The sequence below is a fragment of the Peromyscus eremicus genome, chromosome 20 (assembly GCF_949786415.1).
Source record: "Peromyscus eremicus chromosome 20, PerEre_H2_v1, whole genome shotgun sequence".
Lineage (NCBI taxonomy): Eukaryota > Metazoa > Chordata > Mammalia > Rodentia > Cricetidae > Peromyscus > Peromyscus eremicus.
This window is the reverse complement of record NC_081436.1, coordinates 10,234,032-10,306,120: the sequence shown is the minus strand read 5'-3', so window position 1 is coordinate 10,306,120 and position 72,089 is coordinate 10,234,032. Positions and strand designations below refer to the sequence as shown.

Here is a 72,089-nt window from a genome sequence, read left to right as displayed (position 1 = left end):
TTCTATATAGTCATCTAATAGTATTAAAAGTAAATGCAATTTGAAGTTAATGATGTGAGCATTATTACCATTTAATCAAACCACTTTTACAGTGCATCTCCTCACCTTGGCTTCTCAGAAACTAATGAAAGAAACAGCATCCCAGTACTAAGGGACGGACCTTGGTTGCCGACCTGGTCCTTTATCACACACATCACTGGTGCCTCCATAACCTTGGACAAGTCATTTCACTTCTCTGTTCCTGGGTTTTCAGATGAAGTCAGACACAATTTTACATGTACTGTGATCATCAACATGGCAAAAAAAAAAAAAAAATGTATGGAGAGCTTGCTGGAAGTGCAAGCAGTCCTAATTAAAATCAGTCTCTCTCTCTCTCTCTCTCTCTCTCTCTCTCTCTCTCTCTCTCTCTCTCTCTCTCTCACACACACACACACACACACACACACACACACACACACACACGGGAGAACTACTAGTTTAGATGAAAGGGGCCAATAAGAGTGAAAAAGAAATGAGGAGATAACAGGCTGGTGGTGATCAAAATACACTACGTACAAGTACAAAATTATGAAAGGAGTATGGTGGTATTTTATTTGTACTGAAATGTGATTTTAATTGTATGTTAATAAATAAAGTTGCCCGGGGGTCAGAGCTCTTAAAGCCATAGCAAGAGCGTGGCAGTGGTGGCACACGCCTTTAATCCCAGCACTTGGTAGACAAAGCTAGGTAGATCTCTGTGTGTTCAAGGATACAGCCAGCATTGGAGACACACGCCTTTAATCTCAATCCCAACCATAAAAGACCTGGAAGTCTCTACAGACAGGCAGTGACGAGGCAGTCATGTGTTTGGGTTTACAACCAGTGAGAAGGCAGAACAGAAAGACTATATAAAGACAAACACACAGGAAGTAGGTCTCTTTCGAAGAGGTCTCTTGGCTTAAGAGGCTAGCTGCAGGGTAAGGCCCTTAGCTCTGATCTCTTGGCTTTCTTCTTTGCATTGGTTCTGTGTTTCTTATTTAATAAGACAGTTGGTTACATCTACAAAGGATAAATTAAATTTTCAATTAAGAACAAGACAGCTACAATCCCTGTTCATAAAGCCTGTGTTATAGTAGAACAGAAAAATATAGCAGAAAATGAATATGTGCATATTATGTTGACTGCATCACAGAAGACAGAGAGAGAGTGCACAGGTCCCATTCACAGAGGGGTCATCACAGGACAGAGTGCACAGGTCCTCTTTACAGAGGGGTCAGCACTATAAGGAGTGAAGGAGGCACAGTGAGATCACAGCTGGAAGCATTTAACACAGAAGAGACAGTCAGCGAAGAACCCTGTTTATTATTTCACAGCTTCAGAATAAAACACAGAGAAAATCGTGTGGGAAAACTAGGTAAGAGAAGAAAGCCAAATGTTTTCTAAATTATTCTATAGATATATAGATAAAATGAGAAAAAACCCAACCCTTCCGAATATATGGTAAAGGAGGAGGAAGAAGAAAAATGGAGGAGAGAAAGGATGGTAGGAAGGAAGGAAAGAAAGAAGGAACAAAGGAAAAGAAAGAGAAAAAGAAGAAAAAAATCACGTAAGGTTTTTCCCAGAGCCCTGTCTAAAATCCTCACTGTGACCTCAGTTTTACACACTGTCATAGTTAGGATTTTTATTTCTGTGAAGAGACACCATGACCATGGCAACATTTATAAAGGAAAACATTTAACTGAGGTGGCGGCTTACAGTCAGAGGTTCAGTTCATTGTCCTCATGGCAGAGAGCATGACAGTGTGTAGGCAGACATGGTGCTGGCTACTTCTTGATCAGAAGGCAACAGGACTCAGATATTAGATAATATCTTGAGTACAGAAAACCTCAAAACCTACCCCCACAGTGCCACACTTCCTCCAACGAGGCCATAGCTACTCCAACAAAGCCACACCTCCTAATAGTGCCACTCCCTATGAGCTTATGGGGCCAATTACATTCACACTACCACACGCACTAAAAGTTCAGTGGGTCTCAGACTGCTGATTCCATTATCTTGGGAGTTACCGAGTACCTGGGGATAATAAATAAGTTGTGACCTTGCATAAGGAAGGGATTCTGAATTTTAAATGTTCTCACATTCAGTCCAACAGGAGGCTGGAGAGGGGTTGTCTGCTCAAGAGCAAGGACATATGCCTGTCCTGTCCCAGGTCTGTTGTGCCTTAAAATATAAAAATGTCTCATCTGGATCTGTAAGCAGTAAGAAGAGAGAGACGCTAGGCCTGGCCTGGGCTTTTGAAAACCTCAAAGCCCACCTCCGCTGACACCTTCCCCCAACAAGGACACATCTCCTAAGACTTTTAAATAGTGCCACTCCCTGGTGACCACACACTCAAATCCATGAGCCTCTGGGGGCCCTTCTCATTCAAACCACCGCACACGTCATTGTGATTAACAACTTAGTCTCCAAAATTCTAAAACAAAATGTTCACAGATAAATATCAGACAAAAAAGACCTCCTAACCCCAGACTGTAAAACACAACTTGGGCCAACAGGAGCAAAAGTCAGCAGGTACAAAAAGAGGCCCTCAAAGACTTCAGCTACTGGAAACACCAGCCAGGTTGATCTCAGTCCTCAGGGGAGGCTTTGCCCTGGAGGAGGTGGGAATGGGGGGTGAGCTGGGGGGAAGGTGAGGGGGGTGGGAGGGGGGAGAACAAGGGAATCCGTGGCTGATATGTAGAACTGAATTGTATTGCAAAATAAAATTTAAAAAAAAAAAGAGTTATCGGCAGTAGGAAAATATCTTTGTAATTGCAACACATGGTATTTTTACCTATTTTATATAATAAATGTATTGATATTCATAAAAAAAGAAAGAAAGAAAAAAGAATGCACAAAAGAAACATACACAATCAATTTGAAAGAGAACACAGAGGAGTATAGAGAGAGGTTTGGAGAGAGAAAGGGAAGGGGAAAATGGTGTAATTATAATCTCAAAATTAAAGAAAAATATTTTTAAAGAAGAAATATACAGTGGTTCCAAAGTGAAAAATCTGAATATGATTTTACTGGCAATGGAGTAACACACACACACACACACACACACACACACACACACGCATGACTGAAAGTAAAATTGAAACTGAAGTAACATACAAAGAGAACGGATTTCTGAAATTTGTCATTTCCAAACTGAATCTTACAGAATGAAATTTAGATACCATGAATTTTAGGAAAATTAAGGATTTTAGAATTACTTTTATTAGCAACGAAACAGCCATCACCCTACAGTTGTCAATAAGAACACCCAGGTAGACACCAGGTCCTAAGAGCTGTTCATGTTTAGACAACACGGCACCAACTTGGGTATCCTGCAGCAGTCAGCTAAAATGTGACTGACACCGGGCATCAGGGGACTATGAATCAGCACGAAATGGTTGACACTGGATGTCCAGGGATCTCCCAAGGTAAACAGTGATGTAACTATTATATATAACTATTCCTGGCAGAATGTCACTTTTATGTGGGTTCTGTATAAATATGGCCTTGGGGCCAGAGACCTGAACCTTTGCTATCAGCAGTCTGCCTGTATGTCTATCTTTAGGCCTGTGAGCCTTCCTCCATGAGTCAGTGTGCCAGTGTGCATGTGTGCCTACGCTTGCCTGTGTTTGACCCTGTGTCCCTGTGTCCCTGTATGCCTGCCTGTGTCTGCCTGTCTTGGCTGCTTTTGCCTGGAGTGAATAAAGAATGTCTTATTTACCATGGCTCCTCCCAGCCTCCTGTGACCCTTCTCCTTCCCCGCCATTAGAGTGTGGACCTCACACACATTCTGGAAAGAGCTTCTGTTACAGGAAAAATTAGAATGATCCTCAAATTTCTGTTGTGAACGGCACAAGTCATCAAGAAATAAGACTAATTTGGTTCACAGTTGATTCAGCCTCAGGGAGCCCCAGCTGGTAATGGGTATCTTGTTGGCAGAGTCCCAGGCAGTGCCCAGGCTCCCGTGGCAAGTGGCAGGGAGTGTAGGAATGTGTACTTGTCTGGTTACAGACCTACTGGGATTCAACCACAGGAGCCCAACACTGACAATGTCATCTGACCCCAGGCACTTCCCCAAATTCCCTCTGAGCATCATCATTAGATAACTGGGCTAACATTCTGCTCTCTAGATACCGCACAGCAGAAATGAGATTGTAACTTGAGTTTCAGAAAGGACAAGCACAGAGGAGGAAATCCCTGAGGGAGTCTGGGCCGGCATCACATGAGGGTCTCTGTAGCACGACTCTCCTGCGTTCAGTGGAGCCGCAGAAAGTGCCTGGTTTGCATCCTGACAGCAGCAGCCAGTGAGATCTGAGTACTCCCAGGCAGGGACCTCTGTGCTGAGGACTGCAGAGCCAAGCAGCATGTGCCCTCTGCTGGAGGACTGCCTCTGCTTCACGGGGCACAGCCAAAAGAAACTGCATTCTCACCCAGAGAGGCTCGGAGGGCTCGTCCTCTCTTCTCATCCCTTCCCTGTGTTTGAGGAAGAAAACAGAAGAGCAGCGAGCCCTACCAGCACTGAGGAAGAATTTTCTTCAGGTATGAGAATGGAGTTTGTAACTGTTCTAAAGTGAGAAATAATAATAATAATAATAGAAAATGATGAGAGCTTCCCAAGGTATTGTTTGGAGGGCAGAAAATGGGATTTAGAATAAATTATTAAATCCACCTTATGCCTTCAACTTATTCTGCATCTCTATAATGCAGTTACATGCTTGTGCAAACCGGAAGTACACCGTATGCCGGCTTCAACTACCAGGTGACGATTATCAGGCTTGCACTGGGAAACCAACTCTATTCACAGACTGAAGTGCACCGTCTAACCCGGGAGTTGAGGAATTCCAGCTGACGATGGTCATGCAGAAACACACCACATGGCCAATGAGGGAGTGCAGAGCGTACAGCACACATGATGACATGAGGGGGGAGCCCTGTGCTGCTGGAGGCTGCTCCACAGACACACAAGACGTGCACTCGCTGTGCCTGGGCAGACACACACAGGTGCACTGATGGAAGATGGAAGGGATCGTGCAAGGAGGGTATAGAGGTGACAGCCCGGCGTCAAGGTCTACCTGGCACTGAGGTATTCATGTAAAGGAGCAAAAGGCACCTGCTTGGAAGAGTCAGAGGTCAGGGTTCAGAGGCTGTCCCCCAGCCAAAGGAACGTGGACCACATTACAAAGGCACTAAGAAAACCCTGGGGCTTTTCCACAGTTGCTTCTGAGATGATCATCAAGTAAGGCTCAGAGAGAGAAGCACTTCAAAAAGAAAAAAGTATCTTTTCCAAGAGTGCTGTGGGATGTATGGCAAATGTGTTACTGATTAATCAATAAAACACTGATTGGCCGTTGGCTAGGCAGGAAGTGTAGGCGGGGCAAGGAGGAGAATAAAGCTGGGAAGTGGAAGGCTGAGTCAGAGAGACACTGCCAGCCGCCACGATGAGAAACAGCTTGTGAAGATGCCGGTAAGCCACGAGCCATGTGGCAAGGAAGATATAGATTAAAGGAAATGGATTAATTTAAGCTATAAGAACAGTTAGCAAGAAGCCTGCCACGGCCATACAGTTTGAAAGCAACATAAGTCTCTGTGTTTACTTGGTCGGGTCTGAGAGGCTGTGGGACTGGCAGGTGAAAGAGATTTGCCCTGACTGTGGGCCAGGCAGGAAAACTCCAGCAACACCAAGAGGGCAGGAGTATCATACTTCAGAAGTGGCAAACCAAACACATAAAAGGGCTTAATCAAAAATACTACACCCTTCCCCAGAAGACCAAGCTGATGTCCGTCTGTCCAAAAGGGAAAGCAACTGCTTCCTCCCACGGTTGAGACAGTCAAGGGTTGAGGCATTCCTTCACAGCACGGCAACTGGGAGGTGGAAGCTGCTTCTTCGCAGCAAACAGTCTGGGTCTGCTAGAAGGGCCACCCCAATGTGAACGACCTGGCTACATCTGTTTTCCTCTTGCTGTCATAGGTGACGTGCTGGGTCACACGGGGCCGAGTAGGCTGTCTCTTTTGCTTCTGCATGATCAAAGCAGGATGGAGGCCAATACACCAGACTCAGGGGGAGGGAGAAAGGTCAGTGTGAGTCAGTCAGCTGATCAAAGGCATATCACACAGCAGCAAGGGTGTCACACCGAGATGCTATCAGCCCTGCCAGCCCTTCTCAAGCTGATATTCCTCCTCTGATAACTGCCAGTTAATTAATCCAACCGTGGGTGTGTTCTGGAGTTACTATCAACAAGACAAATGATATCAGCTTCATGGGTAGGAGCTATAATTCAATTATTCTTAATTAGGCAGTGCTTATCTAGGGAAGGGTCCTCCTGCAAGATCTTCTCTCTCTCTCTCTCTCTCTCTCTCTCTCTCTCTCTCTCTCTCTCTCTCTCTCTCTCACACACACACACACACACACACACACACACATGACAGAGGTGGGGGGGGGGGCGTCTGTGTCACTGTTAGTGATCTGGCTTCTTTGTTATGAATTCCAAAACATGGTTTACTCTTCATTTGCTACCTTTGGGGTTCCATCATGAACTTAGAATGCACAATTGGTACCCCATTACTATGTCCTTTACCTGGATACAGAAAGAGAAAAGTGAAGATAGAAATATGCAACTGGATAATGTCACAGTACCTCAGCCATTCAAGGCTTCCTGCTATTTCTGCTACCTGGCTGCACCTGCTCCACACCGATGGAAGGAAACACATTCAGAACCTTGGCAGTGTTTGGTCTTTACCTGTTTTCCACACTGCCTGAGATTTCCACTCAAGCTGATTGGAAAATAATTTATTTTTAAAGTATTGTGTAGTGACACCACAGCAGAAGGGAATTACTCCTCCAACTGGATTCTGGAGTGGAGAGCTAAAAGTCAAGTGCACATTATATAAATTTTATCACGGCATCCTCTCTTTTTTTTGCTGTTACCTTTGGCATTCTGGGAACAGGGTCTCACTGTATAGCCCACACGGCTCCGTGATACTATGGTGATATTTTGAAATGTGATTTTATTTGTACGTTAATAAAGTTGCCTGGAGGTCAGAGCTAATAGCAAGCCATAGCAGAAGCCGGGCAGTGGTGGCGCACACCTTTAATCCAATCATATGGCAAGCAGAGTCTGTGTGTTCAAGGACATAGTCAGCTTGAAGACACACGTCTTTAATTTCAATACCAACCATAGAGACCTGGAGGTCTGTATAGACAGGCAGTGATGAGGACATCATGTGGTTGGGTTTACAATCAATGAGAAGACAGAACAGAAAGTCAATAACAAGACAGACACACAGGAAGTAGGTCTCTTTCTCAGGGGAAGGACGGCAGTGGCAGCGGGTGGTAAGAAGGCGGTCTTGGTCTCAGCTCTTAGCTACTGCTCTCTGACCTCTGGGGCTTTTAACTCTGCATTTGGCTCTGTGTTTCTTATTTAATAAAACCATTCAGAATTACATCTAGATACCACTGCTTCTGGGAAGACAGGTGTGTGCCAGTGTGCTGGACCAGCCGGCTCCGTCTTAACCACTTCTGAGTGTTAAACACAGTCACGCCACCTTGCTGACAGTCCCCAGGGCTCTTCTCTGTTGGCAGAACTGAAGGTTCACACCCACTGAGAATCATTACTGGCTCCACTCCACGAGTCCATAAGTTCCTTCGTTGTCTCCTCTCTCAGCATCCACATGCACCCCTGCTCTCCCTTATCATCACCTTCGCCCTCTGTACCTCCCCGTGCATGGCTTCCTCTTCAGCACCGACGTTGGCCAGGGCCATCGTTCTTTCTCTTCCCCCGATGTCTTTTAGATTCTCAGCCAGCTTTCTTCGTGTTGTGAAGTTCCGTTATTGTGTTTTGTTTGTGAGCTCTCGCTATGTAATGCGGGCTGTCTCCCCCTCCCAAGTACTGAGATTACAGGTGTGTGTGCCCCATGCTTGGTTCAGTCTGGATTTTAAACAAAGGTCTTTGGCATTTCCTGAAGGCTGTGTCAACTACTGTAAAACAGCAGTGCTGTGGATAGATGCAGCAGAAAAGACTTGGGAGACACTTGTTAGACCTAGGTGAAATTAACCTCTTGAAACTGCAACTTAGGGCTGGAGAGAGGGCTCAGTGGTTATGTACATGCTGCTCTTTGCATAAGACCTGGGTTCAGTTCCCAGTACCTGTCATTCATTTTTTAAATATCAACACAAAAGTGCCCTAACATTCACAATAGGAGTACCAAGCACACACTATCTAGCTGTTTAAAGGCACTTGTGCTGGGCAGCTCCTGTGTGCCCCCTACCCAACTCCACCCTACACCAAACTCTTCCCCAGCTATGAGGTCTAGGATCAGACAGCAAGAGCTCCATCACGAGCTCCCTGTCAGGCTCCTCCTAGCTGCTAGATGATGCAAAGTTCTGGAACCCTCTACCTCTGAGTAGGTTAAGATTGGGTAATGACTGCCCACTGCTGTGAGATCCCAAGTTGTTTCCTTAACCCTGACTATTTGGAAATACTTGCTTCATTAAATACCCCATTTCAGTATCCGCCTCCATCACCCTGACACTCTCCCACTCTTTCAAAGGTTCTAGTCAAACAACCAGCACAAAGCTAACTTAAGGGATAATTTCTAGGCAATTCTGCACAGTGCATTCATGACACTCCTAATTTTTCTGATTTCATGTTCCTACATTGTGGTGGTATTGCGTTCCCCAAAATATTGTGCACCCTAATAAACTTATCTGGGGTCAGAGACAGAACAGCCACTAGATACAAAGGCTAGAAAATGGTGGCACTCACACCTTTAATCCTAGCATTCCAGAGGCAGAAATCCATGTGTTCAAGGATACAGCCAAGCATGGTGACTCACGCCTTTAATCCCAGAAAGCGAGCCTTTAATCCCAGGGAGTGGTAGTAGAAAGCAGAAAGGTATATAAGGCATGAGGACCAGAAACCAGCAGCTGGTTAAGGTTTCAGCCTTTGGAGCAGCAGTTCAGCTGAGATTCATTCTGGATGAGGACTCACAGGCTTCCAGTCTGAGGAAACAGGATCAGCTGGGGAACTGGCGAGAACTTTTAAGATTCATGCTACACTACATCCTTTCCTTTTTTTCAGTGAGAGGTATTTATGCTCAGCAGGTGCTGTTATTGCCAGTTAATCTCTGCACCATTTCCAAGTACCTAACTCTATCGTTCTTTCCAGAAAGAGGTTAGCACTGTTGCTGACCTGGCCTTGGTCCCCAGTTTCTCCTGCCCACCCAGTCGTATTGGATATACTGTGGTTCTTTAAGGCCAGCACTGTCACAATGAAGTTCAATATATTCCAGACCCTGGGTATACTATGGCTGAAGTATGGTCTGTGCTTCCTAGACGATCACAATGCTAAGCAAAATACAAGTGAGGACTGTTAAGTAAGCTGCGATGGGATCTTCAGTCACAATCTGAACTAACCCTCCATCCCCAGCCTCCATCTTCTGGCCTTAGAGTTTGAGCATCAATCTCCTTTACTGTCCTCCACGTATACCCGAGAGTCCCCAGTGGGCCACTTCCCAGGTGTCTGGGAACAGGGTTTTTGCTCTTCGGCTTTGGTCTCCTGGTGCTCTTGTGCTGCAGTCCTGGATGGCAGTGATGTTCCTAAGATCACCACAGTACTGTCACTCCTGTCCCTAGAGGAACTGTCTCCCCCCTTAACTTTGCAGTAGTATTCAGAAAAAAAAAAAAAAAAAAGATGTATTTACTTAAGTGTGAGACAGACGGGTGTAAGGTTCTGTATGTTTGTTCATCTATATGGGTGCAGACATGCATGGCATGAGTGGCATGTGAAGAGGCCAGAGAACCACCTTCTGAGATCACTCCTTACCTTTCCATCTTCAAACAGGGTCTCTTCATCACTGAGTAAGCCAGGCCACCTGGGTCACAAGCCTCTAGATCAGTGGATCTCAACATTCCTAATGCTGCGACTCTTTAATACAGTTCCTCATGTGGTGGTGACCCCCTAGCCATAAAATTACTTCCAGTGCTACTTCATAACTGTAATTTTGCTAGTTATGAATCGTCTAACATAAATATCTGTGTCTTCCAATGGTCTTGGGCAACCCCTGTAAAGGGTCATTTAAGGGGTCGTGACCCACAGGTTGGGAAACACTGCTCTAAGAGTCTTCTGCTCCACTTCCCCATAAGGGTAAGCTTGAATTAGACTTGCAGTACTGCATCTGGCTTTAGTGGGTACTGATTATCTGAACACAAGTCATCAAGCTTCATTTACCCACTGAGCCATCCCCTTAGCCCAAAATACAGTAAATTTAAATGAGCTTACTTGGGACTGTGGTAAGTTACAACTCAGCAGCTACAGTATGCTGCCTTCCTGTCTTTCACGTGACTAACTACCGCAGTTCATCACAAGCACTGAATAGGGAGTCCCCAGTGTAGCTACTAAATGATCAAGAAAAGTGATAGATCCACCAATCACTGCTTCTAAATGGGAGAAGATGGAGACACTAAGAGTTATACTAAAAAAAAATCATACTGATAATGTCCAGCATTTTAAAGTCTACACTCTCTGTCTCTCTGTCTCTCTGTCTCTCTCTCCCTTTCTCCTTCCCTCCCTCCCTCTGTCCTCTCCTCCTAACTTCCTTCACTCATGTTCTTTCTCCAACTTTGCTAACACGGAAAACAAATTCCACCCCATACTCTGGGGAGGAATTTTCAGTCAGATACAGCGATGACCTGAGACAGAATCACCTGCAGGTTCCATTTGGTCCTAGCTTTCCATTCCACATCCAACTCTTCTGCTTCGGTGGTCCCCTCCGAATGCCACAATTCCAGAGGAGGCAGCAACACACAGACAGTGGTGCCCTAAGACCTGGCTATAAGCTCCTCCTTTCTGGTGGGATGTGATGGGACTTCTCACGTTTCCCAGGAAGTTTCCAAACTGTCCACCCACGCCAGCTCTTCAGCACAGCTAGTGAGTAGCTAGCTTTCTTGATCCTCCCACTCACCACTTCCAGAGTCCTCTTATAATTGGCACAACCACCTTCTTACAATCAGTCCCCACCCTGTTACCCTCCTGGTGGCTACTTCCAGGACTGAACTCCAACAGATAAGCTGTAGAGGAAACACTTACTCTACCCTCTGTCAACCAACAAAAGACAAGTCATGGGGGAAGGACAAATCCTCTTGCAAATTCCTACCTCTCGTGTCCTTGGAGGCCTTCATGTAGGAGGATATAGACTGGATAGGCAGAAAGGCCAGCGTTTCCATGGTATTTCAAGAATGACAGATTGAGAGGGGCTATCCCAAGGTGGTGAATTGTGGGAAGGTAACTATGAAGTAATGAGAGAAGGATTCACCACGTTGATTTTTCCTGGTCATCTCTAGGTTATGAGTCTTCTCATGTACTTACAACAGCCAGTATAGTTTTTCCCAGTTCCATAATTTACCTGCAAATTTAATTCTTTATTGTTGAGTATTATTCCATTGTGGGCATGTATCACATTTCCTTACCCACTCGTCAGCTGATCGACATCCAGGCTGGTTCCATTTCCTAGCTGCTCTGAAGAGTAGCCATGGTACAAAGACAACCATTACACATCCTCTGGAATATGTGGATGCCAGATTCAAACCTTCAGTTTTCCGTGTTAACTTAGAGTAAGTGTAGAAGACAGGAAACTAGAAAGGACCATGGGTGGTGGGGGAGATGCAAAGAGAAACAGAAGTAGAAAGGGGAATGCTGGGAGAAGAAGGGCTCAAACAGGTCACAGTGATGGGCAGGGGGAGGGATCAAAGCAAGGCTTAATCATGAAGTATGCATCAAAGAAGGTACTTGGGAATTTATGATCTTGCAACCCAAATAAAATATATAAGATAAAGAATAGTAGAACACATGTGATATAAAAGGCAGAGTTTGGGGGGACAAAGGGATCAAAGGTTTACAAATAGGGGGGGGCCAATAGGGTAAGAGAAATGAGGGTAGGAGGTAGATTAACCAAACCTAAGAACATATGAAGAAGCCTCGTGAACCTCATTGGTTTGTAAGACAATTTATATTTGTGTGTGGGTGTGTGTCATTTTTTAAAGGAGTTTGAACCAAGATACCCAACCTACATTAGTGAGCCATGCTGCTCCCAGATGTGGGGTATTAAATAAAAAAAAAATCAGTGTCAGGCATAGGTTACTCTACAAGTTACTGGTCAGGGAGGTCCCAGAAACACCCAACCCAATACCGGTTATTGCCACTGCACTTGGGCACCCATTGTAAGTACATGGTAAGGCCCTACTTCTGAAGACACCACATACTTTGGTTGCAGGGCACAGAGAAGTCAATCCTGAACTGACTAGGAAGCTCTCTCCTTGCCAGCTAGCCTTCACAGTGGTGAAAGGTGCTGTGCATGATTGGGGGGGGGGGGGACTATCAATGGGCTTGTCCAGACCCTGCACGCTACATAAATACTGACCCATCAGGCAGTATGTGCCACTCGTGCGTGCGATAGTGGCAAGACTGTTTGTGGGGGGGGGGGGGGGGTAACCAGCCACTCTCTTGATTGGATTTGAGGTCTGCTTTACAGCAAGGAATTCATGCCTAGTCCTGTACACATGGTCAAAGCTAGGGAAGCCATGGGCTCTAGGGGAAACTTTCTATTCTTTTCCAAATGGCCACTGTGGTCTGAATGAGAATTGCTCCCATAGGCTCATAGATGTGAACATTTGGTTCCCCAGTTAGTGGAACTGTTTGGGAAGGATTAGGAGTTGTGACCTTATTGGAGGTGTGCCACTATGGACAGCCTTTTGATGTTTCAAAAGCCCTGCCATTCCCAGTGTCTCCCTCTGCCTCCTGCTTGTAGATCAGATGTAAGCTCTCAGCTACTGCTCCAGTGCCATGCCTGCCCGCTGCCATGCTCCCTGCCATTACTGTCATGGACGCTACACTCTGGAACTGCGAGCCCTCAAATGAAATGCTCTTTTGTAAGTTGTCTTACCCATGGTGTTTACCACAGCGACAGAAGAGTAACTAAGACAAGTTGTTTACCTCTTCTAAATATTTATGTTTATATCCACAGGTATGAACTGCTCCTGGCCTTGGTTAAAGAATCATCTTACTGCATGGATAGCTGTTAATAGAGACTTGTGACTGTTCAAAGTCCCAAGAATAAGTGGCTGTGAGTCCTCAGCTGTAGATGGGACATCTATTATCACACACTCCCTCCAAGGTTCAAGGAAAGCTGCAGAAGAACAGGTAGAAATAATGTAAAGGCTGGAACATAGGGAGCTGTGCTGTGAACTGCTGTCTTCTAGACAGGACATGAATGCTGTAGTCATGAAATCACAGCAGCAGTAATTACCTCCACCAGACCTTCACAAGATCAAGCCAATTAAAGGGGTTGGGGCCCCCAAGGCTCAACACCAGAGGAGATGTTGACAGTTGATAGCTGCTGAAGAGTTTATTTTATGATTTGGGGCTAATAATAGCATTACATTCATCAGGGAATTCTAATAAAACTTTTGACTAAAAAGTAAAGAAACAGAGTAGCTAGGGAAATGTGATTCACTTATACTAATCATAAATTATCAAGATAAAGAGAGGGAGAGAGAGAGGGAAGAGGAAGGGAAGGATAGAAAAAGATAGAGGAGGGGAGAGAGAGAGTACAAACTCAAACTCTAAGGTTTAATAGCATCCAATAGACCACTGAGCATTTGACTACTAGCTTAAAAATTTGGTGATATAGAACTTCTACCAAACCAGATAAATATTTCTCATATTGGCTATCTACTCTTAAAAACCCTTTATAGAGAGGCTGGAGAGGTAGCTTCAGTGGTTAAGAGTATTCACTTACTTACACCTTTAATCTCAGCACTCAGGAGGCAGAAGCAGGTGGATCTCTGTGAGTTCGAGGCCAGCCTGGTCTACAGAGGGAGTTCCAGCTGGAGGCTACACAGAGAAACCCTGTCTCAAAAAAAAAAAAAAAAACAAAAACAGAAACAACAACAACAACAAAGAGTGCTTACTGCTCTATTGTGAAGACCAGATCCCAGCACTGGGAAACTGATATACACAGATGCGCACACACACACTGTGTATCATTTTAGGTAGACATGATTCCTTGAGGCTTTCTCAAACAACCTTGCAGTCACTTCTCTCTCTTTCTGTACTGACATCCCTCCCTCCCCCCATTATTGTTTCTCACTTCATATCACTTATACCCAGCTGTTCCCCTCCCAATGCTTGACCCCCTCTCCCCACCCTACGGTCCCTTTATATTTTCCTGGTTTCTCAGTTACTCCATTGTATACTCACATTTGAAGATTTGAAACTAGGAACCTCAGATGAGGGAGAACACATACTTGTCTTTATTTCACTCAATATGATCTTCTCTAGTTCCAGCCACTTACCCTCAAATTTCAAGTATTCCATTGTGTACATCTATCACATTTTCATCATCCATTTATCTGTTGACATTTAGGTAGTTTCCACTTCCTGGCTATTATGAATAGGGCAGCAAATGAACATGGCTGAGCACATATCTACGGAGCACGATGTCAAGTCCTTGGGGCATATGCTTAGGAGGGATAGCCGGGTCATATGGTATATTCTTAAGTTCTTTTTTTTCTTTTGCGGATTCTCCACACTGATTCCACAGTGGCTGCACAAATGTGTACTCCAACCAACAATGAACAAGGGTTTTCTTCACAATCTCACCAGTGTTTGTTGCCAGTTGTTTGGGTGATCTTAGCCATTCTGACTGGGGTGAGATGAACTCTCAAAAGTTGTTTTAACTTGCATTTCCCTAATTGCTAAGGATGATGAGCACCGTTTGAAGTATTTCTAGGCCATTTTTCTCTCTTCTGTTGATAACTGTTTTAGATTCGTAGCCCATTTTTTTAACTGGGTCACTTGTTTTCTTGACTGCTTTTTGAGTTATTTGTATATTCTGGATATTAATCCTCTGTCAAATATGTAACTGGCAAAGATTCTCTCCCATGCCGTGGGCTGCTTTTCACTTGCTTGTTTTGTTAGCCGTACAGAAGCTTTTTTAGTTTTATGAGGTCCCAGTTGTAAACTGTTGGCCTCAATTCCTGAGCAAATAAACAGAGGGCAATGAGAAGGCTATGCAGGTAAAGGCACTAACCATTATACCTGACAACCTGTCAGGGTTTGAACCTGAGACCCACACAGTGGAGAGGACAGACTCTAGCAAGGTGTTCTCCACACATGATGGTGGCATGTGTGTGTGTATGTGCACATGTAAAAAAATTTTAAGTGTAAAAAAAATGTTTTTAAAAAAGGGAAGGGTAAAAGAAATGTTGGAAGTAACAGGCCATTTTTACAAAGTATGGTTACAGTAACTTATTAAAACATATCAAGTAAACTTCACTTTCAATGCAGAACAATTTAACATTTACTGGTGCACCCGAAGCAAACTACAGCTCTACTCACCAACTAGTGTTCCCTAAACTAAGTCAGCTCTAACTAGACAAGTGAGGAAACTGGGTAATTACTACTTCCTCTAGAAAGCTACATTCAATACCTAACAGTGTGGTGGCCCACCAGTTTGTACACTAATATTAAAGACACGATCTGGAAATGACCAGAAGCTATAAAAAAGGGAAAATCCAATGTCACACATGTGACAGACAATGTATGGACGCACAGGAGTTTTTACCACCATGTCTGTCTCACACATGTACACTGCCCAATTCCAGAACTGAAACACATACCTTGAGTTCAATCCCACAACCAAGAAGCAAAGTACAACACACACCTAAAAGGGCACACACCTGGTGTTCTCAATGTACACGAGTAACAGAGGGTTCCCAATTTTTTTCCTGCTTTTTATACTAATTCTCCTTTTAAATTTCAAGGGCTATTTCACAGCTTACAAAGTAATTAAAAAGGGATGTTACTAGTATTTTCATCACCAATTTATTTAAATGTTTTTAGATTTTATGCCTGTTTGCCTGCATGTATTGTCTGTGTACCATGTGTATGCTATAACCTAGGGGACAGAAGAGGGTGTCTTATCTCCTGGAACTGTAGTGATGAATGGTGAGCCACCATGTGGGTTCTAGGAATCAAACCCAGGTCCTCTGGAAGAGCAGCCATGTCTCCAGTCACCTTCATCACCAGAAGTCATCAACTTCATCTCCCCAACTCCCTTACATTATGACACTTGAGAAAACAGCCAACTGACCTGTGCTGTGTAAGAAATAAAACACGCCGGGCGGTGGTGGCGCACGCCTTTAATCCTAGCACTCGGGAGGCAGAGCCAGGTGGATCTCTGTGAGTTCAAGGCCAGCCTGGGCTACCAAGTGAGTCCCAGGAAAGGCACAAAGCTACACAGAGAAACCCTGTCTCGAAAAACCAAAAAAAAATAAATAAATAAATAAAATAAAAAAATAAAAATAAATAAATAAATAAATAAATAAAACACAGGAAGCTGAAGGCTTAGATCATATAGATACAGGCTTGCTAAATCAAAATCAGTCCCTGGCAGTCAGGGTACCCTGCTGTGGACCTGGCTTTTAGTATGCCCTTAAAATGACAGCAAATGCTCACCAGTAAAATAAAATACGGTGTGTGCCTATCCAGTAGCTACTCCCCAAACCCTAGCCTCCTACCCTAGCAACTTCACCCAGAGCTCACGGTTGCTCTCAGTGGCCCTCTTTAAAGGGAAGCCATTCTTTTTTTTCTTTTTTTTTTTTTTTCTTCGAGACAGGGTTTCTCCGTGTAGCTTTGCGCCTTTCCTGGAACTTACTTGGTAGCCCAGGCTGGCCTTGAACTCACAAAGATCCGCCTGGCTCTGCCTCCCGAGTGCTGGGATTAAAGGCGTGCGCCACCACCGCCCGGCAAGGGAAGCCATTCTTAAATCTAGAAGCAAACCTTCATCGTTTGAGCCAACCAGGTGAGCTTCATTCCCTTTGCCAAGTGTTTTAGAAAAATTGCCGTAACAAGGGGACCAAGGTAAAGCTCCCTCTAATTGTCATCTGCCACTTGGACTATCTGCTGTGGCACTGGAGTCCTGAGAACAGCATCATCAGGTAAGACTAGCCATGGAGACAAGGTGCTGAGCAATGGATGTCTTGCCTTTGCTGAATTAGCCAATCAGGAACTGACCCTTCAGAGATTACTTCATCAAGCAGCCCAACCTAAAGAGTCTAACTGTTGTTCTCTGTAGTGAGTAGCCATTCCAGCTTTGATCTGGAAGTTCCAACCCCCATTGAGGCTTCAGTAACTGTCACGCCTACAAGTCGGGGCCAAGAGAGGACCCGGAAGACCCGAGATCTGGATGCGCCGCCTCTCTTGGTTCCTGGACCCTGGACGCTGGAGGTAGACTGAGCAGAGTTCTCCAGAGAACACCGCTGGACTGTGCTATGTCTTTCCCAGACCCTGCAACCTACCTATCCCTCCATTTGTAAGTTACGCCACTAAATAAACCTCCCTTTTAACTACATGGAATGGCCTTAATAATTTCACCAATAGTTCTCATTTATTTTTCCTTTCGGTGCAGGAGGCTGCACATGGAATTTTCTTAATGTTGTGTGTATCTGTGGTATACAAGTTCATGCACATTTGCAGACAAAAGGTTCATGTTGGGTGCCCTCCCCTGTTATGCTACACTGTTTTGAGACCAGGTCTCAATGTATATATAGCCCTAGTGGCCTAGAATTAGAGACCAGGTTGGCATCAAACTCACAGAGACCCACCTGCATCTGTCTCCCAAGTCCTGGAATTAAAGCTGTGTGCCACCATAGCCAGGCTTTTAAGACAAGGTCTCCCTGAACCTAGAGTTCACTGGCTTGACTAGCTGGCCAGCAAGCTCCAGGGTCTACCTGTAACGCTCACCGGCACTAGGGTTATAGGTGTGCCTCAGCATGCCTGGCTCTTAGGTGACGGGGATCTTAATTTAGGAATGGAACTCGGGTCCTTTGCAAGAATACCAAGTGCTCAACTGCTGAGCCATCTACTCAGCCTATAAAATGGTTTTGCCTGGTAAAATAATTAAAGACACATGAGAAAATCCAATATTTATTGAGTACATATTTAGTAACAGCAATACAGTTTCTCAAGAAAAACCTGAGCTGAATCCCTCCAAAACAAAATAAGGCATCTTCCAATACTGGTAAACTAGACCCCAAATCTATAATTTTATACTCCCCTTTAAGAATTTCAAGATACAAAAGTAACTGAAAGATATTCACATTATTATAAAACCAAAATAGTTTAAGGTAAAAAGCAGTTTCAAGACAGTAATGTCTACACAGCACGGTTCATCACAATGCTGTCTACGCAGCACAGTTCATCACAATGCTGTCTACACAGCACAGTTTATCACGATGTCTTCCTGCAGCTACAGACAACTCTACTCAGCACAGCAATAGACTCATGCAAAATGCCTGGCCAAAGTAAACACCTGCACCCGTTCCCAGGTTCTGAATTCCAGCTCACAGACCTCACACAGTGCTCACAACACTGCTGATCCAGCTCTCAAATGTCAATGGTGATTCATGTACTATGAAGGCATGTTCTGCTCAATTCTGAATGGACAACACAGTCTACAGCAATGCCACAAGCTATGGATTATTTTATATCATTTCGGTATTCCCTGAAAAGATTTTATACAAAAATTGAAAACAGCTATTATAGTGAAAAAAAAAAAATCCACTGTAACAGTTCAAATGGAAGTATCCCTACTGAGCTATCACAGTGAAACAATGGAGTTTTTAAATGGCATACAGGTCATCACATTCTCTTAATGAACTTTTAGGAGCTGTCATGGTGTGAATATGCTCTCATAGCTCAACTGCAAACATGACCTACACAGGTCAAAGGCTCCGAACAGTTCTCAAGTTTGGTAGTAAAATAGTTGGTATTTTAATTCATAGTATTAGTAAGAGAAATTCTCTACAAAGCTCCTGGTTGTTTGAAACATCAATTTATAGAAAAACCTAAGGAAATCCCAGCAGATACTTGCAATTATTAGCTGGGGTGAGGTGACAAGTTTTTAAAAGTAAACTGTCACTGATATGTAATCAACTGTAGATTGCCCAGGCCAATATGCTATTATACATTTCTCATAATTCTCTAATTATATATTTGAGTAGTATATACTTCTAGCTTTTTTTTTTCTTTTTGAGACAAGATTTCAAGAAAGGCCATACTGGTCTTGAATGTACCTCAGTTTCCCAACTGTTGGGTAACAGGTCATGTGCTACCATGCCCAGTTTTAATCCTTATTAACAGCTTTTAGACAACTGTCTTAAATCTCTATCACTTAGTTTTTTTTAATCTATTTTCATCTGCAATGAATTAAAAAACAACAAACATCAGAACAAGTTAGCCAGGATTTCAAAGACAAGAAGGGCTGCTTTGGCAATGGAGAAAAGGATGACTACCCCATAGTAGTCACTTTAGTAACCTCCACTAAATATTAAAATGTAGTAAGGCAGCTACTACTTAAGACACTTGAATTACACCTAACAAATGGATAACTGGCCCCACACCTGACATATTGCACACTCTATTTTTCTTCTTGAAAAGACAGCTCCAAGGGCTTTCTAAATCATTTCAGAGGCTCTGACTGGGCCTGTATTATTTGTGACAATGTAAGCAACTGAAAAAAGGAGAATGAGTACTTTGAATTTTTTTAGATGATTTTACATGTGTTCTTTGCCTGTGTGTATGTACATGCACCACATGTGTGTCTGGTGTCCACAGAGGTCAGAAGAGTGTTGGATGCCTTGGAATTGGAGTTACAGATATGAGTGGACTACCATATGGGTGCTGGGAATATGTGCCCATAACCACTGAGCCAACTCTCTGTCTTGACAATGAATATTCTTTAAAGTTTTGCTCTTACTGTTTCTGCCATCTCCCGTCCTCTTGAATCCACTCACAATAGTTCAACTGAGAGTACCCCCACTGAGAATTAACTAGATTGCCCACTCTGCCAGCCAACACCCAAGGCAGGGTGGTGAGTCCCCTACTGGCCTCCCACTAACAGTGCCAGGGAAAACTGCTACACCAGATGTTGACACAACGAAGCAGTTCCCTTCACACAGCCTTCCCTTGGAGATGATGAAGGACACTGAACAGAAAGTCTGTGTGTTTCCACAGGTCCCAGCGAGAGAACAAAGGATGTTGGACACCTACTCCTAAAAGACCATTGAACAAAGTACCAAGAAACATGTCTGGTATCAACAAACCAAACAAGGTTGGCTCTGCTGTCCCCACCCGAAGAATCCAGGCACCAGTCCCGGCTCTGTCGGTACAGGGCAAGCACTTGCCAGGCTCGGCAGGGGCACCCCGTGTTTGCACACCGTTGCCTCCATTTCTCCTTCTCCATTTCCCCACTGTCACTCCATCTTTCTTCTTACTCAGCCTTTCGTCATTCTTTACCCCTCTTTCTTTCTTTCTTTCCTTTCTTCTTAACTATTCATTTGCATCATCCTTCTCTTCTCCACTTTCTCTTCCGTAAAATACGGTCCTTCCACATACCATCAGCAAGTCTACACTGGAGGATAAGTCAAAAGGCTTCAGCCTCAGGAGCTGGCCCTCAGCAAACCAGCCTCCATCAACACACTGGTGGAGCTGCAGAGCTACCCCAGCCCCTCCAGTCGCCCTCCCAAGCCTCCCTTCTCAGGTACTACACGCCCCTGAGCCCAAGAAGGGAATCCAGGCCCAGCTGCCAATCTTCTTGTCACTGCACTGGAGACAAGGAAGTAAGGAGTGTCCAAGACAAGCAACGACACAGCTCCGAGCTCTCTGCACATGGGAAAACTGCATCTTCTTAAAATATGCTTTCTAGAGGTTTTCCAAAATCTTTTTATACAAATGAAGTTTCCGTGCATTTTAGCATCCTTCCTCTATACCACCTCAACCAATCACACTGAAGCCCATGGGGTTGAGTATCTCCAGGTACTGAAAAAATAAAATCTTAAAAAACTTACTCATATCAATTCCTATCTTGTCAATAATCCCAAGTGCTTCCTCTATCCAAAACTGGCACTTTTAATTTAGCAATTGTACCAATAACTGTGACCTCAGCTTCAACCTTAAAGATGGCAAATAATTTCCAGTAGTTCCCAAACTATCTGATACCAAACCTTCTGAGGAACTCATTAAAAACAGAACCACCATGTCACATGCACATCTAAGACATGCTGGGAAATTTGTTTAAGGATTGGCTATGGATGAGACCAAAGGCCAGCTGCCACTTTTGCTGGGTATGATGTAGTTACTGTAATTACTGAAACATTCACTGCAGGGACCTAAAATGATGCCTGAGACTTTAACATAAGAAAAGGAAGTGAATGAAGTAAACGTGGCAAGACGCTGATAGGTAACAGATTGGAACCGTGAGTACCACTGTGTGAGACTCTCAATTTCCTGTCATTTTTTATGACTTTGGTAGTGCTGGGCCTTACGCTCACTAGGGAAGCACTCTTACTATATGGAGCTGTAGCCCTAGTCCACTTTCACATAATACTTAATATCTTCATTTAAAAAATTTATCTCTTTATCTTCATTTAAAAATTAGTCTCTTTGAATTAAAAAATTCTTGAAGACTCCTAGTTACAGTATACATACTATTTGTTTTTAGCAAGCTCCCTCAAATGATCAGCCAAACTGCAGAGGAGAGGTTCTCATTTTCCTACCTAACAGTTAAAGGTTTACGCAGTTCCCAGGCTCTTACTTGACCGTGACTCTCTGCCGAGGAGTCCCGGCCGCTGCCCTCCCAGCCGACCGACCGCTCTAGAGCACTGAGCTGCCTAACAATCCCTCTTCTGGGCACAAAAGGACAAACACTTTGGTTGTTTGTAACCTTCTCTCAGTCTGTCCCTGGCCGAACTGCAGAAGTTGGGACAACTGTAATGACCACTTCTTTTGAATGGTCCACTGCAGAGGATGCAGGATCTTCACAAATGATACAGTTCCTTCATAATTTCCCTTTCTCCATGTAAGTATTAAAAACCCAAGAGAAAAAGACGATAACCTAGGAGCAATGGGTAGAATGAGGCATGTGCCCCAGCACAGTACACGCTACCCACTCTGAACCCACAGCTACATTAGATGTCAAGACAAGAAGGACAAGGAGTAATGTTTCTCATCTTCCAGATTTTCAAAAAGCAACTGTCTTCAATGCTGTTCAAAACAGGAAATATGCACATTACCCAAAGTGAAACCACTTTTCTACAGCTAGATATAAAAATCCACAGCCATAAAATCTAAAGTAAGGCTCTGCATTTGTCTCTTCAAAAGGATCCTGGAATGCACTTTGAGGTAGAAGGAAAGTCTAAATGGACCACTCTTTAATCTCACAGGCTTATACATTTGGTCCGTTGCATTTTCCACCATCCTGTTAGTGTTGCGGTTAAGGTCCTCACTTTATTATCAACATAATATAGTTTGCTTCCAGAATGCCCAGTAAAGCTGAAATTTTTCACTTAAAGTGATTTTTAAAATGTCCCCAAATATCTTAGAGCTTAGGTTTGGCAAGACAGTTTAAAAAATACAAAATGAAAACACTTAATTTTTTTCTCAACACATACACACACATACACACACACATACACACACACCACATACAAACACCTCCCCAAGTTTTCACTATTTCTCCCTCCTTCTCATACAGCTAATTTTTAAATGTGCAGCTTACTTAAAAATCTACAAATAATTTTAAACATGATTGTCACAAAATATTGTAGCAGAGAGATGAAATGTATGCGGGTACATAGATTGTCAATGGTTACATTGGTTATATCACATTTCTTAAGAAACAGAACTTCTCTGCTCCTGTAAACTTTTTTCTCACACTTTAAAGTGAGGTTAGTGCTGACATAAAATTATTGCTATACTCACAGCTTGAGTGTCTCCACTGTGTTCGAGGTACATTTTCTCCATCCATCCCCCACTGTTCTTACTTACTTGATTCAAGAGCCAACACAGCTCCACTGGCCACACTGTTAAATGTTTTCATTAACACTGGAATGACACCAAGTAATGTTACAAAATATCAGACCAAACTTGTCTTCCTACTGGAGACAAGAGCTTAACTTATTCTTCATGGAGTGAATATAACACTCTTTTAACTTCTTCAGAAGACGATTAATTATTCTGGAGACAGAAACGCCTTCCGAACTCCTTCTCCAGTCCGATTCCTTCATGTCTCCTCTGCTGCTCTCCTGCAGATCACCTTTCCTTTGGCGGTGTGTCGTAACGGTTTCTTATGCTTTTCGTCAACTGCTTGATAAATACTTTGTACGTTTTTCCACAGTACGTGTGAACTGTCTTCTGTAATTCCAGTTCTAAAGGTTTTAATAAGGAACGGACGGCATCATCTTCAAATGAACACTAGAAAAACAATACATACAAAAGTTTAACTATTTTCCAAGGAAATGCTTCAATCAGTTAAATATTAACAACTTCCATCTACTTTTTCACATGGAGTACACACTCAACAGATATTTTCAGTGAGTACTAGAGAACGGAGGAGTCAGTGACGGCAAATCTGTGACGACAAGGAAAACTTTAAAAGGGGCGATGGGAAGAGCCACTCAAGAGCAGAAGAGAGGCAGAGAAACAGGTGTAAAACGGCTAACCCTTGTTCAAGGGATCTGGGAGGAACTAATAAAAGCTACACTCATTTAAAGAAAAGGGGGCAGGCTTTCCATGCACTCCACCCCCATTCCTGAAAAGCCAGCGCTCAGTAACAGTGCCGAAGCTGGCCTAGACATGAACAGGACAGTCACAGAGCAGGAAGAGCACAATGTTTCACTTTCCAAAGAAACTCAGCACTTATAGTTTGGCTGTGTGTCTTCAGAAGATCCACATGTTGGACTAGTCCCTAGACCGTGGTGATATTGGGAAGTGGTGGTATCTTTAGGAGGTGGGGTCTAATGGAAGGAAGCGAAATCACTGGGGACATTCCTTAGAAGGGGACACAGGACTGCAACCACCCCAGTTCCATTTCATGCTTCCTCAGCTCCGCTCCCACCATGATGGAATGTTTTACCACAGGTAATGGGACCAGATGACTAGGAACTGAAATTTCTGAAACTGTGAGCAAAAATCCAATCTCCCTACACATAAACTGACAAATCTCAGGCATTTCTTACTATAATGCAAAGTTTGTTAACAAACTGCACAAGGGGACCCAAGGATAAACACACATGAGAACTGCTAAATACCACATACTTTTCACAGGGGTTCTAATTGCACATGAATGTCTCTCAAGTAAATAAACCAGGAAACACAGAAGTTAAATACTGATAGTCCTAATAATTTCAAAGTGTATTTTTGACCAGCTCCCATCTATAATGCACAACATAGAAATCTCCAAGTGATACACTTTAACACACTGTAGAAGTAAGTAGAAATAACTTAATATGTGTATCTTTATTTAGTGTTTTCAACTGTTTTCTATTTAAAAGATGGATGGGTCTTGAAAATAGAACATTTTACATTGAAGTCTAAAGTCAATGAAAACCAAAATCATAAAGAAAGTTAACTTAAAATCTGAGGAAAAAATGAACCAAGATTATCCCCGAGGGGTGATTTCACCAAGGGAAGAAGAAAGCCCCAAATCAAGCTGGGACTGAACTGGAAGCTCCCTCCCTGCTGGCTGAGCTTCAGCGGGGCTGGAAGGTGCTGTGCAGACTGACAGGGAGAAATACTACTGATTACTGACCTGCTAGGCAAGATGCGCCCACCGGGGCAATAGCGGCATGACTATTATGGGGTAACCAACTGCTCTCTAAGAGGATCTAAGGTTCCACCACAGGGAAGGAGTAACATCTAGTACTGGAAAATAAAACCTCTCAGAAGCCTACAGCAGGAGAGGTCACAGGTGTAGAAGGAAAGCTACTATTGCTATGTTACTAGATTGAGATAATGTGCTGCCTCTCAAATTGCCTCCCAGGTGTGGTGGTGCACACCTGTAATCCCAGCACTCAGGAGACAGGCAGGCAGATCTCTGTGAGTTTAAGGCCAACCTGATCTACGGAGTTCTAGGACAGCCAAAGCTACACAGAGAAACACTGTCTCAACAAAAAAGCCAAAGTCACCACACTGCATGCCAGTCTGCAGGGTGCGCAGCTGTATCCCACAGCCTGCATGCGGGCATCTCTTTCTTGGAGGCCTCTCATGTCCTTATCTGACTGCAGGCCTTGCTCTACACTGCTGTGTCTGACTGGTCTTTACCTTTCCTAGGCCTCAGGTCAAGTGTCATCTCTGAGAGGCCCTTTCCAGACAGTACCCACACACCAATGTTTAGAAAGGTCTTGCTGTATGTAAGACTGTCTGCTACTAAGAGGTAAATAAATTGTGACCCTATGACAATCACAATTAGGCATTTGAGGCATTTTCAAAGAATACAGTATACCCTAAAAGTACAGAAAAGTACTGTTCGAAATGCAACAGATCCTGAGTACAAGGTACTGTGGAGGGTTCAAGGTGTCTCTGTAAACAGCTGTGCTAGCATGAGGTAAGTGAGCAGAGGTGGAGCACAGGCAGCATGGAAGCCAAGCAAAGGACGACTCAGAGAACGCCTTTCAGAGCGTCAGAACACTCTGTTCCCGTTCTCATCCAGCTTTTAACCGTACACACTAGTTCTATTGTTGGGCAGCACTAGTTCACAGATGGGCACAAGTGTCAGGGCTGACTGCGGCAGGCACAGTTGTGCCCACGGCTCAGAGGGCTCATAGCCTTAGTCTGCTGTTCGAGGCAGTCCCTGGTTAGGCTTCTCTCTGAAACTGATGTAAACACCCTCATGATTTTATAAAGCTGCACCCTTGCTGAACGATAAATAAGAAAGACAGAACACAATGCAAGAACACTAGAAAAGACTGATTAACTTCATTAAGCCAAAAAATGGACAAATATAAGCTGTAGTTAGTAAAGACCTGACACAAACATAATACTCATTAATTCAGTATTTGAAATCATTTGAAATAAAAAACCCTATTTCTAAAATTACATGTAATTAATCAATTTTAAGCTATTATTGAAATTTTAAATGGTATATAAGGCAAAAGAAAAAATATCAACTAAAACTCGGGAGATTTAATTCTCTAATAACAGTTTTTTTTTAATGCTAAAGGAAAACAAAATTGAATTTTTATAAGTACTCAAAGTTCTAGAACCCCTAAAGTACCTTTCTTCATTTTTATCTGTTTCTGATAATCTATAGTAAGGCATTATTAAAATGATACTGATTTCTGAAAGCACAAAAGACCTGCTACATTAACGTGAAAGTTAACACTAAAATGTACAGTTCTTCCATGCATATAATCATATTTTCATAAACCAGATTACTTACTAAATGAGTTTATTGAACAAACTTGAGAAAATTCACAAAGAACACATGGAAAGTACAGCATATGGTGCCAGGAGCACGTGTCTACAACTGCATTTGAGGAACACTGGTATGCTGAACATGTTTCAACTCCCATCAACACGGCACACATCCACCTTCACTCCACCTCTGCCTCCTATCACCCACCAGTCAATGCCCAGCCTCTCCAGACATAAAGGCACAGCCCAGGCTTGCCCACTCGTCTGGCAAACTGCCCCTCATTTTTCAGGACCCACTTCAAATAACCTTACAAGAGAAGAGTGCTGGCCCTTTTCAGTCCAAGCGCACTTTGTCACAGTGATTATAGTTCAGTGTTAATATTTCTCCTGCTATCAATGAAGTTATACAAACCCAAAATTCAAAGTCACTAGTAAATAATGAAAACCCAGCAAACAGGCCACAAGTGGTGGCACCTTCCAAGGACAGCCAAGATAGAAATTCATTTGTGTCCTATATACCTCCTTCCCCACCTCTTTCCCTCCCCCACCCTCCTCTGTTCTCTTCTTCTGGAGAACCCTGACTAATACAGAAGAGAAGCAAAGCAGTAAATGTACCTAACATCCAGAGAACATCCATTAAAGAGAACAAAGCACCTCTGACAGACGGCTACCTGCAGAGCTACCCAAGCAAAGGATTAAATAAACCTCGACTATTCTGTTAAAGCAGGAAACAAAAAGGTAGTCTTAAAAAAATGAGAACATGTCAAAAGTGTACAAGAAGTAGCCAAAGAGGCTCCCAATGGCCAAATCAGAAACACCTGTAGCATCAATACAACTTGGAGGAAATAGAAAGAAGAGGAGGGGTAAGAACCCTCCAATGTCCATAGTGATTACACTTAAACCAGTAAGTGGTACAATGCTGGATTCCAGATGTGAACTGTGGACACAGCATCACAGCTGTGGTCAGATAATGTGAACTGTGGACACAGCATCACAACTGTGGTCAGATAATGGGAACTGTGGACACAGCATCACAGCTGTGGTCAGATAATGGGAACTGTGGACACAGCATCACAGCTGTGGTCAGATAATGGGAACTGTGGACACAGCATCACAGCTGTGGAGGAGGCTGAGCTAGTGAGGAGCTCTGATAAGATTAGAACACATGGCGGACAGACAGACCTGAGTTAATATCTGTATAATGGTTAATAAAGAAACATCCTTACTAAAAAGCACTGCAGCTTTTAAGGGTCAAGAGGATATTATATACAATTCACATTCATAAATGTACAGAGAGAGAACCAGGACAAACCACAAAGCCAACTTTTGGGAGCTCAGGACTCCACAACGGATAGGGAAATCCTTTACACAACACTTGCAATCTTCACAATGCTGTAAATCTCAGTGACAACTTCGGGGAAGCCCAGCTTACATTTCTCAGTGCTTCATACACAGCTCTGAACGCTGGCTGCTTGTCGTCATGGTAAACACCTCTGTTTCCATGAAGAATGAAGACCCCTTCCTCCTCTGCTTCTCGGCAGTTGCTCCCATATATGCAGTGATCTGGTCGGTAGTTCCACTGACACGGGAAGACAAAAAGGCTTTCTACAACGAAGAGGGCCGACAACAGGAAGGTGATAAAGCACAACAGAACTTACAGAATTAACACTTGCAAACATTTCGGCTAAAAATTATACTTGGTACTTAGATTTCTCCCAGCCAAATCACTATTCAAGTCTTATTCTGCCTCAAATGAAAATACCGACAACCATTAATATAAGCAAAAATCAAAGAATGTGTTTCCCATGGTACCAAGAACTGAACTGAGGGCACTGTATACGCTAAGCAAGCACTCCCCCAGTGAGCTAGGCCCAGCCCCATGGTTCTTGCTTTCTGATTTTTAATGTGATTGTTTTTACAAATGCAAATAATAAAAGGAATTTAGATGGTTACCTGGATTATGGAAGAACATGATATTTAACAGGTCCTGGTCACCCCATGTGATGTTCAGTTTGTATTTTTTAAGCAATGGCATGAGTATGTCACCCCACTGCAGCCGGGCGGTTGTCATGTCATTCTGTCAATAAAGCATTGAAGAATCTTAGCACTCAGGGTTAAGCAGCAGCATGACAGTCCCCATTCTTCCCTTAGCAACATCACAAAGCCACAAAGAGAAAGGAGAACCCCTCTGCTGCAGAACCGTGGGTCATTTATACCCTACACGTGAGGAGAGCTACCAGCATGAGAAGGGCAGGCAGTGCGGGAGGAAACAGCAGCGATCAAACTGAGACAAAGAAAGGCACGGAGGAGGACAGCTCACCCACGGCTTCACTTAACGACGAGGAGAAGTGCGTTTTGTTTTGTTGCGGGGGGGGGGGGGGGGACGGACAAGGTTTTGCTATGTAGTCCAGAGCTCATGATCTTCCTGCCTCTGCCTCTGGAATGCGAAGATTACAGACTGCACCATCACACCCATCTTTGAAAGTTCACAGTTTGGCAAGGCAAGGTTGCTGAAGACATCACTGGGGCCCTATCTGGGGTAAGGGGACATCTGTTCACACCTCCCCGGAGAAAATGACACAGCAGCCCAGTCTTTCATTGAGGCAGTCACCGAGGGTCTTGTAACACATTCCCCTCAGATGGTGGGGGAACTACTGGACCATAAGGACACAAAATTCATTTAGTTTTCATTCTTTGCTCTTTAATTCCCACCCACTCCAATCTATTTTTGACAAGCTTATTGTTCTTTTTTCAATACACAATCTTACGTAATCCAGGCTGGCCTCAAACTCATGGCCTAAAACCTCTTGCTTCTCTGTGCCTCCTAAATGCTGGGGAAGAACAGTTTTCTAGTGTTAAAATTTTACTTGTGTTTTATTTATTAATTTCCAATAATTTCTTTAAACTTCTAATTGTAAAAGAAACAGTGGTCCTGGTTTAAAAAAAAAAAAAGGTGCCAGACACTCTACTGTCTACTGACACTTCTTACCACTCTACCACAAAGACATAGATACTAAACCTGAGTCCATTTTAAGGACACAGTCTTCATCATAAAACGTACATGTGTATGTGTGTACATGTGCATGAATACACATATATGTGTGCACGTATATAATTAATATGTAAATGTGTGTACATATAACTAATATAGAAATATATATATATATATGTAAAGCAGATATTCACAACAGGAAACAGAAATGACTACAAATTATATTAAGATTTTCAAGGAGCTGGGGAGCTGTCTCAGCATGTAAGAGCACTTGCTGCTCAAGAATGAGAGCCTTAGTTCAGATCCTCAGTATCAATGTAAAAAAGCCATGGCCACAGCGCTGCACAGGAAGATCACCCGAGCCAATGATCAGTGAGATCCTGACTTAGGGAAAAAGGTGGAGTGACGGAACAGGACGCCTGCTGTTGTTGTAACCCTTCATCTTTAGAGCAGCTGTGATCACTTGCCATAGACTGTCACAATCAGCCTTGTCAACGTCCATCACAGACCAGAAGACAGGGCAGTCATCAGCCCTTAGCTGAGATTTCCTCTGCTCACTCCCTCAGCTCTGAGCCATCTACATGCAATTCTGCACCCAACCTTGTGGTCTTGGGAGGTCTTAGCGCATACGGGAGGGAGAAGGTTTCCTGAAGGGGGACCCCATGTGTGTAGCTATGTGGAAACTGTCATCTGTGCTGGGTGACACTTTCTGGTGGTACAACTGTTTGGAGTCACTCACTCTGGGAAAAACAAACAAGCTCTACAACTATGCTCTGTAAGAAAGCCAAACGAATTCTGGTTCACCGAGTTCGATTTTGGTGACATTACTGTGCAGCGGTTTGTCATCAGGATCACTTTAAGACAGGCGGACATTTATCTCCCCAAGGAAGAGTTCCCAGAACAACAAAAGATAAACCCCGCACTCATCAGGTAGAAAAAAACAGATCAAAACACCTTCCACAATGTAACACATGGCATGGTACAGAATACATACAAGAAAAGAACTCAGATCTGAATTTATAGTATTTTTTGTTTTTCTAATAAATAAGAGATGTTAAGTAACACGCTCATCATTTTCTAAAAAAGGAAAGACCTGAATGTGATAGCACATACTAGTAATCCTAGCATTTGGGAAGCTGAGGCAGGAGGATTACTGGAAATCTGAAGTTACCCCTAAGCCACATAAGGCCATACAGAGACCCTGTCTCAAAAAAGAAAAAGGTTGGAAAGATGGCTCAGCCATTCAAGACCAGGCTCACAACCAAAAAGAGAAAGAACTGGGTAGATGGCTTAGTGGGTACCATGCTTGTTACACAAGAAGACAGACCAGACTTGACATCCCCAGGAGGCAGATAAAAGCCAGGCAAGTGTGGCAGCTACCCGTCACCCCAGCACTTGAAGGCACAGAGGATCTCGGGAGCAAGGAAGCCTAGTCATGATTGGTGAGCTCTCAGGAAGACACTAAACATCAACTTTAGGCCTTTGCATGCTTGTGCATGCACACATGCAAACATTTAACATGTATATATACCACACATGCATACACAAGCAAAAAAAAAAAACCAACAAAAGATTCAACATTGCAAATATGATCAGGACACAAAAATCTAAGTATATCAACAGCTTAACCAACACACTATCACTGCTTACCAAGCAGTGAGAGGCACATAGAACAAAGAATTTTTATTGTTTTAATTTTTTAAATGCTACTATAATGTAGCAGATTGGAACTGCACAATCATAATGGCATGAACAGGGTGTCAGCCACACAAATAAACAATTTAAATATGGCCTTTATTATAAACAGGTACTCTTCTGGTTTTAATGTAATAATAACCATGATGCAACATTCATGGATCTGTATGGGACAATCCGGAAAGTGACTGCAAGTCAAATGATAAAGATCTGAAATTTATGATCTGTGCCAAAGTTATGGAACAGGGGAAACCAAGGCAACATCTGCTACAGATAGATGGAAAAACTCTGTAAAAAAATATACATGAGGAAATATATTTTAAAATAGGACCATCTGTTGTAGAATATTATTTTAAGGTGTGTTACTTTTGTTTATGTTGCATTTGTTTAACTCTGTGAAGCTGTGTTACTGTGCCTGTCTAAAACATCTGATGGTCTAATAAAGAAATGAACGGCCAATAGCAAAGCAGGAGAAAGGATACACAGGGCTGGCAGGCAGAGAGAATATACAGAGGGAGAAATCTGAGAGAGAAAAAAAGAAGTAGCCAGAGAAGGAGAAGGACTCCAGGGGCCAGCCACCCAGCTACACAGCAAGCCATGGAGTAAGAGTAAGATTTACAGAATAAGAGAATGGGTAAAGTCCAGAGGCAAAAGGTAGATGGGATAACTTAAGTTAAGGAAAGCTAGCAAGAAACAAGCAAAGCTAAGGCCGGGCATTCATAAGTAAGAATAAGCCTCCATGAGTGATTTATTTATTAGGAGCTAAGCAAGCTCCTGTACAACAATACTGAAGAACAATGGGATTGTGCCCATCAGCGTAACTGTGAACACTTGGACAGTGAATGCAGTCAGTTCCACCCACTCAGTTATATATGCTCAATCCACTCATCCCTTTCTTTGTAAAGCCATTAATGCACACAACAAAAACATTCCATCAGGCTGGAGGGATGGCTCGGTAGACAAGAGCACATGCTGCTCTTGCAGAGGGTTGGAGTTCAATTCCCAGTAGCTAACAACTACCTATAACTCTAGCTCAAGGGGATCTGAGAGCCTTCTGGCCTATACAAACATGGTGTACATATAGTCAGGAACAAACATAAACAAAAATATAAATAAATCTTTATAAAAAGGAAAAAAATTCAAAGTTTAGATATTATTTAAACCCTCATATCCACATCTCTATCTGGCTTCAGACATACCAGAAAAAAGAAGGGCAAGGATGAGACAGGATCTACTTGAGTGGTCGAGAGTGAACGTTAAGTAAAAAAAAGATAAACTAAGAGCAGTAATGAACTTGAGCTATATAGCCCAATTTTAAAAATCAAAATTATTTCCACAGTGTTTTTGCAATACTAAACTCATAATTCTACAAGGCTCAAAGGCAGCCGGTGAGAAGTCCCATAACTCTTAGCAGATAATCTTACAGCACCATCTTCTGGCATGACATCACCAAGCACAGTCTAACAGGAGGAAGAGTAATCGTGTTGTTACGCTGGTTCCACATAGGAAAGCTTATGGTCCATGAAAGTAAATATTCAATATGCAAACTAAACAAAACGGTCATTGTTCAACATGAGCATCTAGATACCAACTGTGATGGCCACACTTAACTACACCTGGATACACTGGGCACACCTGTGAGGGACTTTTCTTAATTAAATCATCTGAAGTGGGAAGACCCACCTTTTAACTGGACCTACTGAGATGGGAAGATCCCCCTTTTATCTGGTTCACACTTTCTGCAGGCAGCCTATACAAAGGACACGGAAGAAGGAAGCTCTTGCACTTTGCCTGCTTGCCTTCACTCTTCCCTGGCATTAGAGCCTACTTCTTCAGGATCCCAAGGCACAATGAAGACCAGCTGACACATCTAGCCTTCTGTGGTAGACAGCCACTGTGACTAGCAGGACCACATCCTGTAAGCCATTCCAATAAATCCCATACATACATTTATATGTATGTATGTGTGTGTGTGTGTGTGTGTGTGTGTGTGTGTGTGTGTGTGTGTGTATAAACGAAAATACATGAGGTTTTTTTTGTTTGTTTGTTTTTTGGTTTTTTTTTTTGTTGTTCTGTTCTATCAGTTCTGTTCCTCTAGAGAACCCTGACTAATACATCAACAGAGCACTAGTTGCACTCAGTTCTGGGAGACAAACTGAATTAAAAAATCAAGATTGGCCAGGTAGTGGTGTCACATGCCTTTAATCCCAGCACTTGGGAGGCAGAGGCAGATGGATCTCTGTGAGTTCGAGGCCAGCCTGGTCTGTAGAGCAAGTTCCAGGACAGCTAGGATTATTACACAGAGAAACTCTGTCTCGAAAAATTTGAAAAAATAAAAAATAAAAAATTAAGATCTATGTAAAGACTCAGAAAATGGAAAGCTAAAAAGAAAAAGTTTACCTCATGGATATAATAGAATATAGTGTGATATGCATACACCCGCAAACACAGAAGAGGGCCTCAGATCCCCTGGAGCTGGAATTGCAGGCAGTAGTGAGCTGCCTGATATGGATCCTAAAAGCTCCTCACTGTCTAGTGTAAGAGTTCCTAATCACCGGGCCTCTCTCCAGGCCCCCAGTGTAGTTTAGGTCTTAAATGACTTCAGAAGAAAGGGGAACTGCAATCGACCGCCGTCATCATCTGTTACCTTAAAGTACTTCCTCCTCATCCGAGTCAAGTTCATCAGCATCACTCCAGAGTTCACCCCCGTCTTCCCATAGTATGGATGCCGAGCAAAGCGATTATACCATCCAATTCGAGGCTCCTCGTGCTCTGGTGCCATCGCAGCAATTTGTGTGGAATTAAATTTCTTTAGTAATGACCAAATATCATCGACAGGTCGTAAAAAAAGGATATCAGTGTCAACATACAACAGTGAATCAACTTCTTTCAGGATTAACTATGAGGAGAGATATTTAAATAATTAGTTATAAATATATCTATTTAATAAAAGCATAGTAACAGAAATTACACCTAACAAGCCAATTTACAATGTTTTAAGGTAATTTTTCTGAAATTTGTCATTTTTGACAAATACATATACACTTTGCTAATTTTTCACCTTTTTAAAGAAAAGCTAGAAAAACAAACCCTAATTTAAAAAAAAAAAAAAAAACTTCAACACTTACAGTGAGAATAAAAAGAATATGAAAGTTCAGGAGAAAACCATTTTTCCAGACACGGAATACACTAAGTTAAGGTGGATTCATGCAACGTAACTGAAGGTCTCCCAGACCTGCCCCCTCCACTGAACACTGGCACTGCGTCACTCCAGGACCACTACCAAGTGCAAAGACAAACTGGGCCCAAGACATCTGCCCCAGTCTATGCTCCTGTTTCTAGACACACCATCAACATATCAAAACCACACACTCAGGAAGAAGGCGGAGAAAAGCAGACTTTTATTTCAAAACTGAGATTGACTCTGTTGTACTTGTGAAATTGTAAATCTTGACTTTATAAAATTGTAAAGCCCTCCATGAAGATTTTTCAAATCTTATCTTTCAAAAAAAAGATAAGTTTTCGTTTTTCCTTACAAACTTTTAAAATATGACTCTTGCAAATTTAAATTTGTTGCCTATCCTGGTATATCCATAAAACTCAATGGTTAGGTTAACCTAGCAGGAGTGTCCAACCTTTTGGCATGTGCAACATGACATCATCCACCAAGTTCACACACTGGAGGACCATGTGATCAAGTTATCAAAAGTGAAAGAAATAGTCTCATAATGTGCTATGCAAGTTTACAACTCCATAATGGCTGTATTCACAGCTAGCCTCTGTGGGCAGCAGGCCCGGAATAAGTAAGTCTTCAACTCCGTAATGGCTGTATTCATGGCTAACCCCTATTCATATCAGGCTGATGTGCCTGAAACATTTTAGTTAAGACACAATGAGAACAAGATTTGATCCTCCTCCTGCTACTCTGCAAATCTGTTTCCTGCAACAGAGTTGAGCCACTGCCTCACTGAGCAGGCAAGCTGAAATCCCCACTCCTCTCTCAGGCTGCCACAGGCTAACTTAGTAGCGAATAGGGAGAATACCTAATAGTGATGGCTGAGCCTTACTGGGGAAGTCCCCTTCCTCAGACACCACAGTTAAGGGAGATAATCAAGGCTGTGTCTCCCCACTGTCGGAGAAGGGTGAAAATTGTTCTTAGGGGTGTTGATGGTTTTGGTGGGTTTTGTTTTGTTTTTGAATCTTGTTATAGAGTCCTAGTTGGCCCTGTGTGATGGTTCATCTCGGTTGTCAATCTGACTGCATCTGGAATCAACTAAAACCACAGCAGCTAGGCACACCCGAGAGGGATAGTTTTTGATTGGATCACTTGAGGGTGGAAGACTAACCCTAAACCTGAGTCACAACTTCTGGTGGTAGCCTACATAAAAGGACACGGAAGGAAGCTTTTGTGTTTTGTTTGCCTGCGATCACTCTTGTTGGCAAGTTCATCTGTCCTGCTGCTGAGGCATTACTTTACAGGCATTAAAACCTACTTCTTTGGAATTCCAATGCAGACTAAAGACCAGCTGAGACATCCAGCCTTCTCGGCTGAACAACTACTAGATTCTTGGCATTTCTGTCAGGAGACGGCCACTGTTGGACTTGCCAGGTGACAAGCATAAGCCACTCTAATAAATTCCCTTTTAATATACACAGATTTATTCTATCAGTTCCATTCTTCTAGAGAACACAGACTAACACCCTGGAATTCAATATATAGCCCAGGCTGGACTGGAGATCCCTAGGCTCTTCGCGCCTCAGCCTCCCAAGAAATGCTGGAGCACAGAACTGAGTGTGCCAGAATACACCATCTGTACAGATGAACATTCGAAGAAGACTACAAAGACACTCCTTAGAACTTCAAAACTGGGCCTGGTGCTATGGGACCTATAACCCCAACTAGTCAAGAAACTGATGTAAGAGGATACTGAATTCAAGGCCAGCTTGAGTAATCTGGGGGGACGCTATTATAGTAAGTAAAAAGGCTTCAAGTACAGGTCAGCGGTAGGTTACTTGCCTCACATGTGTAAGACGTGGGTTGTTCCCCAGCACCGTAAAAAAAAAAAAAAAAAAAAAAAAAAAGAAAGAAAATATATACGTGTGTGTGTGTGTGTGTGTGTGTGTGTGTGTGTGTGTGGAGAGGGGGAGAGAGAGAGAGAGAGAGAGAGAGAGAGAGAGAGAGAAACACGAATAAAATCAAACAGCTTCAAGCTCAACACCAACATACACAATCTCATAGTGACTGTGTCTAGGTTCTCCTGGGGTTCCTTGGGCATAGAAGGTACAGAGCACATTAGTGACTGTGTCTAGGTTCTCCTGGGGTTCCTTGGGCATAGAAGGTATGGATACAGGTCACATTAGTGACTGCGTCTAGGTCTTCCTGGGGTTCCTTGGGCATAGAAGGTATGGATACAGGTCACATTAGTGACTGCGTCTAGGTCTTCCTGGGGTTCCTTGGGCATAGAAGGTATGGATACAGGTCACATTAGTGACTGTGTCTAGGTTCTCCTGGGGTTCCTTGAGAATAGAAGGTATGGGTACAGGACACATTAGTGCTTTCTTCTACTTCAAAGGAAAAGAATCTCAGCAAAAGTTTGTCATTAGGGGATAAAAGCACCAATTTACTTAAATCTTGTTAAAAAGATCAAGTAACAGTAAGGTATAAGGACAAGTAAAGGTTTCAAATAATTTAGTGCTTAAATTCCACGCAGGACTTTAACCCAAGAGCATGAAAATGATCCAGTAAATTCAGTTAAAACATCAGCAATAAAACTTATTAAGAACAAGCAGCAGAGAAATCCCTAACCGTGCTTTTCTTTCATCAGGTACTATTTTCATTACCGTATCTGTGTAACCACCTGTCTAATGTCTACCTCTTCCACCAGACAGTAAGCTTCATGAAACAGGAAGCCTGTATCTTTCCAATATATCCCTATGCACCTTGACACTTAAGCTGACTGGGAGAAACTACCCAGACTCACACACGAAATAGCTGTGACACTGCAGTAACTCCATGTAAGATTCATATAAAGCCAGGCATCACACAAAAGGCTGAGGCAGGAGGATCACCACCAGTTTGAGACCAGTCTAAGTTGCAGGAGACCATCTCAAAACAAACAAAAACTCAAACAACTGGGCTGGAGAGATGGCTCAATGGTTAAGACTGATTCCTGCTCTCCCAGAGGGCCTTAGTTCAGTTCCCAGCATCCACATCTGGCAACTCACAACCACCTTTAACTCCAGCTCCAGGGAATCCAATTTCTTCTTCTGGCCTCCAAAGGCACCTACATGTACACACACACACATATACATGTGCATACATAAATAAAAATCTAAAAACATTAAAGAAATACTCAAATAAAAATAATCACAACTTAAATGTATAATGGATATGTTTGGGGATGGTAAACTATATTCCTAATTTATTCAGCTGCTTTGACCACTTAACAAGCAGCCGGAACTGAAGATTCTTCCCTATAAATTTTCTAGGAACTTACACCTTTTTTTGGGGGGGGAGGGAGAGAAACATAGTCTATTATGTAGCTCTGACTATCCTGTATCTATGTAGACCAAGCTGGCCTTGAAATCCCAAAGATTCCCTCCTGCCTCTGCCTCAAATGCACTAATGGTGTGCATCACTCCTGGCAGAACTTACACTGTTAACTTCAACATCTGTACTACCATAAGCTTGCTCTATCTATCTATCTATCTATCTATCTATCTATCTATCTATCTATCTAAATGGAGCAGCTAAATGTTGTTTGTTGACTGCTTTTTGAAACAGGAGTTCTCTGTGTAGCCCTGGCTGTCCTGGAACTCATTCTGTAGACCAGGCTGGCCTCGAACTTGAAGATGCACATGCCTCTTCCTGAGTGCTGGGATTAAAGGCATGAGCCATCACTGTCCAGCTACTACCATAGGCATCTGATTTATTTTTAAACTGAATATCCCACAAGAATTTTAAACATTAAGAGTTGGAAAAACTACTGTGGATTTTAAATTATAAGTGAAATCAACTCAAACTTCAGGTATCTTTAGACTTTATCAAGATCTCCTGAAGAAGAGTTCTAGTAAGCAAACGGCCCCACTGTGTGAGCTCTCCTGCCATACAGCTGTGTGACTCAAGTATCACTAGGGAAAGGGACGCTAACTGGGCCTAAGACAGAGATGTCATCAGTGACTTCCCAAACTGCACGTGTAGCTGGAGCCTGCAGGTCACACTCTCTACTGAGACCTGACCAGCATTCCTTCCCAGGTTAAAACAGCTCACAGCAACTATGTGTAAGAAATGCTGTTTCAACAGAAATTACCAAGAAAACCTCCTCTGTTTCTCAGTGTTGAGGATCAGCTCTACCACTGAGCTAAATCTGAAGCCCCAAACTTTTCACCTTTTAGGTCTTTATTATAGCCCTGACTTGTTCTATGGAAACTTTTTTCCCATATTTGACATGTGTCTTTGTTTACTTAATGAGGTTTATATGTGATTATTCAGAAACTCTTCTGTGGAGGTTTGAATAGGTATGCTTCCACAGGCTCATAGACTTGAATGCTTGGTCACCGGGGAGTGCACTATCAGGAGGTGTGGCTTTGTTGGAAGAAATGTGTCACTGGAAGTAGGCTTTGAGTTTCAAATGCTCAAGCCAGGACCAGTGTCTCTCTTCCTGCTGCCATCGATCCAGATGTAGAACTCTCAGCTTCCTCTCCAGCACCACGTCTGCCTACACTCCGCCATGCTTCCCATCATGGCGATTACGGACTAAACCTCTGAACCTGTGAGCCAGTCCCTGTTAAATGTTTTCCTTTTATAAGAGTTGCCATGGTCACGGTGTCTCTAAGACATCGTCTGTATAAAATTAAGTTTCAAATTTAAAAGAGGAAAAGGAAACACTGGGAGGGATCGCTCACCGGCAAGAAGAGCCTCTGGGAAGCACACGGCTTAAAGAGCTTCTTCCACTCCGTGGCGCTGTCGCTCGGGAAGGTGATAGGGTACAGAGTATAGTTAAATCTTTGTAGAAATGACCAGCTGTCAAGCTAAAAATACAGAAAGGAAGTAAAGTTAAAAACACAAACCAATGGAGATTTGTTTCACTTTCAACTTCTCTGTAACATATAAAACAAAAGCTCTAAAACAAAAATGCTAAAACTTACACCACATTTTATGTCACACAGTTAAAAGGTTCTTTTCCATTACTTCCTCTGTTCCCATTCAAATCTGAAAGTCTTAATGGTATGCTACACTTCACCGTAAGTCACTGTTCAGGGCCACTGAGATGGATCAGTCCATAGAGCACAGAGTGAGAATCTGAGCTCAGGTCCCCAGCACAGTGCTGGGAGGGGACAAGAGGGCAACCAGGGCTTGCTCGGTAGCCAGATTTCCTCCCTCCCCGCTAAAAAAAAAACAGTGAATTCCAAGCGGAAAAGTGGCTGAGCGCCCACACAGGTGCTTGTGGCTAAGCCCAACAGTCCAAGTTTGATTGCCCTTCATTTCACTCATGTGAATTTTCTCAATCCTAAATAAATTAAAATCAGAAAAATTAAACACTCAATTACCATAGTATATATTATACAAAAAATGTTCATATTAAGGGTCAGACTAACATGACACTAATTTAGTCCACTTTTGTAAAGTTTAGATGTGTCCTGGTATTCCTAATAAACTATTCTAACACATACTTATCCAGTGCCAATTTTAAAAACCATTAGACACCCAAAATAACATTTTTAAAAAATCTACAATGAGTATTCCTCTTTAATGTCCTGAACTCACTTGGAAACACTGCCTTGGTCCAGACTCAGTTAAATATAATCTACCATTGTTACCTCAACAGCATAGCCTCCTGACAGGCTCAGGCGACCGTAGCTAAAACAAGGAGCAGCCACTCTCCAGGGCGAGTCTCAAATCCCGGGCTCCTGCCTCAGCCCCTCCTAATTAACTGGAATGATGAGCACAGGGCAACGAGCCCAGCTTTAGAATTTTTGGTTCAAATTACCCAAAGAGCACAGAGAAATGACCAGGGGGAGATGGGGTATAGTTTACACCAGACAGAAAATCTCCCTTTGAGTTACAACTGTGCTCAAGTACTTCGGAAAGCACAAGCATCTTCCAACATAATTTGAGAATGCTTTTGTTGCAACACCCTGCTTTGGCGTCCCTGTTAATTATTTAAAAACCAGCAATTTCATTTCTCTTTCAAATTACAGACCACTTCAAAGATCTTTTCAATACTAACTTCAAAATGAAACCTTTGACATTCCTGATTTGATACTGGAATATTTTGCAATTTGGTCCATCAAATATCTGATATTCTTTCATCAAAATCAGAGCCAAATGTTTAACTTGAAAAGATATTACAGCCCTATGTACTCCCTGCACTCAGGAAACTGGGGCAGGGGGATCAACAGGAGTTCAAGGCCAGCTTGGATTACACAGTTGAGACCCTGTCTCAAAAGAACAACAAAATACCAACAAAAGCAAATTATAGTTTAAGAAACAATCTAGATAACGAGAATAAGATGATACAGAATGAATAAAAAAAAAACCCAAAGATGACTAGAAGTATTTTAAAGTGTAGGTAAACCTTTTATATCTCTTAGGATTAAGGCTCTTGGCCAAAAACTAAAAAGGTACAAATGGTATTTTTCTTTCAACATGGAAATGAACTAATTTAACTTGGAAAACAAAGAATCTTCATGTATAGATATGTTGTAGAATATTATTTTAAGGTGTGTTACTTTTATGTTGCATTAGTTTAACTCTGTGAAGCTGTGTTACTGTGCCTGTCTAAAACACCTAATGGTCTAATAAAGAACTGAATGGCCAATAGCAAGGTAGGAGAAAGGATAGGCGGGTCTGGCAGGCAGAAAGAATATATTGAAGGAGAAATCTAGGAGGAGAAAAAAAGGAAGCAGCAGCCATAGAAGGAGGAAGACATCAGGGGCCAGCCACCCAGCTACAAAGCAAGCCAAGAAGTAAGAAATAATAAAAGGTATATAGAAATAGACAAAGGTAAAAGTCCAGAGGCAAAAGGTAGACTGGATAATTTACGTTAAGGAAAGCTGGCAAGAAACAAGCCAAGCTAAAGCCAGACATTTATAAGTAAGAATAAGCCTCCATGTGTGATTTATTTGGGAGCTGGGTGGCGGGCCCCCTAAAAGAGCAAAAAAACAAACAACAACATAGATCAAACACAGAAATCCAAGGCAGCTTGAAAGCTAGACTTAGCAGAGATGTGAGTGGGGTGAGATGGGAAGGGGGACACATCACACTAGAATCATCTCCACTCCTCAGAACACACAGCTGGGAGATGCAGGTCATCTTTGTTTGCATACAAGATCTGTCTCCTCTTTGAAGTGGACCCCTAATTCCTCACGGGCATTTGTTGTTAAGCAGGTTACAAGGCTGCCCTTAGCAAATAGTCTATTTTCAACTCTAACAGCTACCTATGACCAAATGACTAAACTCACACCAAAAGTAGAAGAAATGTCACAACTATTAATGCACAGTGCCCTTAAAGGAAAAAAAGCATTTTTCCTTTCTCACTCTTTCTTCTCCTCATATTTAGGTACAATATGGTTGCAATGGCTGGAGTTTAAATGGACATTTTAAACCATGAGGTAGTCTGTAGTGGGTAGCCATTCCAGCTTTGATCTGGAAGTTCCAACCCCCATTGAGGCTTCGGCAACTATCATGCCTACAAGGCGGGGCCAAGGGAGGCCCCTGGAGACCTGAGATCTGGATGGGCCAGCTCTCTCGGTTCCGGGACCCTGGATGGTGGAGGTAGACCGAGCAGAGCTCCAGAGAACACTGCTGGACTGCGATACACCTTCCCCAGACCCTGTTACCTATCCCTTCATTTGTAAGTTACTCACTAAATAAATCTTCCTTTTAACTACGTGGAGTGGCCTTAATAATCTCACCAATAGTAGTCATATATTGAAAATGGCCTGACCACAGCCAGAAAAGAAAACAAGAACCCCTCCTTACAGATGAAGAAGAACTACCATGTAACAGAGTAAGTAAATAGACTCTTCACACTCGGCAGAGGACTTGAGGTTGCCTATTCTTCAAAATCCAATCTTCCTTTACACTGTATCTGGATTCCTCGAAGGCACTCTCCCTAAGAGGGAAGGGTGCCGAATGGACAGTTCTACCAGAGCAGACTATTAGATAGTCACCTCTGCGATCGCCACTGTGTGTCAGGTACTTACTCTGTCTTTAAAGCTATCATGTAGTTGGTCTTCAGCAAAAATATGGACCTGCAGTGGCTTGACGCTGAAAATGAGAGCGGACTTCAACATAGTCACAGTTTCTTCCAGTCTTTCACCACAGGCAACAACAGCAAGGTGCATTTTCTCCGTGGGCTGTGTTTTCAGACTATACCTATCAACAAAGAAGAGCACATTCCAACAGTTCAGCATGGATTTACTACTAAATGATATTTCTACCATGTTTAAAAACAGAGGTTTACAACTTTTTAAAATGTAAAAGAAACATCAATAAATACTACAATGCTGACTCCACCATCCAATCATTTCTGCCTATACTCTTGACCAGTTTTCCACAGCAACACACCTCATGAGGCAACTGTCCCAAGAACACATAACTAACTTCACTCATCATCACACTGGGTGTCAAGAAAGGAAGCCTAAGTAATTGGAAGGCCTTCCATTGAAACATTTTGAAACTGTGTTTCTTTCATTGAAACTTCTTCTAATGCCACTTAAAATCCCTTTACATGCCTCCTCCAACCCACAATCAGATCACTATGAAGCAAGTCAGCTATAATTTCTTCCACACATATTTCAATATTGCATCCCGTCTTAAGCAAAGCTTATCACAAGACATCTGTTCGTGTAACTTTTTCTCAGAGGCACACATTCAGTTCCATTTACCAAGGACTCACCAAGATGGGTAAACATTTATGAAAGGACCTCACACACACTGATAAGGCTTTCTGGAAGGAGAGATCTCCTCTCACTCCTAACAGAGCAGTGGTGTTGGGGCTGAGGAGCCCTTTCCTCCCTCTGGTGTGGGCATGAGCTCCCCACACTGCTCCACTGAAGGCACTGGACAGAAGTGGCGCCTTCTCCCCATCCACTCCCTGAATCCCTGGCCCTCGTATCCCTTAGGGCCTTCATTTCCTAACAGGAAAACGGTATGGGTACCACTCACGCTGACAAGGAAACATGAATTCAGTTCATCTCAAAACAGCAGAGGCCACAGAACACAGCGAAGGCAACTGAGGCACACAATTCTACAGAATTCTATCTCATCTTCCTGTTAACTATACTCAGATCCTACTCCTCACAGTGGTTCTAAAACAGTCTTCATTAGAACATCAGCCTGGGGATGGGCGGACGGTTCTGTGGTTAAGAGCACCTACTGCTCTTGCAGAGGACCAAGCAGATGCTGGGGCTGGCAATTTTCCTTCCTCAGCCTCTCAAGTTCTTAGGAGCAGAAGCTTGTGTCACCAACCAAGAGAAGATTTTATCTTTATTTCAGTATTTTTAACAAGGCCATCCAGAATTTCTGGTTTCCTACTTGGTCTCAACTGTCACTGTCCAGCTGGTTCACAACCATCTGTAACCCCAGTGCCAGGGCACCTGATACCCTGTTCTGATTTTTGCAGGCACCAGACATGCATGTGGTGCAGACATATAAGCAGGCAAAACACTCACACACATAAAGTAAGTCTAAGAAAACTAAAACATCACAACAAGGCAAGGTGGTGTAAGCCTGTAATTTTAGCACTCGGAAGGCAGAGGCAAGAGAATCCAGTCTGGCTCCATAAGACGACTACCTCCGAAAACAAACAAAAAAACAAACAAAAAACCATAATATGAGAATCTCCAATAAGTTCAGGTTGCTTAACTAGTCAACAAGAAGAATACACCCCAAAATCAGAAGTCAAGAGCAGCTATGAGCTGACCTGTAACAGTCACATGAGCTCTGCCCAGAACTCTCTGCAGACAATGTTAAGAAACACTATATACCTTGGGAAAAAAGAAAAATGTTCCTCAAGAAAGGAAAAAAAAAAATCTGCCTAAAAACAGCCTCAAAGGCCAGTCATGACTGTAATACCAGGACGTGGAAGTGGAGGCAGATGGATCAGTAGTCCAGGGTCACTAATAGCTATACAGCAAGTTTGATGCCAGCCTAGGCTCTGCGAGATCCTGTCTCAAAAGCAACAAAAAAGTGAAAACAAAAACAATCTATTCAATCCTCCAAGCATGTTAGTGAGGACAGTTTAGCTGTGGGTCTGCCAGTTCCACTGTGACATCTCTCCACAGCATTATGCAGACTCCAATACCCAAGCCGACAAGATGCAACACGTACTGAAAGATGTCTCCACCCACCACTGACCCTCCACTCCAAGGACAGAAATAAAGGACAGCTGCAGAAGATCAGAAGAGATCTAAAGGAAGCTTCCAGACTGCGGGAACTGGTGACTAATTTCCTAAGCATTCACAGGGAAACAGCCATTCCACTCATTCTGGCCAATTGAATGTTGGGATCTTCATCGTGGGCTGTTAAAATGTGCTTTATCTTAACTAAAATCCCTGCAGAGATAGGGAATCTTACCCCAAAAGAATTCTAAAATCACACCCACTTCCTGCATGACAAGAAGAAATCTTTAGGTAATTCAAAGAGCACCTGTGGGCTCTTCTAACTCAGTAAAGCATAACGTCGGAGGCAAGCACAGCACCAGCCGCCTGTGAGTAGAGGGACACCTCACAGAATGGCCTCAAGTGGGAGCGAGGCCCAGCAGGATCCCTCAGCCCACTCACAAAGAGAGGCAGCAGCTTGGTCATCCAGAGAGGAGCCCTGGACTACAAAGGGGCTAGACTGTGGTGCAGGCTCCCTCTGGCAGGCTTCCTACCCAGCTTTATTTCTTATCAAAGATCCTTCCAACACCCCTCAAGTAATTCTAGGGACAGCTAAAATTACTGTGTCGTAAGCTGCTGACTAGAAGTCAGTCTAGCTGTAATGGTTGATTTTGATTGTCACCTTGATACGATGGACAATGAAAAGGGAAGGGAGTCTCAATGAGGAAAAACTGTCTAGGGTAGGTTGGCCTATGGGCATGCCCTGTGAGAGTTTCTTAACTGGGTTTACTGACCTGGGAAGACCCACCCGAATATAGGCGGCACCAATTCAGGAGCTGGGTCCGGACTCAGCAACAGGCAGAAAAAGCCAAGCACTAATGCCAACAAACAAGTCACTGCTGTCTGTCCCTGACCGGGTGTGTGACGGGTTTCCACCATCCTGACCTCCCACAACAACACACTATAACCTGGAATGTGGAAACCAAATAAACCCTTTCTCCTTTCAATTGTTTATGTAGGGATATTTTATCACAGCAACAGGAAATGAAAGTAACTATGTGAGGAACGACCTCACTTTAGCAATTGTGACGTCATTCCCAAACTCTGGCCAAGCACCTGTTAAGGGCCCCAAGCAAGGCAAACAGCCATGCCTTTCCTAACCTGAGCAGCGCCTGAGGGTCTTCCACAGATCCACTCTCATTCCCAATGCCCTCTAGTACCTGAGGAGCCCGAGGCTCACAAAGAAAGGGAGAGCTGGGGTGTACCTCAGTGCTAAAGCTCCTGCCCAGCTCACTCTGAGTTCAGTCTCCAACACCACCAACAAAAAAACCAAAAAAGTATGACACTAATGACCAACATAATAAAATTAAAAATTGAATCCATGAGTGAACCTAAGTAAAAGGTGAAGGGGAAAAACTCTTCAAACTGTCAACAAATTCAGAGTAAGAGAATCACCACAATCACTACTTTGCCAAAGAAGGGTATTCCCCACACATACTTCAAAGTGGACCTAGAGATTACTACCGAGCGGAAGTGGAAGGCCAGCACCGTAACCATGTGATAAAACTTGGCCAACAATGCCACGCTTATGGTACCAGCTGACTCCTTAGGACAGCATGGGCAAGAGCCTAAACACACCAAAGCCTTGATCCATTCATAGGAACACAGGCAAATCCCAACTAAGGGTCATTCTGCAAAACAAAAGTATCACATCACAAAAGATGGGACCCAGTGGAATGGCTCAGTGGGTAGAAATGCTTGAAGAAAACCTGACAAGCTGAGTTCAATCCCCAGAACCCCCAGTGGAAGGAGGGAACCGTAACCTCCTCCTTGGAAGCAGACAGCAGAATCCCCAGAATGTCTCTACTGAATACAGTAGGAAAACGGCACAGCCTGCTTCATAAGGTGGAAGGTGAGGACCAGCACCCGAGACTACCCTCTGACCCCTCCCATGGCGCGACACACGTACCTGCATGCAGAATCACGGAACATACACATCACACACACACAAAACTAAAACAGAATGAAATGACGCGGCATCTGCATTGTCCACTGTCTGTCTGATACAGGGTCACTGGATGGAGGGGGATTTAGCTCTACGTAAGAAAGTGAGTTTAAGGGCTGGAGAGAGGACTCAGCAGTTAAGAGCACTTGCTCGCTCTTCCAGGACCAGAGTTCTGTTCTCATCATCCATGTTAGATAGCCCACAACCTCCTGTAACTCCAGTTCCAAGGGATCTGACACCCTCTTCTGGCCTTTGTGAGCACTAGGCACACTTGTATACTTAAAGAGAGGGGGGGGGGGGGGGGGGGAGAGAGAGAGAGAGAGAGAGAGAGAGAGAGAGAGAGAGAGAGAGAGAGAAAGAGAGAGAAGAAACTGAGTTTAAGATACTTCACAGAATATTGACATACTGCAAAATGGTTTCTCTTTTTGTATTCACATAGTATAAACAGATTACAATATTACAAACAGAAAGTGTAAAAGAGAGGTATGACTTAAAATCTCAAATTTAAGAGCCTAGTGTAGTAGTACATGCCTGCAGACTCAAGCTAATTGAAAGGCTGGAACATGATGATTACTGGAGCTGATAAGCCACATATCAGTCTGGGACCTTTTCGACAGGTGGAAATCTGTCACACACAGACATACGCAGAGAGAAAATCTGCTATCAACTAAGCCTTTCCACTTGCTTATAGGATGCACAGTTGAGAATCTGAGACTTTATGTATACTATTGCAAATATTAAGGAAGCAGTTTGTATTGCAGGCAATGAATACCTGTTGAAGGGGGAAGAATTAAGTCTTCCCCAGGGATGAGCCCTCTAATTGACTCTCCAGTACCAAGTGCTCACTTCTGAAAACTACTCAATGGACTCAACAGAGTGTGTGTGTGTGTGTGTGTGTGTGTGTGTGTAATATTTTTAAAAAAAAGAGGCCATAAATTTGAGGTAGAGCAGGGAGGGATAGGAGGGGGGGTTACAGAGGGGAGAAAATGATGTAATTATATTTTACTTTTTTTTAATTACAGGGGAAAAAAAAGAATGTAGCAACCAGCATGGCCACTGGCAAACAGAACGAGAATTTAAATTAACCATAAAGATAGTGGAGAAACAGAGGAGCCTCAAACGTTGTTGCTCCTGAAACGGGCACGTCAGGTCATTCCCACGTGCTCCAGCACTCCTGTCTCAGGAGAGCGACGCCTTACCCCTTCCTACCAGCACTTGAATCTTTCCCTGAGGGCAGGAAAAGCACAGGCTCTGGTCCAACGCCTTCTTCCTCACGCAGGGACTTAAACAGTCAGTAAATAATGACCTTTCTTTTACTCTTCAGTGGGATGTTCTTCCCCTCCTGGTCCCCACAAACCTCTAGGCTAACACTAACACAGTCTTTCCTTAGCTGTCACATCTCCTACAGAATGTGTTTTTGGTACACTAGCTTTTTGGTTTTATCACATTTTATTTGTTTGGGGCGGGTGTGCACACAGTCTACACCTGAGGCCAAAGGATCATCTGTAGGAGTCACTTACCTTCCTCCACTCAATGGCAGGCTTGGCAGCAAGTGTCTTTACCAGATGGACCATGTCATCAGCCCCAGTATTTAAAATACTGGGCATTTAATACCCAGTAGTGAAGTCCCTACCTTTAAATTAGGTAACTGACAAATGTATACACACATACATGAATGCACATGCACTCATACATACACAATGTTCATGTTATCTGTAAACGTCTAGTGGAAGCCTTTTATCATCTTGTCTTACATAAATCTGAATGTCAGATTGACACAGCTTAAGAGTTATCCAAGAGAGAAGAACTACATGGATCAGAATGGAACATGGGCATGTTTGGGAGAGACTGTCTTAATGATTGATGTGCCAGTGTCCAGCCCATTGTGGGCAGTACCATCCTGAGGTAGGTGGACCTGGGTTCTATAGAAAGGGGAGCTGAGCAAGCCAGCCAGCCAGCCAGCAGACAGTATTCCTCCATGGTTCCTGCCTTGAGTTCCTCCCCTGACTTCCCTTAGGAATGGACTGTGACCTGGAAGTGTAAACCAAGCAAACCCTTTCCTCGCAAGCTGCATTTCTTCAGATTATTGTATCACAGAAACAGAAAGCAAACTAGACCATACCTACTTACCAATTTATTAGTAAAGTTCAATCATAAATTCCCCTAAAATCTACAGTTTATCTTAATAACATTAAGAAAAATTTAGAGCATTTACATGTAATATGTATTAAAATTTAGTAATAACTAAAAGATGAGATAAAGGAAAAGAAAATCCAACCAGAATATCAATTATTTAGTTATATGATATTGAATTACAGGAAAAGAAACCCTGCTATGTTTTATTACAGTGAAAGGTTTATTCATCTACTATCTAATCTTACCTACGCTGATCTACCAATTAAATAGTAAGGGCCTACCTAAAAGCCGCTTCCCAAAAGCAGTTCACTCCACAAACAGCAGAGGGCAGCATCCAATAGGGATTCCAGTAACACAGAGAGGAACCTTTACACCTGACGGTGAGAAGAGATAACAGGCCTGTGTGAGTGGTTAGACTGGGCACTACCAAGGAATCTACGGAACACCACAATAACTTTATGTTCAATTTTACAGCAACAAACTGCAAACCCAACTGCTATGGAAAATCGAAGCATTTTTACAAAACTGATTTCTGCTTTACTTAGGGCACAGTGTTAAATAAAACCTTAAGATCATTAATTAGGTGAGAATATCCTACAACTGGAATTTTTTCTGGTCAGGAACTCTCTGGATACATTAAAGTCTCCTCCGCTCTGATGACATATACAAGACATTAATACATCTTATCTTTTTCTTCACAGACTATGAACACTATCCTAGAAAATTCATTTCACCTACATGGTCTGTTTACCACAAACGTAAAAAGTCACAAACACAGGTGTAATGGGAGGAAAAGATCATTAAATACATTCAAATTAATCAACTCCAACTACTCATATGGTGTTTCAAGCTGAAACACAAGACACTGTGCTGACAGTCACGGCCGCTTCATCCCTCCATTCTGTTTCAATACACTACCAAAGCTCAGATGAAGAGACCTGTGGGCTTTCTTAAGGCTGGGGTTAAAAATAAAGTAGTATCTCAAGTTGCACAAATGCTTTTCACTGTCATTTCCTTCCGAAGCAACCATCTGACACTCACTCACTCACTACCCCGCAGGCCTCATGCACCACGTCACTAACCTAGGACACTCCAGCTCTCAGCCCCACGGAGCTCTGTTCTCCATGGAGTCAATTCAAAGTTGCTATTCTAATATCAAAAGGTCCAGGAAATTTCAGACTTGCAAAACTCTTAGGTCTGACTTCCCAGAAACGTCTACGATCCCTGATGCAAGGCAGGAGTCCTCAGCCTGAAGGCATAATGCCATGTCTTGATGCCACCAGACTAGTGATGAAATAAAACTCTGGGCCCAGGGTCTGCCTGGTGAGTTTTTAAATACTGCCTATGAAATTCTCTACGCTACTGCATAAACACAGCACTGAGGTTTTAACATCACTAAGAAAAGTTATACTGCTCTTTGGTTTTCCTTTGAAAGATACACAGTCCACAAGTTGTGTATTTTAATTTAAAAAGATTAGTCAAGAAAGTAAATGCGTACCTAGGAGTAATGCTTGCCTCTTGATTAGAAACCTCGTTTGTGCCCTACTAGGGATAATTATTTGTGTTTAAAATATAACATTGCTTGTAGGCAGCCAAACTCAGTGGTACCCTAACAAATAACACATATACGTTTTTCACATTCAGGTGCTTGCACATCCATTTAAGCCTCACAACAAACTTTTCAGATAAAGACATTTCCAGTGTTATTTTAACAGTTTATTTACAATCAATACCTAGCATGTGCCTTTGTTCTTGGGGGGGAGGGAACTAACCCTATTATTCCATTTCTCCTGTCAAACTGCACAACAGGGTAAGAGGGAAATGAAAACGGAAATCTCAATTTTTCAATAAAAATTACTTTGTAAAGTTGGGTATAATGCAGCTTTTACTCCATTTTACATAACAAACAATTTGTGCATTATTTCCTGAATCTGCCTGGTCCTAAGATCCCTTACTAGAAATGCAGATGCAGGATCCTATCCTCAGCCTGGTTAATCAAGCATCAGTAGAGCAAGAGGCCACAGTGGCCGAAAATGTAACTATGCCTCAAGTCCAAACCTGAATGAAAACAGTATCTATCAAGCAAGAGTCCATGGGACTAAGGTGTGGAGGCAAAGCCTGTAATCATTAGCACTCCAGGGCTGAGGCAGGAGGAACTCTTCAGTTATCAAAAGCGCTACCACAGGCTTGCCATGTATGCATAAGGTATACGGACTGTTCCTTGCACCCATTCATCCCCCCTCAAAACTACCAGCTGCATGCAGCTTCCTCCTCCCTGATGTTCACAGCCTATGAATTGTCCACTGCAGACACCACTCCCGAATAACTCTTCCCTCTGCGCCGTGGTCCCACTCCATCAGAGTACACATCCCCCCAGCCCCCAGCTTTTCTGTACGTATCTGTGTGTCTGTCCTTTCTTCATTCCCTCACACCTCCAGTCAGGTTTCCAGGACCAAGCCATGGAGGACACAACAGTCTTCTGTATTAATTAAACTAAAATGGTTTGTTTGTTTTCATTTCAAAATGTCCATAATAATCACAAGACTTCTGTAAAATCTATATACAACATAAGTTTTCCTTACTCTATAAAGAGTCAAGGAAATTTTCAGGCAAATCCACTGTAAGAATGTGCAGGGCTGAGTGCAGGGCTACGAGGCAACAATACAATCTCAAGCCATGGGCACCTGTGACATGCAAGAGATCACAATTCCAGCCTGTTAAAGGAGATTATTCTCAGAACATGGGCAAGTTATTGGGATCTGCAATCTGCCTGGGCAACTCACCTGCAAGTGCTTTGCATCTAGACCCCTTAACTTCTAGCTCTCCATCAGATCTTCCCATGTTAGGTCTCTAATTTCATGAACACTCAGAAAGTGAGGAAAGGGCAGTTACACACGCAGATGATCCTAAAACAACTGCCTCACTATCTCAGAAGTGTGCTGTGGGATGTCTTTCTGTACGCTGTGAATATGTGTTGCTCTGATTGGTTGATAAATAAAGCCGCACTGGCCTATGGCAGGGCAGGATAAGGTTAGGCAGTACATTCCAACTGTAGAGGAGACTAAGTAAGAATGGTGGAGTCGGGGAGACAACACCCAAGGAGCAACAAGATGCCAGTTGACTGGTAACGTCACGGCCACGTGGCAACATACATATTAATAGAAATGGGTTGAGTTAAGTTATAAGAGCTAGCTATCAAGAAGCCTGACCCATAGGTCATACAGTTTATAATTAACATAAGGCTTTGTGTGTTTACTTGGGACCAAGTGGCTGCGGGACTCCAGTCAGAGAAATTAGTCCCAACTAAACCAGGGCCAGGCAGGAGCAGAGAAACTTCTGGCTACAAAAGTGATCACAGAACACTCTCTTCTTTTGACAAAAAGTAAATCTAGATTACAGATTTAAATGCTTTTTTTAAAAAATGTGTGGGAGGAGAAACTCTGGAACAAAAGTTGTTCTGTGCATAATGAAGAAAATGGCCAACCTGAAAACAAAAATTTTAAAATTCATGCAACATACACTTTCCAAACAAAACTTAAGTTATTATTCAAGGAGAAGAATTCCAACAGATATAACATGGGTAACAGTGTTTAATATTTAAGATCTCTAAGCCAGGGGACAGTGGTGGCCCATGCCTTTAATCCCAGCACTCAGCTAGAAAGTGCTAAAAAGGCTAAAACGGGAAACCCTATCTCTAAAAGCCAAAAACAAACTCTAAGCCAAAAGTACACTTTTAGTCAAATGAGTATCTCCAAAGGCACATATTAATAACTAGCTTTTATTAAATATTATGATCAGGATTATGCTAAGTATGTGGACTGTTTGTATATGCCCCACCACCACCACCAAAAAATTATCTTTGATGTGATAACTGATGTTGGGGTGCCCAGGCCTTTGGCAGGTGACTAGAACAGAGGGCAGTGCTCCTAGAATGACATTACTGTCCATGTAGAAGGGGCTCTGGCTATGTGAGAACACAGAAAGAAAGGGTAAGAAATAATTGACTCCTGCCGTTCCCAATCGATCCAGTCAGAAGAGTTTTGCTATAGCAGCCCAGATAACACTCAACAAAGATGTGAAGTCAATACCACCATGTTGTTCAATAAACTAAAACATAAGGTGTGGCACTGGTGTTACACACCTCATTTATGAGGCGGAGTAAGGGGCCTTACCTAAGGATTTCAACTTTCTCCGGTGTTCAATGCCCCATCCCCCTCTCCTTCAAAGTCAGATTCAGGGGAGGAGGGGAAAACAGTATTGTAAAATAATGGTCAAATCTCTCAACTGTATCAGTGGTTCTCAGTGTTTATTCGCATCTTGATGAGAGCCCATGGTTCAAACACAGGTTCCTGGAATTCACTGTCAAGTCTTCTAGTTCAGCAGGTTTCTTACTGGGTCCCAGTGAACAGAGTAAAAAAAGACAAAGAGAAGAAAGGAAGGAAGGAAGGAAGGAAGGAAGGAAGGAAGGAAGGAAGGAAGGAAGGAAGGAAGGAAGGGAGGGAAAAAAGGGGGCTTACACTTTACAATTAAAACAATCACCATATTGGCTACAGTTTTACTGTGCCAGCTTCCATGCCAAGTAATCCCTGTAACTACTGATGCAATTCTCACAAATGGCCCCTATCTAATGAGGAAGTCAACACCGCCCGTATATGTCAGAGGTAAAGTCCAGGATTCAAAAGCCTCACTCTTCCCAGTGTTTAAATTCCCAGGGTATCCCATCAGTGTCGATAGTACTCAGCAAAAAATGAACTTGATGTCCAGCCAATCCGAAAAGGAGGGAGTGACAATCAACTCTGAATGGGCATCAAAACACCAAGTTGTCAGGATTAAATACACACAACTTTTATCTGTCGATTATATCCAAACGTAGCTGAAAATTTATTATCTACATTTTATAGTAGAGAAATGAATACACAACCAAGTAACAAGGTGATTGAGGGGTCCCGCACCAGTTGAGAGACAGAGGGCACAGATTTGTCGGAAGCTAAAACTTAACTCAGTTTCTGTCTATTAAAACCCTGGAGGGAGGAACTCAGCACCTGGCGCCCTTCACCCCTAGGGTACTTAGCCAGCCCTTGGTCTGTTGAACCTGGGTCTCACTATGTAGCCCAGACTGGCCTGGAACTCACTATGAAAACCAGACTGGCACTGAATTTTCCATCCTCCTGCCTCACCTCCTGAATGCTGAGAATACAGTTGTGTGCCACCAAGCCTGGCTTGACATAATCGTTTCAAATAGTATACACTAATTGAGAAGAGATTTCTCTGAAATACTATTCTTACCATTTAAAATGTGCTACAGGGCGCAGGAATATATCATAAGAACTCAGCTGGTTATGGCAAAGTCACTACCTGGAGGAATCAGGGAATTCCTCCAGAGGAAGCCAAATCCCAAGGAGTTTTTGGTGTTAGTTGGCTTGTTATATATCAGCTGTATTCTGTTATGAAAATCATGTGTGCCTTCATAGTTCTCCCAATTGACTTTCCCCTATGAAGGGCTGACAGTGTGGACTGATCACTCTCTGGACATACACAGGTATTTGGAGAAAAGCCTCAGGAAAGGCTTTCTCTGGAATCAGATTATCTCCCTTAGCCACTTTCCAAGACTACAGGAAACACCACCCAGGTGGGCGCCCAACTTCCGAGGATAACAATGATAACAGCCCACCTGCAAGTCTCCTGACTTAAATTCCACAAGGAGACACTGCCCAGGTGGGCGCCTAACTTTCAAGGACTGTGATAGCAGCCCACATACAAGTCTCCTGGCTTAAGGTAAATTCCACAAGGGGACACCGCCTAGGTCAGGTGGACATTAAGTAATAGCTTTATACAATTTAGCTCAGACCCTTCCCTCTTACAGCCTTACTAACTTTAGACCTCTAACTCCTTACCTAACCACTTCTAGGAATATTTAGATTTCTAACATTTTTTACCAAACACATTTTAGATTATAGTTATGCACATAAGATCCCTCTTCTTAGATATTACCCGAATTTAGCCTTTAGTCAATTCATTAGTCACTTCCCCTTTGGGTTGCAAATGGTAATTAACAGCTACTGCCCCTCTTTGTGATTATTACCACCCCTCCATTTGATACTGATAGCGGACAATCACTGCCTGAGGAAGTTCAGGCTGGGTGTCCTGGGTGGAGGGGAGGACTGTGATTTTGGGGGGATATATAACTGTAAAGCAAGAGACGATGTGAAGAATAAAAAGCGAATGGACCAAAGAACTTTGTGTGCGTAGACTGATTCGCCGACCTTAAGAATAGATTCTCAGCTGGTTGATAAGATTCTTCCCCGGACCCTGGAAAGGAGACTATTAGGGGCTGGACCCCATTAGTCTCTGATAAAAATGTTTTACTTTATGGAGTTGGAAAGATTCCCCACACACACACTCCAAGAACTTCTTGTTATGAAATTCTGGGCAATTAATACTTTTTTAAAGATGTGGGCAATGGAATATATTGAGACTATACCTGAGGATATACCTAGACCCCACATTTCTCTGACTACAATCAAATCATAAAACAGTAACTCGTAATCCCCATGCTGCTTTTCGGTTTGTACCCCCTCCCCTCTGGAAGTGGCCATCAACTCTCAGAGGCTACACAACAGCTCAAAGCGGATGGTACTTTGCACAATCTCCTCCCAGTCTTCTACTCTCCAATATGTTGCTCTCAGAATTGTCCAAAAATACAGGTATCCCTCAAGACAGTGCGAAACGCTCAGACTTAGGTTAAGTGCACTGCCAACACAGTTTCCCATTTAAATTTCATAATTCTAACCCTGGCAGTGATTTATGCAAATCCACCAAATCATTATGCTGTGTCATAAATACCCAATTTTTTAAAGAATGAGAGCTTCATTCTACCCCTCCCACAAAATATGAGCATATTAAGTATCGTTCCTGTTTCTGAACTTCCTTTAAGTTTCCGGATAAACCCAGTAATTTCCAAAACAAAAATTCATAGCTCGCTTTATGCCTCGGCTAGATTTATCTAACCACCACGGCTACTGATGAAAATGCTAAGATTTAGGATGAAAATTCAGACACCTGGGAGGTGGGGGGGACTACTCAACAAGGGCGCCAGCTTGATTCTTAAATAGCTCAGCTTCAACTCCATGGAAACGGGAGGGAATTCCCACTAGCCGCACTGTAATCAGGATTTTTGTGGGCCACCACTTACTTCCAACGAGCCTCTTAGAAAGTTGCAAATTAATTCAATTTCTAACTGCTCTAAACACTGGGTCTGAAGCCAAACAGAAAGTGCTCGGTGGTGGGAGCGGCGCGTCCCGCCCTGCGGACTCCCAGACCCCCGCGCCCGGCACTGCGGCCCGTACCTGCCCGGCCGGCCCGAGCCCGCGCTGCCCGCGCCTCTCCCGGGGCCGCCGCGTTCGCCGTCCGCCAGCCAGGAAACCATCGCCGCGGCCTGCGGCCTGCGTCCTCCGGCCGCTCCTTCCTCCAAGGACACTGCGAGCTGGCTGAAGGCGTACAGCAGCGAGCAGAAGCCGCAGGCCAGGCACAGCCCTACGACCCGCAGGTAGCGCCGCATCCCGGCCCGCGCTACCGCCCCCGCCGCCGCCGCCGCCGCCGTCACCGCCGCCCCGCCGTCGCCGTGCCCGCCCGGGCGAACTGCGAGGAGCCCCAACGCGCAGCCGCAGCGTGACCACCCCGGTTCCCGCCCCACCCCGCCCACTCTCCCAATCCCCGCCCCCTCCTCCCAATCTCCGCCAGGTCCCACTCCGCCCCGCCCCGCCCTAAGCCCCGCCCACACACCACGCCCCTTACCCTGTCATGCCACGCCCCCATCTCCGCCTCCGCGGTCTGCCACGCCCCTATCCCCGCCTCTGAGTTCCACCGCGCCCCTAGTCTCCGAGTCCCGCCTCCGTGCCACGCCCCAACTCCCGGCCCCCGCTCGGCCGCGCTTCCGGAAGCGAACTTGCGCAGAGTCCGGAGATGGACGCTGGCGCCCCTTTAGAGGTTATCCACCTCTGAGCTGCGGAGAGGTGTAGCGAAATGAGCGGGGCTCCAGGCCCTTGACCTAAATCTGCGACTCTTCCACTGCGTGGTTTGTGACGCTGTGCAGCTTGAATTCTAAGATAATCGCTGCGTGATTAAAAGGACAACGTGGTTTTCCGCACTCGCTAGCTCCTCCTCGCCCCATCCTGCTCCCCACGGACCTCAGCCTCGGGTCTAGGTCGTCTGTGCTTCGTGCGACCTCTTCAGATGCGGCGGTAGTTCTGGCCGCTCTGCCTGCTCCTGCCCCTCCACACAACAGGCTGGGAGGCAGGGGTCCTACCTTTCACGTTTTTGGACTTTGCTTACAAACTCATTTGCGTACCCAAAGCAAAATTGGTCGTCTCCCTACGGAGCCTCCCTTACGCCTCCTCCTCCCCCGACTTTCTCAGCTGCTTCCACGCTGAGCATTCACTCGCCACTTCCCGCGCCGTGAGCGTTAGTAGAAACGTAACTGTGTGCAGCTCCAGTACTGGTGCGGGAGACCTGCGGTGGCGACTTTACAAGGCAAAATGACTAGCTTAAACTTCATGATTATTCTTAGATACCTTTAGTCCTTGAAGAAAGCATTCGTGGAGCACCCGTGTCTGACCTAACATCCTCATGACTCAAAACCAGCGGACCCTGGTTTCCACCAGTTGGAAAGCTAAGAATGTCATCAGTTAAAGATCTAAAACCTGTCAGTTTTTCCTTAGTGTGCTAATCATCAACCTGGTGATCCAACCGGTGTCTGGAAAATGCCCTAACTTCTGACATTCTTTTATTCTGTTACTGTAATGTAAATGCTTCCATGTCGGAACATGTTATTCCAGGCAACCTGAATCCACGTTCCCCCTGCCCCCCTCCCCGCCGCCGCCATGCACAGGTCACTCATAATTGGCTCAGAATAAATTCTCTTATTCCCTTTCGAAAAGGGCTGTTTTACACGGACAGGATAGCCATCTGTAAGGTTTTGGACACGCCCCCAAGTTCAGTCAGTTGTGCCTTCCTGTATGGTTGAGATTTCTTAGCAAGGGTGGCCTGAGTAAAGGAGGGAATTCTAGACCGAGTGAGCAATGAAACCAGCTCTTGTATTCAGGAGACTGTGAGAAGTGTGATGCCAAGATAAGTGAATGCAAGAGTGGACCCGAGGAGTGATAAGACTGCAGATAGGGATAGCAGTTACAGTGCCTTGCCTCAGCAAACTCCTGGGAGTTTGAACTTGATCTGCGTGAAGGCTTTTTTAAGGAAGGAAGTAACATGATCACATTTGCATTTTAGAGAGCAATTCTGGCTGCAGTGAAGGTTGGAACAGAGATTGGAGAAAGTAGATTCAGAGCCAAAATTGAGGCTTAAACACACACTTTAAAATGTACTTAAAATGCACACAAAAATACATTTAAACACACACTTAAACAATACATTTAAACAGCTAAATACTTTAAAATGCACACTTAGAAATGCACACACTTAAAACACAAACATTTAAAAAATACAGGAAAAAGGCACACATTTAAAAATATATAGACACACTTAAAAGCATACACTTAAAATGCATGCATACTTAAAAACATGCTTAAAATGCACACACACACACACACACACACACACACACACACACACTCTTCATGAGAAAAACCACACTATTGAATTGTTCAAGTTGCATCTGGGTCACTGAGAAGTTTGTCCACAAAGGACAATGTGTGGGCACAGCAGCTTTCAATCCCCACACCAAAAGCTGGCTCTGCAACCATGGGGGGGTCACCAGATGAACCATGGGCTGTTTCCTCGCTTTAAGGATTGAACTTCTTGCCTTACCTAAAAAAATACAAAAGAAATCCAGTGAACTGTCAAGATGTGTGAAGACAAAGAAAGCATACATTTGTTCATTCAATAAATATTTATTGCATATTTTCTACATGCCAGATAAGAGGCTCAGATGCACAGTATTCAGGAATAAAAGGAGTGTCCTGCCCTCAAATGGGGAGACAGGCCAGTAAAAACACAGAGAGTACTACGTCTTTCTAATACACCTTACAATTCTTAGAGAAATAAAGGTTTTTTAAAGTACAGAAAATTACAAGGGCACTAACAAGAATGGAAAATGGGAGGATGTGGTGGTACTAGCAAGAGTAAGAGCGAGTACCCCGGCAAAGGACGGTCCATTTAAAAGATGCTGAGTAAAGCTGGCTTGATGATTTACATATGTAATTCCTGCACCCTGGAGGCAGAGACAGGGGTACCACCATAAGCTCAAGGCCAGCCATGGCAACATAGTGAGTTCCAGATCAAACTGGGCTACAGAGTGTGGCCCCATTTTAAAAAAGGAAAAAAAAAAAGAAAAGAAAAAAAAAAAAGGTTGCTAAAAACAGCTTTTTTTTTTTTCCAAGAAGAAACTACATGTGGGAAAAATGAGGTGTGATCTCTTCACTCAGATGGTTAAAGCCATGGAATAGCACAAAGGGAAGGCAGCCAACAGTCTATAGCATCCAGAATAATCATGTGCTTGACACAGGGGTTCAAGACCAGGCCATGGCATCTTTTAAGTTCCTTCTAAAAATAAAAACCTTTATACACCTACACACCAAGTCCTGGTTAGCTGGAAAGGGGAGGAGTCACGGGCCAGGATTCACTCACTACATTTTTATATTCCAAAACTGACTTTTGTTACTGAAAAGAACTTTACCCATTTCAACATCAAGTGGATTTCTTTCATTTATTGTATGTATGTGTTCCAAGTCTATCTCTAGAACAACGATCTTTAACTTTCCAGTGACAGGCTGGGAAAATCCAAATTCAACTCAAAAGTACAAATGTGAGTGAAGAGAATGAAATTTAAAATTAGGCATATTCAAGGTGTTAATACTGTAGGCAAAGACAGGAAATGAAATTTCAAAGTGGTAACTTGTTTTCTTTTTCCAAAGCTACACAAAAGATCTCTGAGATAGAAAACTGACTGTGGACTTGCACCAAATTTTAAGACTTCTATTTTAGAAAGTATGGGGCCAGAAAGATGACTCAGAGGTTGAGTTCATAGTGCTCTTGCATTCTGTTCCCAGTACCCATTTGGGGTAGCTCACAACCACCTGTAATTCCAGTTTCAGGGGACCTCATGCCCTCTTCTGAACTTCATATGCACATAGACACACACACACACACACACACACACACACACACACACACACACACGTAATTAAAAACAATTTTAAATGTCGGTGTTCTCTCCTCTCGTTCTTTCCATTCATCCCTCTTCGGCCACTCAAATATGTATACAGTCCTGTCTATTATTTCCTTCTCATTTCTACCTTTGAGTGTTTATTTAAAAAGAAAAAAGCAATCCTATGGGCGAAATCCTCTTGCCTAGGCCTCCCAAGTGCTGGCTAGCGTTACAGGTATGCATCATTGCCTCTGTTCCCCCATATTCTTTTCATATCGACATGTCAATGTTTTAATAAAGAGAAAATGATTCTTAGCCATCTGTGGGAGTGCACACCTCTATTATTAGCATTGGAGAAGCTGAAATGGGAGGTTTACAAGGTCCGGGCCAGCTGGGTGATAAAACAAGACCCTGTCTCCAAACAAAATACAAAATTATAAACAAACATTTGGCTGGATGTGGTGAAGCATGACTTTGGTGCCAGCCATTGGAAGGCTGAGACAGGTATCTCTATGAATTCAAGGCCATCCTTGTCTACACAGCAAGATTCAGGACAGCTACAGAGATAGACCCTGTCTCAAAAGCAAGAAAAGGTTGAGTATTCCTCAGACTATCTCATTCTGTACTAGATATATCCTCTTTATTCTGTATGTTAGGCCTCCTGGGCCTGACGCTATCACTGTGCTTTTTTTCTGAAAACTCAACTTGCTCCGTGTGAAGACATGCTCCCTGTTTTAATCTTCCTTGCTTCTCTCCTCCCAAGCTAGTTTCCTACTATCCAGATAGTCCCATTTTTGCTTAATTCCCCTACCCTCAAGTAGGCACAGGGTCATCTCATTGTTGCTACAATTATGAAGTAAAGGAAATAATGAGAACACCACACATGGGGAAGCCCAAATTATTAACTCTTCGTCCTCAATTTAGTTTCTGAATTTTCCTATTAAAAGTTTACAGAAAGGTGATGACCAGAAGGTAGCTAGCTTTCTTCTACGAGTCATCAGGTAAAAAGATTCAGCCTCAGGCCCTGGGAGTCACTCCCCAGAAACTGCAAGGGAAGGAAGCAGAGGCACCAGATTCTTGCCCCAAATTTACCTTTGCCTTATCCTCACACTTAGAAATAAAACCAATTTTAATTACTAGTATGAAGGAGCTGGAAAGACGGCTCAGTGATCGAGAGTTGTTGTTCTTGCAGAGGGACACCTGGGTTCAGGTCCCAGCACCCACGTGGTGGTTCACAAGCCTCTGTAGCTCCAGTGTAGGTACAAGGGATCCAGCGCTCTCTTCTGACCCCCACAGGCTCCAGGCACACACGGGTACCCACATACACACATAGGCATAACACATAAAAATATTTTTAATTTCTAACTTTAAGTCCTATTTATCCACGGGAGTTGAAGCAGTTTAAAAGAACAAAAGAAATGCATAAAGTCAGAACTGGTAACAAATATATATATATATGTTAGACTATAGACAACCATTGAGTCCTACATAATTAAAACAGCCAATTTTAGCTAAAATTTCTTACAACTCCATCAAAAATTGAGAATAATCAATTAACAATCTGAACTGCTTGCAAGAAAATGGCAAACTGATTTCTCAGATGAAGTAAACCAGCTGAAATCGGTCTAAGATTTCTAAATGGACAGTAATGCAGTAGCTCTCTTCAATACCTTCACAAAAAAAAAGAAATGAGACCTTACTTTCAAAAATTAAGGGGAAAAATGGCTCGGGGGCGTTAAGAGAACTCAGTTCTTGCAGAGGACCTGGGTTTGGTTTCCAGCACCCACATGGTGACTCTCGGCCACCTATTCCTCCAGTCCCAGGGGATCCAACAGCCTTTCCTGCCTCCTCAGACACTGCACGCGTGTGCACCTACACATGCAGGCAAAACAATCATACACATAAAAGTAAATATATTCAATAAATTAGAAGAAAATGATTCATCTCGAATTACATTGCTTACAAGGGTAAAGTTTTGACAATCCAAGCTGGAGTAACAAATCACAGCTAGTTCAAACAACTGGTCACATTTGGTGAACCACAAGCACCAAAATGAGGCCCAACACTCTAGTGCAGACTTGCAGTGATGTTTCAGTCCTAGGGGAATTTTCTCAGAAAAAGGTTCCAGGCCCTCCTTCCCCTATTTCTATGTCTTGTACATATTTTTTTTATTGTTACAGGGTATCCTGCATTTATAGATCTCAAAAATGTGAATTCCATGTCTTCAGCCTCTTCGTAACCAAACCTTGAAACAGTAACTAAAAGTCAAAATGTATTTAGTAAATATCCTAACTAAATAATACCGATGTGACAAAAGTCTAGATCACGAAAATTCAGGCAAGTACTGGATGGTAAGCTATGGCCTGTGAAAAGACACAGAATGGAGAGCGGGGGAGCTCAGGTGAAAAGGTGCTTGCACTGAGTGCATGGATGGGGATTCATTTGATTCTCCAGAACCTACAGCTAAAAAAAAAAAAAAAGAGAAAGAAAAAGAAAAAATTCAGTGAGCCACACCTGTAACCCAGGACTGGCAGTGGAGACAAGCAGTCCCTTGGGCTCACTAGTCAGCCAGCCTAGCCGAGTTAGTAGCTACAGACCCCTAAGAAACTTTGACTCAAAAAAACAAGGTGAGAGCTAGAAAGTAAGGTCAGTGGATAAGAGCTGATCTTACTGCTCCTATAGAGGGCCTAGATTCGAGTCTCAGCACTTAAATGGTGGTTTACGTCTGTAACTCCAGTCCCAGAGGATCTGGCACCACGGTACACGAGCACACATACATACAAAAGAAAACCAAACAAACCCAAAAAGGCACACACCTATCATCCCAGCACTTAGGAGACAGCGGCAGGCAGACCTCTTTGTCCATGAGCTCAAGGCCAGCCTGGTATAGACAGTTACAGGACAGAGACATAGAGAGGCCCTGTCTCAAACAATTTTTTTAATTAAAAATTTAAAACAAAAAACAAAACCTGGTGGGTAGCTTCTGGGGAACAACACTGGCAGCCCTTGCACAAACATACTTTACACACACACACACACACACACACACACACACCATAGAAAACAGGAAACTTCTCGAAATACTGACACCTTCCAGAACTCTTCCATTTTCCAGTGAAGCATCTGGTCTTCTCATAGTATTTCAAATGGTCAGGAACTGGCCCAGCTCATAAAGACCAGATGATCTACACTGACTAAGCCTAATTAGTACACAGGAATCCTAACATTTAAATGATCTGGGCTAGTAGCTATGTGTGTTCTGAAAATTATTTACATGAAGAAAACTTGTCTGCAGTAGCTTACAGTGAACTGGCGTGATGAAAAACCACCCTAAATTATTAAACACAGTGCTGCCCTACTTCAGAGCATGTGCTGAGGAAACTGTTGATGACTAATCATGAAGATGACTTAGCATTGCATGTCATTAACATGCCCCCAGAGACTGGGATACTGTGAGGTGTAGTCCAGAAGCCTAGCCACCCTGACACTCTTTCTGCCCCTTTCCTTTGTCCCTTTCTCACTGTCTTCCAGGCCACCTCTTCCTTTCCTGTGCTGTTAGTAGAGCTTGGTTTCGGTCACTCTTAAGCCTTCCTGGCCTTCTGCCTTTGAATACCATCAGTAACGTCCTTGTTTTCTGTCCCTCTCACTGCTGGCCTCTGGCTGTTTTTGTCACCGATTTTTCTGTACAGCTTTGTCACATTCTTTGTTCTGGGCTTCTGCACGTTGGCGGTGGTTGAGAGGGTAGATAGCATGAAGTCGAGGCATTATTTTACTGCTATCCTTACCACACACACACACACACACACACACACACACACACACACACACACACACGTTCTTGTTTCCCCTTCACTGTAAAATCACACAGCCCAGGTTCCTTTCTGTGACTAGTTCCTACATCAGATCCTTACAAAGATTCCAAAAAGAGGTAAGCTGCTAAGAAAGTATAACAAGCAACTCAGTCATTTACCATTAATGGATACAATATAACAGAAGTACATCCTTTCAGGCACTGAGGATTTATACCTAAAAGAAACTTGACATATGCCATCAACTTAGTTGATTTTATTTCTTCTATTACTATACTTCATCTGGTCTATTACCACTATAATTTTAGGAAAGCACTTAATAAAGCCTTTAATTAAACCTTAATGAAAACCTTTAAGCCATTAAGTCATCCATCCTACAGAAAGTTGTAAAAGTGTATACTCCTGTGTGCTTCCAAGTACACCTTCATTTTTGCTTATCTCTAAGGTAATAAACTCTGAAAAATATCTCACATTCTTTTAGTGTAGAATTTGGTTAAAATAACCCACTGCTGACAGGGCTGGATAGATGGCTCAGTGGTTAAGAGCACCTGCTGCTCTTGCAGAGGACCAGAGTTTGATTACCAGCACCCACACAGGAGCACATAATCGTCTGTAACTCCAGTTCCAGGGAACCCAAAACCCTTTTCCAACCTCTGTGGGCACCAGGCATGCACATGGTGCACACATATATATTCAAGCAAAACACTCATACACGTAAAATAATCCAAAAAATATAAAAGAATACACTAATGAAACTATATTACAAATTTACAAAACAGCTAGAAATATACCCTAAGCCCTGGCTCTGAATAGTCTTGCATATTTTAACATTAAGTGCATGTACTAATAGAATTTGCATGTCTTCCTGATATGAAGGTATATTTGAGGTAGACTGAAATAAAGGAAGATGAAAGGAAAACAAAATGCCACACTAAATAGCACAGTTCGTTTCTCCAGTCTCATAGTATAGAGGATTCGGGTCTCCAGTCATAGAGAGACAGTCTTTCTGGGACCAGAGCAAACATTGACAACACTGTTCTCTTAGATTATCTATGAAGCATTAAGATAATGTGGTTATAAAAATGTATTTTAATGGCATTTTACCTAGAATGATAGTAAAGGCTCACATTTACCAGTGTGTTAGAGAGATGTTAAGAATCTTACATGGGTTAACATTTAATGCTCCCTCGAACCACATTCATCAGATACGGCCATTGTTACCCCCGATGTACAGACGGGAAGTAAGAGAATGTCCTCAAGTTTGCTGAGAGGAGACTGGAGCAGCAGGCGGCAGCACTCACCCTCCAGCCCCTGTGCCTTCCCCCCACAGACAGGTGAGTGTAACCGCTCAGGGCAAACCTCAGGGCAAACCTCACCTCCTCTCAGGCTGTTCTTTCGCGCAGAGAAATTAAACGTATTTTATGAAAATATACGATCACTATTTTGTCATAGGAACTAGAGTATTTCCCCATCACAAGTATTTAAAATTGGATATACTAGACATTTATACATGAAAAACAATGCAAAAATAACATGTTTGAAATGAACATAGCCAGATAGTTGGTATTCCATTGGAAGTATCTTAGAATAAAACAAGTTTTACATCTTCATTTAGCAACACTAAAGAATGAGGTATCTGAATGTTTTCATCACAGACTTTTACTGTATGCAATAAACTGTATTCACAACTAACATGTTACAAGAGTACCACTGTATCAATAAAAAGTACTGCAATTGAACAGAGTTACATTACCATGAGAAACCAATTATCACAACTTTCAGGGTCCACAGTTTTATTTTTCCTTCAAACGTTATCATGGCATGTTTTATGTGATAGGTTATATTCAAGTTAGGTCTTGTCTTTAGGCTGATTTACATTTCAGAAGCCCCCTATAGGTAGATATATATTAAGCAAATGGCTAGAGAAAACAAAAGAATTTAATAGAATTTAAGATGTAGCATGTGGTTTCTAAAATGGATTTTCAAATACAACATAACATACTTCATTAGTTGTAAACAAAATGCAAAATCTGAAGTCATAAAAAATATTTTATTGGAAATTGTACATAAGTGAGTGGGGCTGTAGATACTTTTTATTTCAAGATACTGATAAATGCATAAATTGAAGGCTGTATCTGGAACTAGGGTACTATGGTTTTCATACGAGTTGTTATATTTAGCAAAAGGCCAATTAAACTGATTTAAGATTAACCTCCCAGTTCTGTGCAATAGTTACCATGTTTATATTAATTAGATTCACATGTCTATGACTGTGGCTAGATTTGGAACGAGGAAACAGTGATAAACTATCATTAAGTTAAAGCTTTTCCAAGTATGGCAAGTTCTTTTCCGTTTTTGCCAGATGCTTATACTTCTTTAACTTTAATGTCTTAGAGAATACAGGAAAAACCAGTGTTCAATGACAATAGCACTAAACCTGAATTAGAAAGCTAAACAATCCATATTTTATTGTTTACAATTCTGCTAGTAAACATTACAATAAATTGATGCTTTGAAAAATAAGCAAACTAACAAATAAAAACTGCAAAAATGGATAAAACATAACTCAGAAACAATAATTTAGTAAAAACATGTCAAAAACATTGGCAAAGGTTCATACAAATTCTTTATTTAATAACAACTTTCCTATTTAACCACACCAAGTACCAGCAGGTGCATTAAGAGGATAACTATTAAGAAAATCCTGTTGCAGCAATAGTTGATTAAGTTGATCTCTGACTTGCATACATATAACTATTTGTTTCACAATTCTCAAATAATACATATTTAGGCAGCTTGCACTATGTAATAAAAAATTTAAACTCATTACATGCCAATAGTAGAGAATTCAATAATTATGTGTTAGAATTCACTAAACTATAAGTGAAAATAGACTTACCAGTAACACTGCATAATGAATAATTCAACCACATTTTCATGGCATTTAACAGCAGAGACCAAAACGTTAAGTCTGGAAATGTTTGGTAGCTTACACTGCGATAAAATCTAATAAGTCCTGGAAAAATTCATATTTCATGTAAAACTCAAATTATGGTTAAGCATGAATGTGTCTGTCATGAAAATGTGGTAGTTCTTGGCATAATCTGTATTTCCATGGGAGGACAGGCGAGACTAAGAGGAGCAAGAATGTTTAGTGAGACTCTCCGTTCAGGGATGAGGCTTCCCCTCGAGGCGAGGAGGACCTGGACATGCCCCGCTCCGTGTTGTCAGAGCTGCAGCCGCTCTGGCTGTGCTGATCCCCAGCAGCAGCACTGGATGCCGGCGCGGACTTAGCTTTCTCCTTAAAGTCTGTAATAATGACTGTTAGATCTCCAACAGTGACTTCCAAATGCTGGGCACTACTCCGATCCACATTTTTTAATCTTGGTCTAAACACAAAAAAAGATGAGATTTTAGGCAAGCTTTGCTCAGTATCAAATTTCTGAGTACATACTAAATAACTAAACAAAAGTAATAAAAGTATCACAAAATATTATAATACATATTAACAATAACCAAACAAAATCACTCATGAACTTTCAACCTAACAGATGGCTGACAGCCTGGATGTAATGGTTTAACCATGCTTTAAAATCATACGCAAGTTTGCAGGTAGCTTAATAATTTTATTCTAACATATGTTTTAGGGCAACAAAGACACGACTGTACCACAAAGGCAGTTGACAAACGCTAAGGCGGGGGGCTGGAGGGATGGCTCAGTGGTAAGAGAATCCAGGTTTGATTCCTAACACTCATGTGGCAGTTCACAAAGTCCTTAACTCCAGTCCAAGGGGAGGCGAAATTCTCGTCTGACCTTCGCAGGCACCAGGCATGCACACAGTGCACATACATACATGTAGGCAGAGCACTCGTACACATAAAACAATGAAATAAATACATCTTTAAAATAAAGCTAAGGCTAGGCTAACCTCTCACTCCACTGCTGTACACTGACGGTTATGACAAGATCCACAACCATGATCATTGGTCAAAGGTCATGCAACTCTCCACTCATGATTCTGAATAGCACTTTCCTGAATGTCAAGTACCTCTTTTTTTTTTTAATAAAGGAAGAAGAATAGACATAAATGTCTTCTAAATATCTACTAAACAAGGAAAGCCTCTTCACATTTAAGCTTATATTTTGACCTTTCCTAATTTCCAACATAACTTTCAAGATCAGAAAAATTTTGTGATATTTTATATTGAGATAAAATAGTTTACTTTCACTTTGCATACAGAAATATGACCAAAGTTTAAAATAGAATATTAAATGGTTATTTTTATTCTTTCAAACACCACAAAACACTTTCTTACCTGGTTTTTTTGTGACAGTTCTTTTTGCTAGTTGCTTCCTTTTCACTTTTTTCTTTTTCTACTTTGTCTTTCTTTTCTTTCTTTGACTGGGTAGGGGGCACAAACTGCTGAGTAACCTGCTGTGCGACCAGCTGGGAGACAGGTCGAGGTTTCCTGTATGTACAGTAAAGAGAAAGGCTTTTATTATAACTTAAAGATACATATTTTTATAAAAAGAATAGCATGCTATGAGAATATCTTTTATGAAGATTTCAAGTATAAAACTCCTTATCTGTAAAATATAGATTTTCATGCCTGCTCAACAAAATAGAGCAAACAATCATAACAGTTAAAATTTTAAGTCCAAGATGTAAACTGTATATAAAGAAACAAATGACATTATTTAAAATGTATGTCTGTGAAAATAAGGCACATATGATAATAAACATGAATTTTAGACATTTAACACCAAAGTTCATACTCTAGTTTCTGTTATCAGTGCTGAGGCTGAAGGACATGGCCTCACACATGCCAAGTATAAGCTAAGGCACTCCCGAGCCCCAAGAAGGTGTTTTAGCCCATCCTTCTTCCTGTGCACAAGAGCTAAGTCTCTATAGTAAAATCGGCTTGTTCCTTCTCTAGGCTCTTTAATTCCGTCATTGATTGTGTATGTACTGTCAAACTCATTACTGAAATCACTGAGACTCCTCTGTCTCTGCTTACAATCTTCCTATGCATTTCTGATGCTGGAATATGCCCAACTCCAAGATTTTCCAACTTCCACATTTTAAAGGTACTTATTAAAAACCTACTGCAGGACTTATTTCAGGGTATATGCATGGCTTTTCCTTTGGCTCTAGAATGAACAAGTACCCTATCACCCCAGATCAAGAACCCCTCCAACTTTGACAGATTTTGGGCAACTGAAGCAAGATTCAGAGAAAATAATCTCTAAGTTCCTAAAAAAGAAAGAAAGGTGGAGGAGGAGGAGGACAGAAAGTGGAGAAATATGAGCAAAACAAAATCACACTTTAACCCGTGGTTTATAAATGATGGTAACTTTATTGACTAGGAAATCCTATTAAAAAAAAAAAAAAAACCATTGACTAGAAAATCCTATTTAAAAAAACGAAACAACCAAAGAACTTGGAATGTATAGCATTAACCAAGATCACACAATTGTGTGGGGGGGTGGGGTGGGGGGGTGGGGGGGATTCAATGCTGAGAACACTAGACATCCTCCTGTGAACTCAGAAAGAAAAAACAAACATGCTTTCCTTCATCTGTGGATCCTAGCCCATGGTGTATGTGCATGTATGTGAGCACAGTACAACATGCAGAAAGAGACCATGAAAGGGTCCACATAATAGGTGACAAGGAAGGAGTGAACACAGGGAGGAGCATTTGAGTCATGAAAGAGGATATAAAGCTAATTGTTATTCTTGTTTCAACTCTTGTTGTGGTTTTTTTCTTTTCTTTTCTTTCTTTCTTTTTTTTTTTTTTTGGTGAAGGGTAAGTGCATACAAATATATTTGCTAATACAGTCTTAACATCTAATGTGAAGCTTCATAACTTCAGAATAGCTATTCTAACTGTATAGAAATTCATTTAGATGTTCAGAATTTTGATCTAGCTAATTTGAGTATGTAGTTTTTTGGTTTTTTTTTTTTTATTTCCAAGTTCTTTCTTTCTTCTTTTTGTTTTTGTTTTGTTTTGAGCTAGGATTTTCCCTATGTAGCTTGGGCTGTCCTTGAACTCACTATATAGACCAGGCTATCTTCAAACTCAGAGATCTGACTGTCTCTGCCACCCAAGTGCTGGGATTAATGTAGAAGCTTTTTTTTACAGTAAAGTTTCAATTAAAATTTTATTTTAAAAAATCCTATGCTACACTGGATAGGGTATTTTAAAAAATCTTTGATGTCTTAATTATAGCAGGACAAAATAGGAAATGAGAAAATATTGCATAAACATTAAAAGTTTGAAGGCTAACAGGGTATAAAGAAGCAGTGTGCAAAACAGATCTCAGGAAATGGGCTGTTGATGTGTGATCCTAATTAGTCTTAATAAATAAAAACCCAGAGTCAAATGTTAGGGTGAAAGCTGAAAGATCAGAGAAGCAGAGCAGCAGCCTATAGTAGATAGATGTTCTGTCTATGACCTCGAAGCACTGCCCCTAGAGATGCAGCAGGTAACTGCTCTACCTGCCTATGACCTTGAAGTACATGTCCCTGGGGCGTGGCCTCTCAGCAACCCTTAAGACCTGAGATACATGTATGCATTCTCTTCTCTGCTTTGTGATTTTGGATATGGGACTGACTCAGGCAGCCAGAACAACGTTCCAGAACCTGCGACTACTTTGTTCTGTACAGTGAGTTTTTCCCTCTAATAAATTCCTTCGCCTGTTAAGCAAACTCCATGGATTTCTCGCTATATCTGGCACCCAACGTGTGACACAAACCCACAACTCTAAGATTAAGAGTCTCATGCTCTACCAACTGAGCTACCCAGGCTGGCCACAAACTCGTGATCCTCCTGCCTCCACTTCCTTCAGCAAATCCTACTGGCATGCACCAGGAGAGAGATGGAGAGGAGAGAGATGGCTCAGTGGTTAAGAACACTGACTGATGTTCCAGAGGACTCAGGTTCAACTGCAGCCACTAGAAACTTCTTACCTCTATGAAATCTCAGACCAAATGGGGTGGGAGAGGGGAGAGATCCTGTCTCCACCCACCTTATATTCCTGTCTCCACCTCCCTAGTGCTGGAATTAAAGGTGTGAGCCACCACCACCCGACAACATTTCTCTTTAAACTGGTTCAATCTCGTGTATGTAGCCCAGGGTAACCTTGAACTCCTGATCTTCCTGCTTCCTCCTCCCAAGTGCTGGGATTAAAGGTGTATGCCACCATTGCCTGGCCTCTATGGTTCACTAGTAGCTAGCTCTGCCCTCTGATCTCCAGGCAAGCTTTATTTGTCAGAACACAACCAAAACATCATACAACAAACAGGCTGTGAACATTTATAGCCTACTTAGTGTGAAATACTGGAAACACACCAAAGATAGACGTACACTAATTTTAAAATAGGTTTGACAGAATCAGGGTTAGATGTCTGAAGAGTTTACATTTACAGTGCTTGAGGAGATGGCTCCGCGTGAGCCATGTGCTGGCTGTGCACCTGAGTTTGGATCACCAGCACTCAGGTAAAAAGCTGGACATGCCTGAGTGGATGACAGCTGGGGCTTGTTGGATCAGCCTAGCAAGTTCTAGGTCAGTGAGAGATCCTAATTCAGGAGAATAAGGCTGGGGGTGGCGGGAAAGGAATGCTAGGGAACATTAGACATCCTCCTGTGGCCTCCATGGACCAAAAAAAAAAAAAAAGAAAAAGAAATGGGGTACTGCCTCTAAGCTTACTGGCCAGGATCAACTCTACTTGACACATAAGGGTAAAGACACAATGTGAAAGTAAGAGAAATAATTATTTCTTTATCTTTCTCAGTTATACCCAAATATGGAAAGAAAAAGCTGAAAGGTATGGCATGGCTGGAGTATGTTTGATCAGGTTAATGTCTAATAAATAGTGAGTCATTTCAAACTCTCTAAAACAGAAAATGTAGCTAAGAAACGGTCATTACAGGGCTTTATAAATCTCTGGGTCTCTCCATTAAATTACAGCTTTGTCACATTCATATACTATGTTTTGTATTGTCATTACTTTTACCTCAAAATTTAATACAAATGAATATATAAAAATACTATTGAAATAAATTGAAAGAGGAAATCCTGGGGCTGAGGAGATGATTCAGCTCTTGCAGAGGACCCAGGCTGTTCCTAGCACACACATGGCAGTGCAAAGCTACCTGTAACCCCAGGTTCCGGTGTCCTCTTCTAGACTCCTTAGATAACTTAGATAGCTCGTGTGCACACACACACACACACACACACACACACACACACACACATACACACTCGCATGCATGCATCCATGTATGGTATGCATACATACACAAAGGAAAAACACATACACATAAAGTAAAAATTAATCTCTAAAAAGTGGAAATCCTGACATTTCCAGCCATTAGCAAATTGAAGTGCCTTATTATTGTCACTATAATATATCACATTAATGTCAACTGTATTTGGTGTTACCTTTAGAGAAAAATAAACAGTTATCTAGTTCTCCTAGGTGAAGGAACTCTGGTGAGTCTGAGCATGGCAGACATGGCTCTGGCAGGCCTTGCCCTTCTCTCCCATGCCCTCTGCCTTGCTAAAAAACCATTAGATCACATTCCTAAAGCTAGACACCAAGGTCTAGTCCCTGATTTCGCCACTTCCTCCTCCTGAGGCTGACTACCAAGATTCAGGAATCAAAAGCTCCCTTTGGCTCACCTAATTAACATGCCCAAT

The 72,089-nt window shown here is 42.6% G+C and overlaps 2 protein-coding genes across 5 annotated transcripts in view; both read right to left on the bottom strand.

The window, feature by feature from the left end:
- Positions 1–22,670: 22,670 nt before the first annotated feature.
- Positions 22,671–55,976, bottom strand: Gxylt1 (glucoside xylosyltransferase 1). Its single transcript, XM_059247737.1, has 8 exons — positions 55,765–55,976; positions 48,700–48,792; positions 42,160–42,331; positions 38,857–38,982; positions 33,599–33,850; positions 28,218–28,341; positions 27,697–27,869; positions 22,671–23,324 (listed from the first exon to the last, which is right to left on the bottom strand). The coding sequence occupies exons 1-8, from the start codon at positions 55,974–55,976 to the stop codon at positions 23,163–23,165; spliced, it is 1,314 nt and encodes a 437-aa protein (XP_059103720.1). The 3' UTR covers positions 22,671–23,162.
- Positions 55,977–65,026: 9,050 nt separating this feature from the next.
- The window catches only part of Yaf2 (YY1 associated factor 2), a 67,459-nt gene continuing 60,396 nt past the window's right edge, over positions 65,027–72,089 (bottom strand). For 3 of the 4 annotated variants that reach the window (XM_059247530.1, XM_059247531.1, XM_059247532.1), the window contains exons 3-4: positions 67,703–67,855; positions 65,417–66,774 (exon numbers count right to left, since the gene is read on the bottom strand). In XM_059247530.1, coding sequence (XP_059103513.1) covers positions 66,537–66,774; positions 67,703–67,855 — 391 coding nt within the window. In that variant the 3' untranslated portion in view covers positions 65,417–66,536. Of the gene's footprint in view, positions 66,775–67,702; positions 67,880–72,089 lie in introns of all 4 variants that reach the window. The other variant, XM_059247533.1, reaches the window with a different exon arrangement.

Bases quoted from the DNA above. Each gene is read 5' to 3' on its own strand.
- Gxylt1 (XM_059247737.1), bottom strand. From the start codon at position 55,976: ATGCGGCGCTACCTGCGGGTCGTAGGGCTGTGCCTGGCCTGCGGCTTC. The intron at 33,851-38,856 runs GTGAGCGATCCC...CTCTCCTCATAG, and splicing joins CCCAGAGGCTCTTCTTGCCG to TTAATCCTGAAAGAAGTTGA. The intron at 27,870-28,217 runs GTAACCATCTAA...TCTTCGTTGTAG, and splicing joins CATGTTCTTCCATAATCCAG to AAAGCCTTTTTGTCTTCCCG.